General features: G+C 43.5%; 1 protein-coding gene and 1 long non-coding RNA gene across 3 annotated transcripts; one reads left to right on the top strand and one right to left on the bottom strand.

Moving 5' to 3' along the window:
* Positions 1–2618: 2618 nt before the first annotated feature.
* LOC115472796 lies at positions 2619–26883 on the bottom strand. The gene is made up of 3 exons (XR_003942557.1): positions 26741–26883; positions 3261–3375; positions 2619–2850 (listed from the first exon to the last, which is right to left on the bottom strand). It is a non-coding gene; the product is annotated as an uncharacterized LOC115472796 (long non-coding RNA).
* Positions 26884–27062: 179 nt separating this feature from the next.
* Positions 27063–43825, top strand: LOC115472899 (tRNA wybutosine-synthesizing protein 3 homolog). 2 transcript variants are annotated; one of them, XM_030207392.1, is made up of 6 exons: positions 27063–27431; positions 29846–29926; positions 36252–36350; positions 37587–37658; positions 40742–40875; positions 41716–43825. In XM_030207392.1, exons 1-6 carry the CDS (start codon positions 27258–27260, stop codon positions 41924–41926), a joined length of 771 nt encoding a protein of 256 aa, XP_030063252.1. In that variant the 5' UTR covers positions 27063–27257; the 3' UTR covers positions 41927–43825. The 2 variants fall into 2 exon arrangements, with proteins under 2 accessions (XP_030063252.1, XP_030063253.1); XM_030207393.1 differs by lacking the exon at positions 36252–36350.
* Positions 43826–72089: the final 28264 nt, after the last annotated feature.

Consider the following 72089-nt stretch of genomic DNA (forward strand, 5'->3'; position numbering starts at 1 on the left):
TAAGATAAAAAGTAAAAATATCAATAAAAGTCAATTAAGGAGGGTGGTAGGGGATGTCGATGATTACAACTGTCGCAAAATACGGGTATTACAGAAACGGCAACCCTAGCGACTTATGACACTTCCCCCTACTTTAAAATATACCTTTTACTAACTGCATGACTCTTTATGTTCAACTGATAAGTGTGTATTGTTACTTTTTTGGGATCTTGCCAAGTACTTGTGACCTGGATTGGCCACTGTTGGAAACAGGATGCTGGGCTTGAGGGACCTTTGGTCTGTCTCAGTATGGCAATACTTATGCACTGACTTTTACAGATTCCCCCTAGGTCTCTGGTAGGAATTGTACAAGAGCTGTACCATTATGGCTCTGTGTCGGGCTTTAAAGTGAATATGAATAAATCGGAGATATGGAATATAACTTTTGATCCTAGCCAGGAGACGACCTTACGAATGTGATTTCCCTTTCGCTGGGCCTCCTACTATTTTATCCACTACCTAGGTATTAATATCACAAAAACACACACTGACTTACATGCAGCTAATTATCCCTCAAAGCTGAGAGAGTTGTTTGTCGATTAAGAGAAATGGGAGGGATCTGGGCTCTCTTAGATGGGCAGGATCGCAGCTTTGAAAACAATGGCTTTGCCCAAGCTTTTTTATTTATTTATGGCTCTGCCACGCCCTCTACCCAAAATTTCTTTAAGTTGCAGTGCAAGGCGTTTTCTTTCATTTGGAAAAAAATGCCCTCCACAGATGCGTAAAGCAATATTGTTTCAGGCCAGGCTGAAGGGAGGCATGGGAGTACCTAATTTATTTTTCTGTTATCAAGCGGCTACCTTGTGTATACTAAGAGATTGGGGTTCGCACTCCCACAAAGCCTGGGTAGCTCTAGAGCAGGCATGGCTGGATCCAATGCCCCTTTGGACAGTTGAATGGCTCCCTAAACCTCAGCTCCTTAGCATATTGCATAGAGCCCCTCCTCTGCCATCCTCTGTTGATTTGGAGTGAGGCGAGACATCAGTTCTTCCCTAGGCAACGGTACTTTTTACAGATGGCAATTCGCTTTGTCCCAGGGTTTCAAGCAGGGCAGGTGGCCTTGCTCTGCTGCCATTAGGAACAACGGGGGGTATATAATCTGAACCAGGTGTGGACAGAGGGGGAGTTTGTTACTTTTGAGGAGTGGCAGAAGAATACGGTATACCTGCCCATCATGAGTTCCAATACCACCAACTTAGAGATTCTCTCTATAGACGAACTATGGAAGCGTTAAATCTGAATGAGACGTACCTTGAGCGGGCCATGAGGGAGGGCAAAGGGCGGGGTTGTATCTCACGATTATATTTAGCTTTATTGTGTTTGGAAGAGCCTGCCTGCCATTATATTGCTAAATGGGAGACAGCTTTGGGATTCGATTATCAATTTGATCAATGGGAAAAGTGCTTCAAATATCTGTTTAAGGTGTCGGTTTATGCTAATCTTATTAAAAATGGGTATAAGATATGATATCACTGGTACTATACACCACAACGCCTGTTGCGTGTTTTTAGCTATGGGTCAGGCCAATGTTGACATCACTGTGGAGCAGAAGGGGATATGTATCATATTTGGTGGTCCTGCCCTCTAGCTCAACAGTTTTGGACAGAAATATTACAGATCTTCCAGGGTAGGCTTAAACTCAGATATCCACTTAAAACTGGCCATTGTTTGTTACACTTTCAGCCTTGAGGAAATCAAAAAAGATTCTCATAAATTGGCTATTCATCTGTTTGTGGCTGGTAAGCTGACCATTGCAGCGGCATGGAAGCAGCCAACGATGCCGGTGATCCCTAAAGTACTTCGCAAACTGGACTACATTTACTAGATGACTAAATTAACAGCTATGTGAACTGGCAGATTGGTGAATTTTCACAGAATCTGGGATACATATACTGATTGGTCCAGTGCATCAATGCTTCACTGACGGCGGGATTAGGTTGTTTGTTCTTCCACTGTTATTCCTGCTCTGCTATATTGCACCATGGGTTGTTGTATTTAGCCACAGTTCTCCCTGAGGGTTGGGTGGTGGTGGTGGTGGGGGGGGGGGGGGGGGGGGGTTTGTTACGTTAAAAAGAAAAAGAAATAAAATCCTTTGCATTCAAGAGTTGCTTTAATCTTCTGCTGCTTCCCTGCAGTGTGACCTGGCTATATTTACCCTGCATTAATACCATAATAAACAGTTTCTGAAAAAAATAAAATAAAAACCCAGACATAACACGTGTCTTGTTTGGACTCCTTCAACAAACCTTTGGTGTTCATTTTCATGGTGCTGAAGACAACAAATTCCTGCACTATTCTCATTAGTGTTAACTAATAATCACAACAGCAAACACTTATTAATTGAATTTTTATCTTTAAAAAAAAAAAAAAGCAGCTTGTATGGGCACTTCTTTAAGAAGTCGGAATTAGTTGCCATTTTCAAATTTATCCATATGCCAAAGAAAATGTCCAATTTGGACTGAATTACTCACTTTTCCAAATCCACACTCAAGAAGCGTGACAAATTCAGATACAGGAGGTAGGTCCTTATGCTAGAGCTTTCTTCCTCCAGTCTTGCAATTAGAGATCAGCGTGTCTCACCGTCTGAGTCAGGGTCACCATCGTCTGCAGCTCTACATTCAGGTGCAACATATAAAATCAGAATGGCTTTAACGTTACCTTGAATGCAGCAACTCCTTTTCCGGTGCGTTCAATCACTCCTGCCACGTCAGATCCAGGAGTGTAAGGTAAAGCTGGTTTTATTGCGAATGACCCAGACCGAACATATGTCTCCACTGGGTTTATGCCACAAGCATGGACTTTAATTAAAACCTAAAAGTAAAAAAAGTGCGAGGTTACACTTGAACTGATTTGGTATGTTGCATGCAATGATCAAAGTGCCAGAATAGCATTAGAACCTTCACTATACACCACAGGGTTCAAAATATCTTCTCTAAGATGGCACAGTGAAGAAATGTTGCTGTGCTCTGTGTATTGCAGATGCATTTAATTAAAACAGTGCAACTATTTTATCACACAATGTCTTCACAGGTCTACCCTTCATTTTATTTTCATTTACTGAGGAGACAGTTACGTCGGATCTTATCAAGTCAATCTGAACAAAATGAATCCTGACAAGTGAAGGGCACCGAGACAGTGGTTTCCTCTAGACACTGAACCAATTTGTCTATTAAAGATTACGTAGACATAAGATAATTACAGAAAATGCTAATCAGTTCCACCTGATTGTCCTCTGGATTAGGAACTGGAACATCTGAGGAGACTTTCAGTACATCAGGTCCACCAAACTGCAAGACTCTGACCGCTCGCATCAACATTCTTCTGCTTCCCAAGGGGCTGACAGTTGGGGAAAAAGAAAACCATACTGTAAGGATGCGGTGGATACACTGATCTTCCTCCCCCGCCTCCACCCCAGAGGGACAGAAGCAGACAGCCATTTCAATCTGGACCCAAGCATTGACCTCCTGGCGTGCAACATAGGGGTCATCTCTCAGATTACACCATCCCAGAGCCTGCAGAGAGCAAAATCAGCACCATCTCCAGCATATGATCACAGAAGGAGGGGGGCGAGCGGAAGACCTCAAACAGAAATAAATATAAACATATGGATGGAGGCACTGGGCCTCCACTTACTGGGACTGTTTGCATGTCAGAAAAGCTGGAAGTATTACCATATGTCAAAAGCCCAGTCATGATGACAGGCTCCCAATCTGTAAAGGGAAAAACAATTCTGCTCTTCTTTTAAGAGAGAAGGAGCCAGCAATTTCACTATAACCAAAGCTCTGCGAAAGCTGTGTTGCTATAAGAAGGCTCGGCCAAAGAGCAGTTACGTATCGAGGCATTTGTTCACCAGACTAATTCAACTGATGAATTTGGAAGCATTGGGGAAAAAATGAACTTACACAAAATAAATCTGAATCAGCCTGCTCACCGGCATTAAGAAGTTCTTATGTAAGTTTTACTTATTCTGCAAACTGGTCAGTTAGGCTCGAGATCATGACAGCAACAGCACAGGCCAAAAAAGTGGCAGCATTCTGTGACCATTTGCAGTAGTTAACCAAAAAGTCATGGTGCCCAGATGTGATTATACAGTGCCCCCTGGAGGTAATACCTTTAAATCCAAAAAGTTACTAAACAATTCAATTCTAATTTCCCTGCTCCTGGCTTCAGTCATCATGACTTATATAGCACATACACACACTGAAAAGCGTTTGCCAACAAAAGGAGAGTGCATCTGTGGTTACCAAATTCAAGGCACATAAATTGTAAGACAAAAAACTCTCTCAAAACCCCAGATCTCTATAAATAATTTCAAGAGATCGTCATAGTGTGCCGTTATTCTCATTGGTTTTCAAATTCCCATTCAATGTGCACAAAATAAACTCAGCAAAAATTAGTATTAAAAATTGAATTAAATAGGAGAAAAAAAGACCAATGAGAATGATTTTGGAGAGGATTCTTTTCCTTCAAGCGGATCTGTAATTTCTGCTTCTCAATAGGAAGATTATTTTTGTGATAGCCAGGATAGATGGAAGGGATGTGTAAAACATGGGGGCAGCTGTAGTTTTATCTTGCTGGGCAGACTGGATGGACCGTATAGGTCTTTTTCTGCCGTCACCTACTATGTTACGTATGTATTATGAAACTGAAATGGATTGCTCCTGCATAAGGACATTCATTCACCGTTATATTTAATTTAAAGTGCAACAAATAGTTTAACATATTAATACGGCAGTTTGAGCAATACAACAGAATTTTGACTCCGGGTTGGAAGACTGTGAGGCTCATTTTCAAAGCACTTAGCCTTCCAAAGTTCCATAGAAACCTATGGAACTTTGGAAGGCTAAGTGCTTTGAAAATATGCCTCTGTGTCTGTGGTTCCAAGAATTGGAATAGGAATTTTTTTTCAGACTTTGAGGTTTTTCTCCAAGTGTCTGGCATTTTTTTCTAATTTGTCTTTTTTGAGAAGACTAGTAAAAAAGGCCCGTTTCTGTTTTAAAGGAAACGGGCGCTAGCAAGGTTTTCCTCGAAGTGTGTATGTTTGAGCGAGTGTGTGTGTGTGTGTGTGTGACAGAGAGAGAGAGAGAGACTGGGTGCGAGTGTGTGTGTGAGAATGAGAGTATGTGCCAGGATCCCCCCTCTCTCCAAGTTCCAGGGTCGTCCCCCCCCCCCCCCCGGTATGTCTCCCATTTACAGGGGTGTCCCCCCTTCCTCCCTCCCAGTTGCAGGGTCCCCCCTCCTCCCATTTTCCCAGTTGCAGGGTCCCCCCTCCCACCCCCCACCCCCACTTGCAGGGTCTGTGTGTCTCCCCCCTCCTTTTGTCCAGTGGAAAAAGCTGTAAAAACGGCAATGAGAAGCAGCTCCTAGGTTTTTTTTTTTTGGTTTTTTTTTAGTGTATAGGAATAACGGCTGCTTTGGGGAGTGGAATCAGCGATTAACCAATGGGCTTCCTTGCTTACCATAGACTTGCTTTGTTCACTTCCACTCCTGTCTATTGAACGTTCTGCAGCATGTCACAGCAGCCAATCAGTGGCACTTCAGGAATGATGGCACTTATCTACTCCACTTTCCTGAGCAGCTCTGGCAGGAAACCACATTCCCAGAACGTTGGAGGTGAGAATTATTATATAGGATGCTTTGTGTGTCATGGAAGACAGCAAACAGACCTAATGGAATCACCCCTCTAATTTCAGTCTGATCATTCTGGTTAAAAGGTATCTTCACCAAAGCTTGCCACTTGCTCAGTATAGCCTTTGTTTTAAAATCTGACACGAGTTCAGTACATCCTCTCTGTTCAACTGCTACTGAGACGACACCATAGGCCTGGTTTATATTTTTATTGTTTTAAAATCTGACATGAGTTCAGTACATCCTCTCTGTTCAACTGCTACTGAGAGGACACCATAGGCCTGGTTTATATTTTTATGTTTATTAAAATTCTTATATACCGCCACACGATACAAACAAATGATTAGGAGGTTTCCACAAAAATGCTTGTAAAAATCAAGAAATTACTACAACATAAATCACTCACTCAAAAATAAAAAAAAATACAAAAACCTTCCCACAGCTTGAACCAACATCCAATTACTTTCTGGTCCTGCTATTAAATCAGGAGGTGAACAGCCAGATTTTTAATGCTTTCTTAAAATTCTTCACATCATTTTCCAGATGGAGTTCTCTTGATAAAACTATTCCACCAAGCAGGGCCATTACAAAGAACATTCTTGATCTCACCTTTTCCACTTTCACTTCTTTAACTGCTGGAATCTCCAATAAATGTTCTTGGCCAGATTTCAAAGGCGCCTAGGGATGTAATTTTTCAACCTCCTATTTATATCCTGGTAGGGATTGAAACCTACCCAGCTAATAAAGGGTTACACTAGGTTTATCTAACAGCCATCAAAACCAATGGCAAAATTGCTGGATTGTACCAAGTTACCATCTTTCTCATAAGCTGAAATGTTTTGTAGAGCTTAGAGGCCAGAAGACACAGTCATATAGTCTATATATGGCGCCTGAAAATTCTGCACACAAAAAAAAATACGCCTAAGCATATATTCTAAAAGTACACCTAAATTTTATAGAATAGGCTTAAATTTCTGCACGGTATATAGAATTATGCAGGGTGCCTCTCCACGCGACCAAACAGAGTCACGACCATTTACACCATGTTTTACTTGGGGTAAATTCCGACACTTAAATTAGGTGCAGAATGGGTGTGTTCTACAACAAAGCGCAGAGATTTTAGAAATGCCCTCGCTCTCTTTTTACGTTGCAGAATACGCTTAGTGAGTTGTGCGCGTAAATCTTATGCCAATTAGTGCTAATTGCTTGTTAGCATCCAATTAACAGTGCTGATTAGTTAAGTTACACACATTGTTACAGAATACGCTTCAATTTCTGTTGAAAACTTAAGGCGTCATATATATATAACCCAGGGATAGTGCTTATATAAAGTCTACACCCCCTTGAAAATTTTTCACATTTGATTGTGTGTGTCAGATCCACACACATTTAAATTAGGTTTTCTACTCATCTACATACCATACTCCAGACCTTTCAGGAGGAAATGTTTTATCAGGGGACATAACATCCCCCTGAATTCTATAAAAGTTAAAAATTATGCATGCAAATTTGGGCACGTGTCCAATTTGCAAGTACAATTTAATTGAATAACGAGCCAATTAGTGCCAATACAGATTTTAACAAGCAATTATTGGTGCTAATTGGATATAATTAAAATGTACGTATGTATATTTAGGCACAGGTCCAAAAAGGGGGTGCAGCCATGGAAGAGTCATGGGTGGATCGGGGGTGTTCCTTTAACATAGTAAGTGACAGCAGATAAAGACCTGTACAGTCCATCCAGTCTGCCCAACAAGATAAACTCATTTTACTTGATAAGCGATACTTTATAAATGTACGCGAGTTTAATTTGTCCTTGCCATTCTCAGGGCACAAACCGTGTAAGTCTGCCCAGCACTCTTCTTGTACTAAAAGATCTGAAGCTAACGTCGAAGCCCCTTAAAATTTACACTCAAGCCCATCCCTATCTATTCAGTCACGATCAGGGCATAGACCGTAGAAGTCTACCCAGCACCGGTTTTGATTCCCAATTACTAGTGTCACCACCTAATCCCCGCTAAGATTCCGTGGATATATTCCTTCTAAACAGGATTCCTATCCCACACATTTGAATTCCATTACCGTTTTCATCTCCACCACCTCCCGCGGGAGGGCATTACACGTATCCACCACCCTCTCCGTGAAAAAATACTTTCTGCCATTACTCCTGAGTCTGCCCCCTTCAACCTCAATTCATGTCCTCTAGTTCTACCACTTTCCTGACTCCACAAAAGGTTTGTTTATGGATTAATACCTTTCAAATATTTGAACGTCTGTATCACGTTCAAATATTTGAAAGGTATTAATGCTATAGAGGAGATCCTAGCCTCATTTAAGTGCAGGGATTTACCCCAAAGTTTAGTGGGTGTAAATGGTCACGCTTAAATTTAGTTGTGGTTCCTGGCACTAAGCGCTATTCTATAAATGGCGCCTAAATATAAGTGCCATCTATAGAATAGTGCTCAGCGCTATTTTTTTCTGTGCTGATTTTTTAGGCACCATTTATAGAATTTAGTCACATACAGTGGGGGAAATAAGTATTTGATCCCTTGCTGATTTTGTAAGTTTGCCCACTGACAAAGACATGAGCAGCCCATAATTGAAGGGTAGGTTATTGGTAACAGTGAGAGATAGCACATCACAAATTAAATCCGGAAAATCACATTGTGGAAAGTATATGAATTTATTTGCATTCTGCAGAGGGAAATAAGTATTTGATCCCCCACCAACCAGTAAGAGATCTGGCCCCTACAGACCAGGTAGATGCTCCAAATCAACTCGTTACCTGCATGACAGACAGCTGTCGGCAATGGTCACCTGTATGAAAGACACCTGTCCACAGACTCAGTGAATCAGTCAGACTCTAACCTCTACAAAATGGCCAAGAGCAAGGAGCTGTCTAAGGATGTCAGGGACAAGATCATACACCTGCACAAGGCTGGAATGGGCTACAAAACCATCAGTAAGACGCTGGGCGAGAAGGAGACAACTGTTGGTGCCATAGTAAGAAAATGGAAGAAGTACAAAATGACTGTCAATCGACAAAGATCTGGGGCTCCACGCAAAATCTCACCTCGTGGGGTATCCTTGATCATGAGGAAGGTTAGAAATCAGCCTACAACTACAAGGGGGGAACTTGTCAATGATCTCAAGGCAGCTGGGACCACTGTCACCACGAAAACCATTGGTAACACATTACGACATAACAGATTGCAATCCTGCAGTGCCCGCAAGGTCCCCCTGCTCCGGAAGGCACATGTGACGGCCCGTCTGAAGTTTGCCAGTGAACACCTGGATGATGCCGAGAGTGATTGGGAGAAGGTGCTGTGGTCAGATGAGACAAAAATTGAGCTCTTTGGCATGAACTCAACTCGCCGTGTTTGGAGGAAGAGAAATGCTGCCTATGACCCAAAGAACACCGTCCCCACTGTCAAGCATGGAGGTGGAAATGTTATGTTTTGGGGGTGTTTCTCTGCTAAGGGCACAGGACTACTTCACCGCATCAATGGGAGAATGGATGGGGCCATGTACCGTACAATTCTGAGTGACAACCTCCTTCCCTCCGCCAGGGCCTTAAAAATGGGTCGTGGCTGGGTCTTCCAGCACGACAATGACCCAAAACATACAGCCAAGGCAACAAAGGAGTGGCTCAGGAAGAAGCACATTAGGGTCATGGAGTGGCCTAGCCAGTCACCAGACCTTAATCCCATTGAAAACTTATGGAGGGAGCTGAAGCTGCGAGTTGCCAAGCGACAGCCCAGAACTCTTAATGATTTAGAGATGATCTGCAAAGAGGAGTGGACCAAAATTCCTCCTGACATGTGTGCAAACCTCATCATCAACTACAGAAGACGTCTGACCGCTGTGCTTGCCAACAAGGGTTTTGCCACCAAGTATTAGGTCTTGTTTGCCAGAGGGATTAAATACTTATTTCCCTCTGCAGAATGCAAATAAATTCATATACTTTCCACAATGTGATTTTCCGGATTTAATTTGTGATGTGCTATCTCTCACTGTTACCAATAACCTACCCTTCAATTATGGGCTGCTCATGTCTTTGTCAGTGGGCAAACTTACAAAATCAGCAAGGGATCAAATACTTATTTCCCCCACTGTATATCCAAAAATTAAAATTAAGTGCCACACCTGGAGCAATACTTGGTGGAAGCACCTCCAGCAGCAATGACAGCTGTGAGATGGTCGAGACAGGTCTCCACCAACTTTGTGCACCTATATTTGTCAATGTTCACTCTTTTGCTATTATGCTCCAGGTTCCAAGTCAGAGACACAGAACCATGAGAGTCTGTGCATCGCTATACTTTGGGCACAGATCCTGGATGCAACATCAAAAGTGTTGTAGGTGCCCCTGGTCATGAACTTACAACATGCCTTTTGCTGCTTGGCTAACTGGCGAAGCGATTCAGCCTGCTCCAGTGGGAGAGAGTCTGCCAAATCTAGCATCTTGCACACCGAGTCCCGCAAGTAGACACTGTGAAGAGATGGTTTGATTATGCTCATGTCCCATATTCAAAGGCCTGGAACATCTTACCACCAAAAGAGTCCAAGGTTCTTGCTTCTGTGCCAGGGGGCGCTGAAGCATAGTCCCTAGAACTCTTGGCCCTTTTGAGGGTGGATTCAACCATGAGGGAATGATAAGGCAACTGAGGCTTATCAAACCCAAGGGTACTCTGAATCCGGTACATGGCATCGATCTTTTTGGGAAGTATTAGGACAGAGGGGATTCCCAATTCAGCACTAGAACTTTCTGCAAGATCTCATGAAGCAAGACCATCAAAGCCTCTTTAGGAGGAGACTCGTAGTCCAGGACCTCAACAATCTTGGCCCTGTGCTCGTCCTCCACCTCCAAAGGAAATGGAATGGCAGCTGCCATTTCCTTGACAAAAGAGGGGAAGGAAAGGCTCTCTTCGGGAGACTTTCTCCTTTCTTGTGGAGGGGAGGGGTCAGAGGTTATCCCATAGAACCTCTCCTCCCTGGGTCCTCATCTGACTCCCATAAGCACTCATGATCAGTGTCAGTGAGAAACTCCTCACGGGAGGGCCGAGACCGAGCTTGCCTCGATTTAGAGGAGCCATGTCTCCAAGAGGGGCATTGAGGAGTTGGCTCCTGCATCGACTCCGGCGAAGCTTCTTCCATCGTCGTTGAGGGTTTACCAGCTTGGGTGGCACCTGACAAGAGGCATGGCAGGCGCAAGCACCCTCGATTTTGATGCAGTCTGTTGAATAAAGTCAGCCAGCAGCTCAGGGAGAAAGGCCTGGATGTGTTTGAGGGCCAGCACCGGGAAATGCTGGGACCTCAGCTCAGAAACAGCCTGCAGAACTGCTTGGGTACAGATGGGAGGCTAATCCTAGCTGCATGGTGACCTCCGCACCAGCACCTCTAGTATGAAGGGGGAGTAGTTCTCCCGGCACCGATGCTCCTCGGGTGCCAAATCCCTCTGCACCCCGCAACTCCTGGCATCATGTGTCGAGGGTCATCGAGGCTCCTCGGTGCAGACGAGGACGACATTGAATCTTTCTGTCGCCTCGGAGTCAAGTCCAATACAGGCCAGTCCCGAGGGTCCTGCACAACAGTCGGCATCGAGGCAGGTAGAGACCCACTCAACGCACAACTGCTCCCAGCATCAACAGGTCTAGGAGCCATATATACGGATGCTTCCTATGCAATATCCAACACAGATGCCAATGCCAACATCGAGTATTCTGACTGGGCTCCTAAAATCTTCTCACGTTGAGCCTCTCTGGACAACTGGGTCATTTTCTTCATACGAAGACACAGGACACAGTTGGAAGAGCCATGGTCAGGCCCTAGACACTGAAGACACCAGGAATGGGTGTCTGTACCAGAGATGGTGCAATTGCTCCAGGTACAGTGTTAAAGCCACTGGGAACTTTCATGGACATGAAAGGAAAAATTTCCATGGCCGGAGTGGAGAAGTAGCCTAGTGGTTAGTGCAGTGGACTTTGATCCTGAGGAACTGGGTTCAATTCCCACTGCAGCTCGTTGTGACTCTGAGCAGGTCACTTACCCTCCATTGCCTCAGGTACAAATAAGTACCTGTATACACTATGTAAACTGCTTTGAATGTAGTTGCAAAAAACCACAGAAAGGCGGTATATCAAGTCCCCCAAATCAAACGACTCAATGGTGCCAAAAAAAGGGGCTAAGCACCGGAGAAAAAGCAAGGGAGACACCAACCGGAGTCAAAGCCTAAAAACGGCCTGATGCAGAAAAGAAATTTAAAAATGGGCACAATTCACTAAAGACAATAAGAGGACTGGGAAAAAGCGACCAGAAAAACAGGGAAAACTAGCTGAAAAGCACTGGAAAGCTCTACAGTGGCATAGCAAGGGGGGGGGGGGGGCCGGTCCGTCCCGGGTGGTACAAGGGGGGGGTGCTCCGCTGCTCCCGCTGCTTCCAGGCACCCCCCCCCCACCCAAAGTCCACCCCCCCATGGGCACCTCGTAGAACCCTCCTCCTCCTTCCTTCCCGCCCTCGGCAGCCCTCCTCCTCCTCTCCGCCCCCCCCCCCCCCCTCCGTATCATAACCTTTTACTTCCCGTAGTGGCAGCGACGTCAGTTACTTACGAAGAAGGCTGCAGGCTCCCCTCCGGCTTCAGCTTCTCCCTTCGCTCTTCACACAGTGAGTGTCCCGCCTTCGCGATGACATTTCCTGTTTCCGCGAAGGCGGGACACTCACTGTGTGAAGAGCGAAGGGAGAAGCTGAAGCCAGAGGGGAGCCTGCAGTGCCTTCTTCGAAACGGAACTGACGCCGCTGCCACCAAGGGAAGAAAAAGGTTATGATACCGGGGGGCAGAGAGGAGGAGGGCTGCCGTGGGTGGGAAGGAAGGAACGGAGAGGGCAGGGGAGAGAGGAGAATGCTGGACATGGATGGGAGGAGAGAGCAGGGGGAGAGAACAGATTGCTGGACATGGAGGAGAGAAGGGGAGGGCATGGGGGACAGAAGAGATCGCTGGAGGGGAGGGCAGGGGAGGAGAATTGCTGGACGTGGGTGGATGGATGGAGGGGAGGGCAGGAAGGAACGGAGAGGAGGGCTGTGGGGGAGCTGAGGGAGGGCAGGGAGAATTGCTGGACATGGATGGGAGGGCATGGGGAGAGAAGAGATCACTGGAGAGGAGGGGAGGGCAGGGAAGAGAGGAGAATTGCTGGTGGATGAATGGAGGGGGCAGGGGAGAGAGGAAATTTGCTGGATGTGGATGGATGGAGGAGAGGGCAGAGGAGAGGAGACTTGCTGGACATGGATGAATGAATGGGGGCAGGGGAGAGAGGAAATTTGAAGGATATGGGTGGATGGAGGAGACGGCAGGAGAGAATGGAGAGTTCCTGGACATAGATGGAGAATTGCTGGATATGGATGGATGAATGGGGGCAGGAGAGAGGAAATTTGCTTGATATGGGTGGATGGAGGAGAGCGTAGGGGAGAATGGAGAGTTGTTGGACATGGATGGATGGATGGGGAGGAAAGTCAGGAAGGAAATGCACATGGATGGAAGAGAGAAGAGAGGAGAAATGTTGGACAAGGATGGAGGGAAGGAAAGACAGGAAGGAGATGCACATGGAGAGAGGGCAGATCCTAGATGGAAGGGGCAGGGAGAGAGGGCAGACTTTGGATGGCAGGGAGAGAGAGAGAAGGCAGATGCTGGATGGAAGGAAGACAGTGAAAAGAAGATGAGGAAAGCATAAACCAGAGACAACAAACTGCAATATATATTTTTATTTTTTTGCTTTAGGATAAAGTAGTATTGTAGCTGTGTTAATAAATAGAACATGGAAATAAGGTAATCTTTATTAGACTAATTTTAATATATTTTGACTAACTTTTGGAGAACAAAACCCCCTTCCTCAGGCCAGGATAGGATATTGTAAAATCACTATACTGTACTGATCTGATCTGAGGAAGGAGGTTTTGGTCTCTGAAAGCTAAATGTATTAGTCCAATAAAATGGTGGTATTTTATTTTCTGTTTCTGTGGTGTTGCATTGTATGCTCAGTCTGGCCTCTTGGGGGTTCAGTTTAATTTTTGTCTAAATAGAAAGTTTGATTACTTATTTTATAGTGGTTTAGGGTTTATCTGTGTTTGTGAAAAAGACACGGCTTTCAGTTGGCATTGACTGTGCAGGATCGACGATCTGTACTATTCTGTCTGGTTACGTTTTACAAATAGGCGAATTGATGTTCTAGTGCTCACTGTAGTGTTTAAGATGCTTTCTTTTTCCTTATGTGACTCGTAGAAATTACTGCTTATGGTATGGTAAAATTGTTCTAGAGATCCTGAGTGTTTTGTATTCTCGGTATGCCTAGTACTGGATTTTGGAGGTGGGGTGTTAAAAAATGACCGGCCCCGGGTGTCAATTACCCTAGCTACGCCACTGAAGCTCTATCAGCCCAAGCTGCGAGGAGGAGGCAAAAAAAGCACATACTGTCCTCACTGTGGGAAAAACTGCAGGAACTGTGCTCTCATGGCAGGCGGAAAGGCACTCGTCCATGCGCAGTAGAGCATAACTCACGCTCCACAAAGGTAAAATTATGTATCATACCTGATAATTTTCTTTCCATTAATCATAGCTGATCAATCCATAGACTGGTGGGTTGTGTCCATCTACCAGCAGGTGGAGATAGAGAGCAAACTTTTGCCTCCCTATATGTGGTCATGTGCTGCCGGAAACTCCTCAGTATGTCGATATCAAAGCTCCATCCGCAGGACTCGGCACTTAGAGAATTACACCCACAAAGGGACACTCTGCCCAGCTCACCACCGCCGAAACGGGGGAGGGGAATTAACCCAGCTCATCCCCACACAAGTGGGGGAGGGGAATCCGTCCAGCTCATCCCCGCGGAGCGGGGGAGGGACACCACACCCGCCGATGCGGGGGGATCTGGCTTATCCTGCAACCGCAACCGCGGGAGGAGCTGACTGACCCTAACACCGCCGAAGCGGGAGGGGTACAAAGCTGCCCTACAGCCGCACGAAGCGGGAGGGAGTGCCGGCAGAATTTAAGTCTCAATCCAGCCCCGTAAAACGGAGGGGAGAGGAATGCAGCAGCTCACTGTAACACAAACTCGTCTCATAAGTACATAAGTACATAAGTAGTGCCATACTGGGAAAGACCAAAGGTCCATCTAGCCCAGCATCCTGTCACCGACAGTGGCCAATCCAGGTCAAGGGCACCTGGCACGCTCCCCAAACGTAAAAACATTCCAGACAAGTTATACCTAAAAATGCAGAATTTTTCCAAGTCCATTTAATAGCGGTCTATGGACTTGTCCTTTAGGAATCTATCTAACCCCTTTTTAAACTCCGTCAAGCTAACCGCCCGTACCACGTTCTCCGGCAACGAATTCCAGAGTCTAATTACACGTTGGGTGAAGAAAAATTTTCTCCGATTCGTTTTAAATTTACCACACTGTAGCTTCAACTCATGCCCTCTAGTCCTAGTATTTTTGGATAGCGTGAACAGTCGCTTCACATCCACCCGATCCATTCCACTCATTATTTTATACACTTCTATCATATCTCCCCTCAGCCGTCTCTTCTCCAAGCTGAAAAGCCCTAGCCTTCTCAGCCTCTCTTCATAGGAAAGTCGTCCCATCCCCACTATCATTTTCGTCGCCCTTCGCTGTACCTTTTCCAATTCTACTATATCTTTTTTGAGATACGGAGACCAGTACTGAACACAATACTCCAGGTGCGGTCGCACCATGGAGCGATACAACGGCATTATAACATCCGCACACCTGGACTCCATACCCTACCTAATAACACCCAACATTCTATTCGCTTTCCTAGCCGCAGCAGCACACTGAGCAGAAGGTTTCAGCGTATCATCGACGACGACACCCAGATCCCTTTCTTGATCCGTAACTCCTAACGCGGAACCTTGCAAGACGTAGCTATAATTCGGGTTCCTCTTACCCACATGCATCACTTTGCACTTGTCAACATTGAACTTCATCTGCCACTTGCACGCCCATTCTCCCAGTCTCGCAAGGTCCTCCTGTAATCGTTCACATTCCTCCTGCGACTTGACGACCCTGAATAATTTTGTGTCATCGGCGAATTTAATTACCTCACTAGTTATTCCCATCTCTAGGTCATTTATAAATACATTAAAAAGCAATGGACCCAGCACAGACCCCTGCAGGACCCCACTAACTACCCTCCTCCACTGAGAATACTGGCCACGCAATCCTACTCTCTGCTTCCTATCTTTCAACCAGTTCTTAATCCATAATAATACCCTACCTCCGATTCCATGACTCAGCAATTTCTTCAGGAGTCTTTCGTGCGGCACTTTGTCAAACGCCTTCTGAAAATCCAGATATACAATATCAACCGGCTCCCCATTGTCCACATGTTTGCTTACCCCCTCAAAAAAATGCATTAGATTGGTGAGGCAAGACTTCCCTTCACTAAATCCGTGTTGACTTTGTCTCATCAGTCCATGTTTTTGTATATGCTCTGCAATTTTATTCTTAATAATAGCCTCCACCATCTTGCCCGGCACCGACGTCAGACTCACCGGTCTATAATTTCCCGGATCTCCTCTGGAACCCTTCTTAAAAATCGGAGTAACATTGGCTACCCTCCAGTCTTCCGGTACTACACTCGATTTTAGGGACAGATTGCATATTTCTAACAGTAGCTCCGCAAGTTCATTTTTTAGTTCTATTAATACTCTGGGATGAATACCATCAGGTCCCGGTGATTTACTACTCTTCAGCTTGCTGAACTGACCCATTACATCCTCCAAGGTTACAGAGAATTTGTTTAGTTTCTCCGACTCCCCCGCTTCAAATATTCTTTCCGGCACCGGTGTCCCCCCCAAATCCTCCTCGGTGAAGACCGAAGCAAAGAATTCATTTAATTTCTCCGCTACGGCTTTGTCCTCCTTGATCGCCCCTTTAACACCATTTTCGTCCAGCGGCCCAACCGACTCTTTGGCCGGTTTCCTGCTTTTAATGTATCTAAAAAAATTTTTACTATGTATTTTTGCTTCCAACGCTAATTTCTTCTCAAAGTCCTTTTTTGCCCTCCTTATCTCCGCTTTGCATTTGGCTTGGCATTCCTTATGATCTATCCTGTTACTTTCAGTTGGTTCTCTTCTCCACTTTCTGAAGGATTGTTTTTGGCTCTAATGATTTCCTTTATCTTACTGTTTAGCCACGCCGGCTGACGTTTAGTCTTTTTTCCCTTTTTTCTAATACGTGGAATATATTTGTCCTGAACCTCCAGGATGGTGTTTTTAAACAGCATCCACACCTGATGCAAGTTTTTTACTCTGCGAGCTGCTCCTTTCAGTCTTTTTTTTACCATTTTTCTCATTTTGTCGTAATCACCTTTTCTATAGTTAAACGCTAGCGTACTTGATTTCCTAGTTTCACTTCCTTCAATGCCAATATCAAAACCGATCATATTATGATCACTGTTATCAAGCGGCCCTCGTATCGTTACCCCCTGCACTAGATCATGAGCACCACTAAGGACTAAGTCTAGTATTTTTCCTTCTCTTGTCGGCTCCTGAACTAGCTGTTCCATGAAGCTGTCCTTGATTTCATCAAGAAATCTTATGTCCCTTGCGTGTACAGATGTTACATTAACCCAGTCTATATGCGGGTAATTGAAATCCCCCATTATTATTGTGTTGCCCAGTTTGTTTGCGTCCCTGATTTCCTTTAACATTTCCGCATCCGTCTGTTCGTCCTGGCCAGGCGGACGGTAGTACACTCCTATCACTATCCTTTTCCCCTTTGCACATGGAATTTCAATCCACAGTGATTCCAAGGAGTGTTTTGTTTCCTGCAGAATTTTCAATCTATTTGATTCAAGGCTCTCGTTAATATACAATGCTACCCCTCCACCAATCCGATTCACCCTATCACTACGATATAATTTGTACCCCGGTATGACAGTGTCCCACTGGTTATCCTCCTTCCACCAGGTCTCAGAGATGCCTATTATATCTAATTTTTCATTTAGTGCAATATATTCCAACTCCCCCATCTTATTTCTTAGGCTCCTGGCATTCGCATATAGACATTTCAAACTATGTTTGTTGTTCCTAAGTACATCATGCTTAGTACTTGACAGTATTAATTGGCAATCTTTTGTCTGATTTTTATTGTTATTTAAAGATACCCGATCTACTACAATCTCTTTTGCAACCTCACTATCAGGATACTCTATCTTCCCTGTTATGGTGATATCTTTGAAAGATACCTTATCCCGAACCATGCTCTTTTGAGCGACTGTCGGCCTTCCCCCCATTTCTAGTTTAAAAGCTGCTCTATCTCCTTCTTAAACGCCGATGCCAGCAGCCTGGTCCCACTCTGGTTAAGATGGAGCCCATCCTTTCGGAATAGGCTCCCCCTTCCCCAGAATGTTGCCCAGTTCCTAACAAATCTAAAGCCCTCCTCCCTGCACCATCGTCTCATCCACGCATTGAGACTCTGGAGCTCTGCCTGTCTCTTGGGCCCTGCGCGTGGCACAGGTAGCATTTCAGAAAATGCTACCCTGGAGGATCTGGATTTCAGCTTTCTACCTAAGAGCCTAAATTTTGCTTCCAACTCTTGAAGAATCCAAGTGAAAAAACTTGAACACGAAGTCCTCCTGAAGTAACTAAAATTCAACCAGAATATAAACAGTACAGATATCTGGGAGGGGCTATGGATTGATCAGCTATGATTAATGGAAAGAAAATTATCAGGTATGATACAAAATTTTACCTTCCATATCATCATGCTGATCAATCCATAGACTGGTGGGATGCACCGAAGCAGTACTCACCCAGGGCGGGACATTGAAATCCCTGACCTCAACACTGAAGCTCCAAACCGGGCCTCCGCCCGTGCCGCCACAGTCAAGCGGTAATGCTTGGAGAATGTATGGGCCGATGCCCAAGTTGCCGCCTTGCATATCTCTGCCAAGGAGACGGACCCGGCCTCTGCCATCGAAGCCGCCTGAGCTCTAGTGGAGTGAGCCTTCAGCTGGATAGGCGGCACCTTCCCCGCGGCCACATAAGCCGCTGCAATGGCTTCCTTGACCCATCTTGCCACTGTAGGCTTAGCAGCTTGCAGACCCTTACGAGGACCTGCAAACAGGACAAACAGATGATCAGACTTCCGGAAATCATTGGTCACTTCCAAGTATCTGATGATGACTCGTCTCACATCCAGATATTTGAGAGCAGAGTACTCCTCTGGGTAGTCCTCCCTACGAAAGGAAGGGAGACAGAGCTGCTGATTCACATGGAAGCGAGAAACAATCTTGGGCAGGAAGGAAGGCACTGTGCGAATAGTCACTCCTGCCTCAGTGAACTGCAGAAAAGGCTCTCGACATGAGAGCGCCTGGAGCTCGGAAACTCTTCTGGCTGAAGTGATAGCCACCAAAAAGACTGCTTTCAACGTCAGGTCTTTCAGAGATGCCCTTGACAAGGGTTCAAAAGGCGGCTTCTGCAAAGCTCTTAGTACCAGATTGAGATTCCACGCAGGCACCACCGAGTGCAGAGGAGGGCGCAGGTGATTAACTCCTTTGAGAAAACGCACCACATCTGGCTGCGAAGCCAGGGAAGCACCCTTCAGGCGGCCCCTGAAGCAAGCCAGAGCCGCTACCTGGACTTTAAGGGAACTGAGCGACAGGCCTTTCTCCAGACCTTCTTGCAGGAACGCCAACACTGAAGAGATTGGAGCAGTGAAGGGAGAAAGTGAGCCTGCTTCACACCACGCTGCAAAGGTACGCCAAACCCTGGCGTAAGCAGTAGAAGTACAGCGCTTCCTCGCTCTCAGCATAGTGGCGATGACCTTGTCTGAGAAGCCCTTCTTCCTCAGACGCTGCCGCTCAATAGCCAGGCCGTAAGACCAAAGGGGGAGGGATCCTCCATCACCACGGGACCCTGATGCAACAGGCCCTGCTCCGCTGGCAGTCGCAGAGGTTCGTCCACTGAGAGCCTGATCAAGTCCGCATACCAGGGACGTCTGGGCCAGTCCGGACCCACCAGGATCACCCGGCCCGGATGCTTTGCCACCCAGTCTAGCACCCTGCCCAACATGGGCCAGGGCGGGAACACAGAGAAGCTCCTGTGTTGGCCACTGTTGGAGGAGAGCATCTACTCCCAGAGATCGAGGGTCCCGTCCTCTGCTGAAAAAGCGCGGCACTTGGCAATTGGCCGATGACGCCATCAGATCTAGGCTCGGCTGGCCCCAGCGCTTCGTGATGTCCAAGAACGCCTGAACCGATAGCTGCCACTCTCCGGGATCCAAGGTATGGCGACTGAGAAAGTCCGCCTTGACATTCATAACTCCGGCAATATGGGCCGCTGACAGCTGTTCCAGGTTCGCTTCCGCCTACTGGCAAAGACTCATAGCCTCCTTGGCTAGAGGGGCGCTCTTGGTACCTCCCTGGCGGTTGACATAGGCCACAGCCGTGGCATTGTCCGACAGAACCCGTACAGGCTTCAACGCCAGTACCGGGATGAACTCCAAAAGCGCCAACCGAATGGCTCTGAGTTCCAGGAGGTTGATAGACCACTTTGCCTCTGCAGGAGACCAGAGCCCCTGCGCTGTCCTTCCCAAGCAGTGGGCTCCCCAGCCCGACAAAGAGGCGTCCGTCGTGACGACAATCCACTCCGGGGTCACCAGAGGCATTCCTGCAGACAACTTGTCTGTCTGCGTCCACCAGCTCAGCGCCTTGCGCACTGCTGGGTCCAAGGGAAGGCGCACAGCATAATCCTCCGACATCGGAGTCCAGCGCTGCAGCAGAGAGTGTTGTAGTGGTCTCATATGAGCCCTGGCCCAGGGCACTACTTCCATCGTGGCCGTCATAGAGCCCAACAGCTGCACATAGTCCCAAGCCCGAAGAGGAGAGGCTACTAGGAACTGGTCCACCTGAGCCTGAAGCTTGACAATCCGATTGTCTGGCAGGAACACTCTGCCCACTTGGGTGTCGAATCGAACTCCCAGATACTCCAGGGACTGAGTTGGGCGCAGCTGGCTTTTCTCCCAGTTGATGATCCACCCCAGGGAGCTCAAAAGAGCAACCACCCAGTTCACAGCTTTGCCGCACTCTGCATAAGAGGGGGCTCGGATCAACCAGTCGTCCAGATAAGGATGGACTTGGACTCCTTCCTTTCGCAGGAAGGCCGCGATGACCACCATTACTTTGGAGAAGGTCCGCGGAGCAGTAGCCAACCCGAACGGGAGGGCTCTGAACTGGAAGTGTCGGCCCAGGACTGCAAAACGCAGAAAGCGTTGATGAGGAGGCCAGATGGGAATATGCAAATACGCTTCCTTGATGTCCAAGGATGCCAGAAACTCCCCTGCCTTCACTGCCGCTATAACAGAGCGGAGGGTCTCCATGCGAAAGTGCCGAACTTTCAAGGCCCGATTGACCCCTTTGAGGTCGAGGATAGGCCGGACAGAACCTCCTTTCTTTGGTACCACAAAGTAAATGGAGTAACGTCCCTTGCCAAGCTGATTTACTGGCACCGGAACGACCGCGCCCAGGCGGATCAGATTGTCCAAAGTCTGCTGCACTGCCACAGCTTTGACCGGAGACTTGCAGGGAGAGTACAAACCCGTCTCTTAAGGGTCGGCAGAACTCTAGCTTGTAGCCATCTCTGATGACTTCCAGCACCCAAGCGTCTGAAGTTATTGTGGTCCACTCGCCCAGAAACGAGGACAGCCGTCCTCCAATCTGCACTGGGGCGTGGACCAAGGCCCCGTCATTGGGTACGAGACCCTGGGGGAGGACCGGAGGAAGCACCTCCGGGACGGCGGTCTCTGCGAAAGGAATGCTGCTTGGGGGAGAAGTTCCTCTTGAAGGAAGAGGGGGCAGAGGAGCCAGACCTGCCCGGGCGGTACCGACGGGCTTCCTGAAACCGTCCTCTGGAGGTACCGGGGCGAGTACTAGCCCGAGCCCTGACCTCTGGTAACTTCTTGCCCTTAGACGTGCCGAGATCGGTCACGATTTTGTCCAGCTCGACCCCAAAGAGCAGCTTGCCTTTAAAAGGCAATCTAGCCAGGCGGGATTTAGAGGCGTGGTCAGCAGACCAATGCTTCAGCCAAAGCCACCGCCGCGCAGAGATTGTCTGAGCCATGCCTTTAGCTGAGGCCCTCAAGACATCATACAGCAAGTCTGCCAAATAGGCTAAGCCCGATTCCAGGGCCGGCCAATCAGCCCTCAAGGAAGGATCCGAGGGGGAAGCCCGCTGCACCATAGTCAGGCACGCCCTGGCCACATAGGAGCCGCAAACTGAGGCCTGCAAACTTAAAGCATCCGCCTCAAAGGACGACCTTAAGGCCGCCTCCAATCTTCTGTCTTGGGCTTCCTTTAGGGCCGTGCCACCTTCCACCGGCAACGCCGTTTTCTTAGTCACCGCAGTGATTAAAGAATCCATTGTAGGCCACAGATAGGCCTCACATTCACCTTCAGGCAAAGGATAGAGGCGGGACATAGCCCTAGCCACTTTAAGGCTCGCTTCCGGGACATCCCATTGAGCCGAAATTAAGGTGTGCATGGCATCATGCACGTGGAAGGTTCTAGGCGGGCGCTTCGTCCCCAGCATAATGGCAGAGCCAATAGGGGCTGAGGGAGAGACGTCCTCCGGAGAGGAAATCTTCAAAATGCCCATGGCCTGCACTAACAGGTTGGGCAAATCCTCTGAGCTAAAGAGCCGCGCTGCAGAGGGGTCATCCGCTCCATCCGAGCGGGGATCCGTCTCCTCCAAGGAATCCGCAAAGGACCGTTGGGAGAACTCAGATACGCTGCCCTCATCTACATCGGAGGAGACAAAGTCCTCCAAGGCCTGGGAATCAACCCGAGGGAGTTTACCTCCGGGGGCCTCAACCTCTTTACCAGACGAGGGAGCAGGGGCAGCGTTTTGCATAAGGAAGGCCTGATGCAGCAGCAAAACAAACTCGGGGGAGAAACCCCCCAGACTGTGCACTTCCGCAGCCTGGGCTACAGCCCTAGACGCACCCTCAACCGGCGCTCGCAAGAGCGGGGGAGAGACATGCTGCACATCCAAGATGGCGTCCGGCGCGACACTCCGCGAAGGAGCCGCGCGGGAAGAACGGCGCTTAACTTTAGCCGCTTTTGTGCCGTCGCCCAAATTAAGGGCGTTCATGGCATTAATGTCTCCTACCTCAAGGGCGGCCCAAGAAGAAGCCGTCCGAGCCGCGTGGCCGGCCAAGATGGCGGAGGCGAGCAGCGGAGGATGGGCGTTTATGGCGGGAAAAACCGCCACGCTGGAGGAAGGACCGGGACACTCATCGGTCACGAAACTGTCACCCAACAAGGGCGAATCAGGCTTTAAGACCCCCGCATCCCCTCTAGAAGCGCCCAAGCGATCCGGGGAGCGACTCTTTGCGCCCTCGCCCTCCGACGCCATATGCCACGTGGAGATCAATCGGGGAACCCCCTGCCCGCTATAAAAAGGTAAAAATTACCTGCTTTCCGCTCCGAGCTGTAACGACCTGGTGTCCCAGTGAGTAGCTGCAATAAACGTTTAAATAAACGTCGAAATAAACGCCTTTAAGGACGTTCAAAATTTTTTTTTTTTTTTTAAACGGAGCCAGCGGGAGGGGGGAGAAAAGGAGGGACCTGGCACCACCAGGTTTGCACTTGCTCAAGAAGAGCCCTCAACCCCAGGCACTCAACAAAACCTAAAAATTAGGCTTGGAGGCCTAGCCAGAGCTGCTGCTGTGTGTGACCACCACCTGCTGAGATAGAGAACATACTGAGGAGTTTCCTGCAGCACATGACCACATATAGGGAGGCAAAAGTTTGCTCTCTATCTCCACCTGCTGGTAGATGGACACAACCCACCAGTCTATGGATTGATCAGCATGATGATATGGAAGCTCTTTTAAGCTTAAGCGCATGATTGGGCAACCTGGGTCGCGCTACTCACTTGAGAGAATTATTGGGTCCTTTTACTAAGGTGCACCAAAAAAATGGCCTGCGCTAGTGTAGATGCATGTATTAGACGCGTGCAGATCCATTTTTCAGCATGCCTGCAAAAAATGCCTTTTTAAAACTTTTGCCAAAAATGGGCGTGCAGCAAAATAAAAATTGGCATGCATTCATTTTGGGTCTGAGACTTTACCACCAGCCATTGACTTAGCAGTAAGGTCTCTCGTGTTAACCATGCAGTAATCGCCTACGCGCGTCAAGATAGAGTTACCATCCAATTTTCTGGTGCACATAGTGGACGAGCGTAAAAAATGAAATTACCACACAGGTCACGCAACTGCTGGGCAGTAACTCCAAATTGGCGCTCATGGGGCGCATATAGGCACCTACAACGGCTTAGTAAAAGGGCCCCTATGTCCTGCTTGTCCTCAGAGAATCTTTTGTATCTATAGATAAAGTCATAGGTGGTCGGTGGCCCAACTGTTTGGGGAGGCTAAAGGGGCGTGGTTAAGGGTGGTGCCAGGGGCGGGGCTTACATCCATAATTGTCTGACAACACACAGAAAAAAAATAAAATAAAAGTAAAATAGTCACAATTAATACCTTTAACAATTCAACATCAGATCATCCAAAATATTATAAAACCATGTCTGATGTTATGACAAACTAAAATTAATTTAAAGTGTTGATGTCACCTTAGTATGGGCCAACACACAACCTCTCCACTGCAAAACACTATACACAATCTTGTGCAAAAACACACTCAGAACCTTACCAAATCATAACAGCACTAATTCCAAGGACAGGACAAGCTACAATCTTATGCGTGGAAAGGCAGCACTGTAATTACACCAGCCTCTAAAACACCAATACACTACCTAGTGAAAAAAAACCCAAAAGGGCTAGTACACACTAGCAGAATACTGCACCTTGATCACACATGAAAAACACATGACAACAGATATGACAAAAGGAACTAGAAATCAAAAGATATGAAGGCAAAATATTGAACTGGAAAGTTACCTCAAGAAGTCAGACTCGGCATGCAGCAATACTAAAGAAATTGAAACTTACTTGCAAAATATCACAGATGCACATTTCCAAAAGCTGACATATTCCAATTAATAAATTCCGAATAAAATACTTTTTTCTACCTTTGTTGTCTGAGCATTTAGTTGTTCTATTCTCCACAGAAGACAATGAAAATGCAAAGGAGGTATGGTGTGCCTACACAAATCCAGTATTTAAAACCCAAACCACACCAAAGTGCTCAACTACAGAGGCTCTCAAATCATAGCCAATGCTGTGTATGTGTTTGTCCACAACATATGAACTCCAACCCTAATAATTTGAGTTCTGCCTCAGAAAGGCTAAAGGCTTCGTGCATCTTGTCTGCATAAATTTACAGACAAATGTAAAGAAGATGAAGGGGAAAAAAAAAAGAAGAAGAAGAAGAAAAAAGGCAGCTAAAAAGTAAGACGACAAAATTAGAATAGTAAGATAAAAGGAGAAAGAAGTGCTAAACAAAAAAGGTGGGAAACTTTGTTTTCAAGCTGAGATGAAACTTTTTAAGGCATTTGATTATAGAAGCGTGCAGTTTCTCTTCCTAGTTCTCAGCTCTTGCTTAACATTTAACCGAAAGTTTAATAAAGTTAGTAATTCTTGGTGAGGAGTTGGGGGAGAGAGAGAGATGTTCCGATCTGAACTCTCAAGTAAAGTTATCAAACGCTTGCCCTGTATTTCAGCTCTGGGGCTCCGCGGGCAGATCCAGATCTCTGGCAGAACCAGTGGCGTAGCCACAGGTGGGCTTGGGTGGGCCAGGGCCCACCAATTTAGGGCTCAGGCCCACCCAACAGTAGCACATGTTTAGCAGTAGCTGATGGGGATTCCAAGCTCTACCAGCTGAAGACTTCCCCCTGATGGTAATGAAAATGGTGTGCTCCACGATACTGGCACCTGCGAATGCTCTCTTTTCAGCGCATTCCTGCTGCAGACTGCCTAGGTGGAGAGAAGCATTTTCCTACCAGCTTAGATATTTTTGGGGGGGAGGGGAAGAACACTTGGTACCCACCCACTTCTTGCCTATGCCCACCCAAAATCTGCTGTCTGGCTACGCCCCTGCCAAGCATTAAGATTCCCCAAAGTGCTTAATTTAGTCATCAAGCGAAATCGAAGCCCTCACCCGGCAGGTAACTGACACTCAGCTTCCCTCCCTGCAGGTGGCATGCAAAAGTTGTACCCCGAACCTGCCTGCACAGTGGTCTCTCCCCTCACTCACCCAGAAAGGTCAGGCAGAGGATTCTGGCAGCCTCCGGCAGCACGAAAAGCTGCAGAAAAACCAGCAATACTGGTTCAGCTCTTCTCATCTTGCCTAGCCACTAAAAGAGAAACTAAACCTACCTGACTATGGCGGGTCAGTGAACTTTTAGCTCTCCCTCCCCCAGCCCCACCTCCCTGTCCTCAGCTCCCCGAAAGCCCACATTCCGTTCCTCCTGCAGCCACCCTGCATTTAAAACCTATTATTTTAAAGTCGCAGGAGAAAGCAGTGGGGGGGGGGGGGGGGGGAGTCATAGCTCAAGCCTCTTATCCGGGGGGGGGGGGGGGGGGGGGCGCCTATGGATACAGTAGCCTAATAAGATAAATCAGAACTACACCAATGCACTCAATGGGGCAAATCTCATTATCGTTGATATCGTGCAGGCTTGCTACAGTTGTAACAATCTATTCCGTCTTGCTCTCGGCTGTATTTTAACGAAGAAAAACAATATGGTTCGTCCCTGGTGGGAAGTTATTCTGGCCCTGCACCTACTACTACTATTTAGCATTTCTATAGCGCTACAAAGCGTACGCAGCGCTGCACAAACATAGAAGAAAGACAGTCCCTGCTCAAAGAGCTTACGATCTAATAGACAAAAATAATAAAGCAAGCAAATCAATTAATGTGTAGAGGAAAGAGGAGAGGAGGGTAGGTAGAAGCAGAGGTATAAGTGGTTACAAGTCAAAAGCAATGTTAAAGAGGTGGGTTTTCAATCTAGATGTAAAGATGGTCAAGGATGGGGCAAGACGTAGGGGCTCAGGAAGTTTATTCCAGGCGTGGGGGTGCAGCGAGACAGGTGCACCAATCTTACCTGATCAGCTGCGGGTTCTATAAAACTCTTTCGTTCACTCGGGCTTTCCAACGTATGCTTCGCCAGTTGCCACCCCGCTTTAAGAACTGTCTTATGACGCAACACAACAGATGCTATTGGACCTTGCCTTCTGTGCTTACCAGCTCCTGTTGCACGACAACGCGTCGCTCGCACTGGTGGTCATTCGCCCTCACTACAGCAGCAGGTTTGTCCTAGTCAGCATCCCGTAGAGAAAAAAAACAATTGGCTGCGGCTGCGGGCATTGGCAGCAAAGTTCAGCACGCAGCGTGTGTTCTGTTTTCTTCAACCTTCATCATAGCGCCAATCTTTGGGTTCTCAATCTAACCTCGGTATTACGTAGCGGAGGTTGTGTACAAGCTACGTGCGAGTCGACCTAGCGTGCTGTCCAATGTGGCTGCCTTTGGAGCTTTAAGTTAGATGTCTTTACGTCTTCATACATTCTGGCCAGGCGGCTGTGGTGGTGCGGGAGCTCAGTGCTTACCCCGGCCTCTGCGTCATGGCGCTTTTTGATGCTTTCGAGAAGCGGAAAGAACAGTGTCTTAGCAGAGCGGACCTCAGCAGGAAGGGAAGTGTGGACGCGGACATCGAGAGTCTGGTGCGGTTCATCAACGAGTGCGATGCCTTCTTCACCACCAGCTCCTGCTCGGGACGCGTGACGCTCATCGATGGGGTGAGTCCCGTCCCGTTCACTGCCAGCAGCATCGCCCTGGGATCCAGTGTCCAATTTCTGAGCTTATAAAATAGTATGGGGTAGCCGTGTTAGTCCACTTTTAAATGTAATAAACAGAAATAAAACAAGACAAAAGAAAAGATGATACTTTTTTTTTTACTAACTTAATACTTTTTTTTTTGGGGGGGGGGGGGTGAGGTTTTCAAGCCTTCGGATCAGAAATGAGCAAAAAAATGTCACACATAATCGGATCCCGTTGTATCCGTCTTTTACCTTTTTGCCTTGAAATTTCCTTTTTAGTATTCAATTCAGTCAGTGCTGTGCTCTGGTCTGGCAAAATGCTGGCCTACAGAAGTGTTGCTCTGGTTAGCACTATAGTTGCTGATGTGGTGTCTGCAGATTCAGTCCTATGGCCGCCTACACGGTTAGCACATGGTAATGGAATTCAACCATGTGTGGGATAGGAATTAGCGCACCTTGTAAACAGGGCCCTAAACCCTGATTAAATGGGCATTAGCTAATGCAGGAAGCATTTCACTGCCTGCTGTTTGTATCTACATCAGTGTGTTACTAGCCATTGATGGACAGTACCAATAACATGCAGGCAGATTCTTAAAAAGCAACATATTCTAATGCAGAATGTACTATCTAGTGTTACTATCTAAGCTGATTAATAGGGGCTCCTTAAGTGGCCAGTGTAATAGTATACTAAGTTTAGCACGCCTTTTTATTCTTGTTTTAGTGTACCATTTTGATGTGCTAAAATAACTTCTGATACAGGAAGCAGGAATGCCAGCTCTGTGGACTCTTGAACCCATCAGTATTGAGCAAACTCTGTTGCTGTTTTCAGAGATTGGAGTTGCTAAAGTCAACATGTTTTCTCTGTCATGTGAGAAACTGGCTCCTTTCACCAGGAAGGGTTTTAAAATTGGATGTGGAGGAGTGGCCTAGTGGTTAGGGTGGTGGACTTTGGTCCTGGGGAACTGAGGAACTGAGTTTGATTCCCGGCACAGGCAGCTCCTTGTGACACTGGGCAAGTCACTTAACCCTCCATTGCCTGCCGCATTGAGCCTGCCATGAGTGGGAAAGCGCGGGGTAGAAATGTAACAAAATAAATAAAATTCACCAAAATGTGTGCTAAACAGATTCGTAAATTTGAATACATTTTGACATAGTCCATCCAGTCTGCCCAACAAGATAAACTCATATGTGGCACTTTTTGTGTATACCTGATCTTGATTTGTATCTGCCATTTTCACGCTACAGACCGTAGAAGTCTGCCCCGCCCCCACCACCGGCTCTGCCACTCAATTTCTGCTAAGCTTCTGAGGATCCATTCCATCTGAACAGGATTCCTTTATGTTTTGACCATGATGCTATACATCAGGAAAAAAGTGTGTTGTATTTAGCACTCTTTTTTTTTTGTTGTTTTTGGCACTTTTTGCCAAGCAATAGCATTGCGGACGTTCCATCCGTCTGTCCATCTGTACGCATAGGCTCATGTGCAGTTTAATGTGTGTATTTCTGATGCCACATCATGTTACTCCTACTCCTAGGATTCAGTTTACCATCTCCAAGTTTACCTCATTGATTTTGTTTTGTTTATAATTGATCATTTTATTGTTATGCCATTAACGAAATTGTAATTTTTTACTTCAAGCTGTACCTGCTGTATTCCACCTTGATGAATTCTTTTCATAAAGGCAGTTAATAAATCAACAAAAGACACGTGCACACAGACTCTTTCTTCATACAGTCCTTGTCACCTTACTGAGACATACTTTACCTCATCTTTTCACACCCAGTCTCTGACATGCAGGAATTTTCAAACAGAGGATGGGAAAATATGACACTTTGCCATACTATAAGTGTACACGTTTCAACTTGTTTACTACCATGATAAATATCAGCTTAACCCCTGATGTAATAAATGGATGGTATGCAAATGGATCTAGAATTTAAAAAAGTGCACTAAGATAAAAAAAAAAATTGTTCTAAAATGGGAGTAAATTGAAAATTGCCCTTTAAAATGTATTCCTTTTTTATGACACGTTTTAAATTCCCAATCTTGGCATGCTATTTGTTTACTGCATCAGACATGAAGGGGCCTCTATACTAAGGTGTGGTAAGCAGTTACCATGTGATTCGCCCGCTACAGCACATCCCACATTAAAATGTGCACAATAGTTGCTTTCCCAGGTGGGGAGCAGGAAACAGTGGAGAATAGGTGCGTTATAGACAGGAGAGCTCTTGCACTTAGCAGATGGTAATTTACTGTGCACTGTCACCATGCTGTCTTGGATCCAAAGCAGAGAAGAACCCAGCAGCTCAGGTGGGGGCATAGGGATCGTTGAAAACGTTGGTTTTCTAATTAAGCAGACAGTTAACATTTATTTATATATATATTTTTTAAGCGCTTCGATGAGTTTGAAGTAAAGAAGCAGAATTGTCCTTGGTTACTTGTTGCACATCAGAAGTGCCAAAAGGATGATGTGGTAAGCAGATTTGTTTTCTTTTCTGTAAGTACTTGATAATAGCATACATACCCTGCAAACATTTGAAGTTTGACTTTAATTATTTTCATAGTGCATCATGTGGTGAGCAGAAGGAATGGTTTGGGCAGATAATGCAGTAACCAGAAGATTTCATGGGTTCAAAAAATCTGTATCCCAGATCTTTAGAGTACAGGGTGCTACATGGCTTCTCGCTCTTTTCCTGATTCTTTGCTTCTGAGGTTAACTTTTTATTGGCAAGTGTTGTACAGCTGGGCATTCCATATCATCATGCCGATCAATCCATAGACTGGTGGGTTGTGTCCATCTACCAGCAGGTGGAGATAGAGAGCAATCCTTTTGCCTCCCTATATGTGGTCATGTGCTGCCGGAAACTCCTCAGTATGTTCTCTATCTCAGCAGGTGGTGGTCACACACAGCAGCAGCTCTGGCTAGGTCTCCAAGCCTAATTCTTAGGTTTTGTTGAGTACCTGGGATTGAGGGCTGTTCTTGAGCAAGTGCAAACCTGGTGGTGCCAGATCCCTCCTTTTCTCCCCCCTCCCGCTGGCTCCGTTAAAAAAAAAAAAAAAATTTGAATGTCCTTTAAGGGCATTTATTTCAACATTTTTAGCAGCGTTTATTGCAGTTGCTCGCTGGGACACCAGGTCGTTACAGCTCGGAGCGAGAAGCAGGTAATTTTACCTTTTATAGCGGGCAGGGGGTTCCCCGTTCGGTCTCCACGTGGCTTATGGCGTCAGAGGGCGAGGGCGCGAAGATTCGCTCCCCGGACCGCATGTGTGCGTCTAGCGGGGATGCGGGGGTTTCAAAGCCTGACTTGCCTTTGTTTGGGCATCAGTTTGGAGTCCGGTCAGTGTCCCGGTTCTTCCTCCGGTGCGGCGGTTTTTTCCTGCCATAAGCGCCCATCCCTCGCGGCTCCCCCCCCCCCCCCCCCCCCCCCCCCCCCCCATTTTGGCCGGCCACTCTGCTCGAACGGCTTCTTCAATGCTGCCTTCGGCGCCTAACCGCTTGAGAAATATAGAATGCCCCAATCTATCCACCCTATCAGATTAACTGTTCACTTGTCCTCTAGATTGTACACTTGTCTTTAGATTGTTCTCTTGTCTTTTAGATTGTAAGCTCTTTGAGCAGGGACTGTCCTTCTATGTTTAAATTGTACAGCGCTGCGTAACCCTAGTAGCGCTTTAGAAATGTTAGTAGTTAGTTAGTTAGTTCTTGGGCCGCCTCGAGGTGGGAGATGTTAATGCTATGGTCGCCCTTGATTCGGGCGACAGCAAAAAAGCAGCGAAAGTTAAACGCCGTTCTTTCCGCGCGGCTCCTTCTCGGAGTTTCGCACCGGACGCCATTTTGGATAAACAGCTTGTTTCCCCCCCCCCCCCCCCCCCCCCCCCGCTCTTGCGAGCGCCGGTTGAGGGTGCGTCTAGGGCCGTGGCCCAGGCGGCAGAAGTGCACAGTCTAGGGGGTTCTCCCCTGAGTTCATTTTGCTGCTGCATCAGGCTTTTCTTATGCTAAACGCTGCCCCGGCTCCCCCCTCTGATCAAGGGGTTGAGGCCTCCGGAAGCAAACACCCTCGGGTGGACTTCCAGGCCCTAGAGGACTCTGTCTCCTCTGATGTAGGTGAGGGCAGCGTATCTGAGTTCTCCCAACGGTCCTTTGGGGATTCCTTGGAGGAGACGTATTCCCGCTCGGATGGAGCGGATGACCCCTCTACAGCATGGATATTTCGCTCAGAGGATTTGCCCAACCTGTTAGTGCAGGCCATAAGCATTTTGAAGATTTCCTCTCCGGAGGACGTCTCTCCCTCATCCTCGGTTGGCTCTGCCATTATGCTGGGGACGAAGCGCCCGCCTAGAACCTTCCACATGCATGAAGCCATGCACACCTTGATTTCGGCTCATTGGGGTTTCCCAGAAGCGAGCCTTAAAGTGGCTAGGGCTTTGTCCCGCCTCTATCCTCTGCCTGAAGGTGAACGGGAGGCCTTTCTTGGGCCTACCGTGGATTCTTTAATCACTGCGGTGACTAAGAAAACGGCGTTGCCGGTGGAAGGTGGCACGGCCCTAAAGGACGCCCAAGACAGGAGATTAGAGGCGGCTTTAAAGTGGTCCTTTGAGGCGACTGCTTTAAGTTTGCAGGCCTCAATTTGCGGCTCCTATGTGGCCAGGACGTGCCTGATGCTGGTGCAGCGGGCTTCCCCCTCGGATCCTTCCTTGAGGGCTGATTGGCCAGCCCTGGAATCGGGCTTGGCCTACTTGGCAGACTTGCTGTATGATATCTTGAGAGCCTCAGCTAAAGGTATGGCTCAGACAGTCTCTGTACGGCGGTGGCTTTGGCTAAAGCAGTGGTCTGTTGGCCACGCCTCTAAGTCTCACCTGGCTTAGTTGCCTTTTAAAGGCAAGCTGCTCTTTGGGGTCGAGCTGGACAAGGTTGTGACCGATCTCGGCACGTCTAAGGGCAAGAGGTTACCGGAGGTCAGGGCTCGGGCCAGGGGTGCCCGCCCCGGTTCCTCCAAAGGACGGTTTCAGGAAGCCCGTCTGTATCGCCCGGGCAAGTCGGGCTCCTCTGCCCCCTTTCCTTCATAAGGAACTTCTTCCCCAAGCAGCATTCCTTTTGCAGAGACCGCCGTCCCGGAGGTGCCTCCTCCGGTCCTCCCCCAGGGTCTCGTACCCAATGACGGGGCGCTGGTCCATGGCCCAGAGCAGATTGGAGGACGCCTATCCTCGTTTCTGGGCGAGTGGACCAGGGTAACTTCAGTCGCTTGGGTGCTGGAAGTCATTAGAGACGGCTACAAGCTAGAGTTCTGCCGACCCTTCAGAGACGGGTTTGTGCACTCTCCCTGCAAGTGTCCAGTCAAAGCTGTGGCAGTGCAGCAGACTTTGGACAATCTGATCCGCCTGGGTGCGGTGGTTCCGGTGCCAGAAGATCAGCTTGGCAAGGGACATTACTCCATTTACTTTGAGGTACCAAAGAAAGGAGGTTCTGTCCGGCCTATCCTCGACCTCAAAGGGGTCAATCGGGCCTTGTAAGTTCGGCACTTCCGGATGGAGACTCTCCGCTCTGTTATAGCGGCAGTGCAGGCAGGGGAGTTCCTGGCATCCTTAGACATCAAGGAAGCTTACTTGCTTATTCCCATCTGGCCTCCTCATCAACGCTTTCTGCGTTTTGCAGTTCTGAGCCGACACTTCCAGTTCAGAGCCCTCCCGTTCGGGTTGGCTACTGCTCCGAGGACCTTCTCCAAAGTAATGGTGGTCATCGCGGCCTTCCTTCGCAAGAAAGGAGTACAAGTCCATCCTTATCTGGATGACTGGTTGATCCGAGCCCCCTCTTATGCAGAGTGCGGCAGAGCTTCAGACCGGGTGATTGCTCTTTTGAGCTCCCTGGGGTGGATCTTCAACTGGGAGAAAAGCCAGCTGCGCCCGACTCAGTCCCTGGAGTATCTGGGAGTTCGATTCGACTCCCAAGTGGGCAGAGTGTTCCTGCCAGACAATCGGATTGTCAAGCTTCAGGCTCAGGTGGACAAGTTCCTAGCAGCCTCTCCTCTTCGGGCTTGGGACTATGTGCAGCTGTTGGGCTCTATAACGGCCACGATGGAAGTAGTGCCCTGGGCCAGGGCCCATATGAGACCTATACAGCTCTCTCTGCTGGAGCGATGGACTCCAGCTTCGGAGGATTCCGCTGTGCGCCTTCCCTTGGATCCGGCGGTGCACAAGGCGCTGAGCTGGTGGCTGAGGCCAGACAAGCTGTCCGCAGGAATGCCTCTTATGACCCTGGAGTGGGTTGTCGTCACGACGGAAGCCTCTTTGACGGGCTGGGGAGCCCACTACTTGGGAAGGACAGCGCAGGGGCTCTGGTTCCCTGCAGAGGCAAAGTGGTCTATCAACCTCCTGGAACTCAGAGCCATTCGGTTGGCGCCTTTGGAGTTTCTCCCGGTCCTGGCGCTGAAGCCAGTACGGGTCCGGTCGGACGATGCCACGGCTGTGGCCTATGTCAATTGCCAGGGAGGTACCATGAGCGCCCCTCTAGCCAAGGAGGCCATGAAGCTATGCCTGTGGGCAGCAAACCTGGAACAGCTATCGGCGGCCCACTTTGGGAGTTATGAATACTGCTCAGGCCTTCTTGGACATCACGAAGCGCTGGGGCCAGCCGAGCCTAGATCTGATGGCGTCATCAGCCAATTGCCAAGTGCCGCGCTTTTGCAGCAGAGGACGGGACCCTCGATCTCTGGGAGTAGATGCTCTTCTCCAACAGTGGCCGACTCAGGAGCTTCTCTATGTGTTCCCGCCTTGGCCCATGTTGGGCAGGGTGCTAGGCCGGGTGGCAAAGCATCCGGACCAGATAATCCTGGTGAGTCCAGATTGGCCCAGACGTCCCTGGTATGCGGACTTGATCAGGCTCTCAGTGGACGGCCCTCTGCAGCTGCCAGCGGAGCGGGGCCTGTTGCATCAGGGTCCCTTGGTAATGGAGGATCCCTCCCCCTTTGGTCTTTCGGCCTGGCTATTGAGCGGCAGCATCTGAGGAAGGTCATCGCCACTATGAGACAAGGTCATCGCCACTATGCTGAGGGCGAGGAAGCGCTCTACTTCTACTGCTTACGCCAGGGTTTGGCGTACCTTTGCATCGTGGTGTGAGGCAGGTTCACTTTCTCCCTTCACTGCTCCAATTTCTTCAGTATTGGCGTTCCTGCAAGAAGGTCTGGAAAAAGGCCTGTCGCTCAGTTCCCTTAAGGTCCAGGTAGCGGCTCTTGCTTGCTTCAGGGGTCACCTGAAGGGTGCTTCCCTGGCCTTGCAGCCAGATGTGGTACACTTTCTCAAGGGAGTTAATCACCTGCGCCTTCCTCTGCACTCAGTGGTACCTGCGTGGAGTCTCAATCTGGTGCTAAGAGCCTTGCAGAAGCCGCCTTGTGAACCTTTGTCGAGGGCATCTCTGAAAGACCTGACGTTGAAAGCAGTCTTTTTGGTGGCTATCACTTCAGCCAGAAGAGTTTCCTAGCTCCAGGCGCTATCATGTCGGGAGCCCTTTCTGCAGTTCACTGAGGCAGGAGTGTCTATTCGCACAGTGCCTTCCTTCCTGCCCAAGATTGTTTCTCGCTTCCATGTGAATCAGCAGCTCTGTCTTCCCTCCTTTCGTAGGGAGGACTACCCAGAGGAGTACTCTGCTCTCAAATATCTAGATGTGAGACGAGTCATCATCAGATACTTGGAAGTGACCAATGATTCCGGAAGTCGGATCATCTGTTTGTGCTGTTCGCAGGTCCTCGTAAGGGTCTGCAGGCTGCCAAACCTACAGTGGCACAATGGGTCAAGGAAACCAGTGCAGCGGCTTATGTGGCCGCGGGGAAGATGCCGCCTATCCAGCTGAAGGCTCATTCCACTAGAGCACAGGCGGCCTCGATGGCAGAGGCTGGGTCCGTCTCCTTGGAAGAGATTTGTAGGGCGGCAACTTGGGCATCGGCTCATACCTTCTCCAGACATTACCGCTTGACTGTGGCTGCTCGGGCGGAGGCCAGGTTTGGAGCTTCAGTGTTGCGGTCAGGGATTTCTATGTCCCGCCCTGGGTGAGTACTGCTTCGGTACATCCCACCAGTCTATGGATTGATCGGCATAATGATATGGAAGGTAAAATTATGTATCATACCTGATAATTTTCTTTCCATTAATCATAGCTGATCAATCCATAGTCCCTCCCAGATATCTGTACTGTTTATATTCTGGTTGCATTTCAGGTTCAAGTTTAGTCTTCAGTTCCTGTTCAGGAGGACTTCGTGTTCAAGTTTTTTCAATTGGATTCTTCAGGAGTTGAGACGATTTTGTGTTACAGTGAGCTGCTGCATTCCTCTCCCCTCCATTTTACGGGGCTGGATTGAGACCTAAAGTCTGCCAGCGCTCCCTCCCGCTTTGTGCGGCTGTAGGGCAGCTTTGTACCCCTCCCGCTTCGGCGGTGTTAGGGTCAGTCAGCTCCTCCCGCGGTTGCGGTTGCAGGATATGGTGTCCCTCCCCTGCTCCGCGGGGATGAGCTGGGTTGATTCCCCTCCCCCGTTTCGGCGGTGGTGAGCTGGGCAGAGTGTCCCTTTGTGGATGTAATTCTCTAAGTGCTGAGTCCTGCGGATGGATCTTTGATATCGACATACTGAGGAGTTTCCAGTAGCACATGACCACATATAGGGAGGCAAAAGGATTGCTCTCTATCTCCACCTGCTGGTAGATGGACACAACCCACCAGTCTATGGATTGATCAGCTATGATTAATGGAAAGAAAATTATCAGGTATGATACATAATTTTACCTTCATGAACTCACACTCAATTTTGCTTCAGATTACAGCACTTCAGAAATCCAGTGGAGACGCTGTGTTAAAATTTGAACCATTTGTCCTGCACGTGCAATGTCGGCAGCTAGAAGATGCACAGCTTTTGGTAAGAGAAATTATTCTGATACGTCCCTGGAGATGGAAGTAATACTCGTGGGCAGTTGTTTAAGTAGCGCAGCTGGCATGCAGAGGTTTGATTCCTGAATCCGGGTTGTGTTCACAAGGCTGATAGAAACTGGAGATATTGCGGTGGCAACATTTACAGTCTTTGACTACCACATAAGAGCGACATGTATGGATGGGGAATCAGGACACATACAGGATTCTGAAGGAAACTTCCTAAATAGGGTGACCTATTGGCTATTCTGGTGCAGATTCCACTTTTGTGGAGGCCACAGCACAATATCTTGATTCATGGTCCATTTAGAATGGTCTTCATACTTGTACCTTACTGTCACGAACTGAAGCAGTTACAGCTGATGGTCAGTTCTTGTGTTATTTTATAATGAAGGTATTTAAAATAAAAAACCATTGAGGTGCATAAAACAAAGGTTTCCACATGGAAATTACTGTTTTAATTTGGTTAGATTATATGCAAGTAAGTGTATGCATGCAGCCTGTATGTGCATAAGTTTACCTGAACCAAGCAGAGGTGTTCTCAGGGGTGAGGTTGCACATACTTTGTACACAGAAATTAAGTTCATAAAACAATCTAGGAAATCTGTGTATCCTAAATAGCAGATTTAAAGAAGTGCACCTACCTTCAGTGGATTAGTTTTCAAAAGGAAAGTATGTGGGTACCTTCACTTTGAAAATTGTGATGACTTACACGAGTACTCGCTACACAAGGTTGGCAGCATGTTATAACATTACTTGATATGACTGATACCACAGCATAGGAGAAAATATTTAGGGGTCCTTTTACTAAGGTGCGCTGAAAAATTGCTTGCGGTAGTGTAGGCGCAGCTTTTGAGCGCACGCCAATCCATTTTTGCCGAAAATGGACGTGCAACAAAATCGCCTCGCGTCCATTTTGGGTCTGAGACCTTACCGCCAGCCATTGACCTGGTGGTAAAGACTCGCGCGGTAACCGGGCGGTAATGACCTACACATGTCAAGTGCCACTTGGCACAAGTTCAAAAATAAAAATTATTTTTCAGATGTGCGTATCTGGTAATGCCAAAAATGAAATTACCACAAGTGCCACGCGGTAGCCGTGTGGTAACTCCATTTGGTTGCACGCAGACGCTTACATGGCTTAGTAAAAGGGCCTCTTAATCTACAAACAGCAACATTAGTTCATACTTTGTGAATGACTTGTAATTTCTGTTCTGCTTTGCAGCATTCGGTGGCTTTAAATTCCGGCTTCCGGAACTCCGGTATCACTATTGGCAAAAAAGGCAGAACTATGATGGTAACCTACCATTATGTACTTCAAAAATTTTTTTTTTTTGTTACATTTGTACCCCGCGCTTTCCCACTCATGGCAGGCTCAATGCGGCTTACATGGGGCAATGGAGGGTTAAGTGACTTGCCCAGAGTCACAAGGAGCTGCCTGTGCCGGGAATCGAACTCAGTTCCTCAGTTCCCCAGGACCAAAGTCCACCACCCTAACCACTAGGCCACTCCTCCACTCCATTTAAAAAAAAAAAAAACAAAGTTATCTTTCAGTGTATGTTATGTCATCCGACACTGCTGTAAAAATATAATTCCATTGACCAGAAAAAAATGGCAGGACTTCTGGTAGAAAGCTGAATATGGACAAGACCTGCTTTATCTGCTCATACCAAAAAGAACCATATGCAAAACACCAGAAAGGAAAAAAGGACTAGGGATGGACAAATGATCCTTCACAGATAAATCAGAATGCCAAGGGTATGGTCCGTTTAAAATGTTTATTGCGAAGCCACCACATATACACTCAGATGACATAACATGGAACCGTGTTTCAACGGAATGACTGCCTGCCTTAGGGGTTGTAAGATATATATGCATACAAGAATTGGACAAACGTAAATCAAAATATGCAAAAAATAAAAAAATACCAAATAGATATATAAGGTAAAAAAGAAAATACATTAAGTATATGAAAAATTAATTTTAAAAACACTTATGAAAACTACGAAAGCCATAATCATGACTATAAACAGAAACACAAAAGCTATTATATGTACCACCAGAACAAGGTCAGACTACACTATATAAATATGATAGTGGACCTATGTAATGGGCCCTAAAAGAGAAATTATGTGAAATAACATGTACAAAATAATAATGCAATTGGAAATACATGCTAACCAAAATAAAAATAATTATAATATTTATATTATATATATTTGTATTCACTTGTTTAATGTTTTTTTTAATATATGTATTCTTTTAATTTTTTTTATCTAATGCATATCATGTTTGACGCTGTGTATTTTGTACACAACCTACGTCATTTGGCTTAATATTCTGATGACATTTACATCCCTGTTATGGTACATATTCTAATTATGTAATTATAATTTTTAGTTTGGTTAGCATGCAGTTCCAATTGCATTATTATTTTGAACATATATTCCACATAGGTCCTCCATCATCATATTTATATGGTGTAAACTGACCTCTTTCTGTTGGTACATATAACTTTTGTGTTCCTGTTTATAGTCATGATTGTGGCTTTAATACTAATGTTTTTATAAGATTTTTTTTTTTATTAATATGCGTTTTTATAAGTTTTATTGCATTTTTAGCTTATGTATGCTTTTTGTACTTTTTGCATGTATTGATTTTTATTTTTTCTTGTCCAATTCTTGTATACATAGATCTTACGACCCCCTGAGGCAGGCGATCATTCCACTGAAACATGGTTCCATGTCGGGTCATCTGAGAGTATATGTGATGGCTTTGCAATAAATATTTTTAACCAGTGTGTTTCCCAAGTCCAGTCCTGGAGTACCCCTTGCCAGTCAGGTTTTCAGAATATCCACAATGAACATGCATGAACTTGACTTGCATACATTGCCTCCATTGTATTCAGATCTCTTTCATGCATTACTCACTGTGGATATCCTGAAAACCTGACTAGGACCAGACTTGGAAAACACTGTTAAATCAGGATGCCAAGGATATGGTCCGTTTATCTGTGAAGGATCATTGTCCATCCCTACTCCTTTTTGCTTTCTTGTTAACTGCTCAGTCACAAGCTGTTACTGTATATACATGTATGCCTGATTTGTGGCACTCAGTCAAGAGAAAATGCCTTTTATTTTTGGACTGTCAAATTTTACCCCCAAATTCTTTAAGTCTGTGCACATCAGGTTTGGTGTTTAGGAGGGAGGTGGCAGTTCAAATTCAGCCATGTTGAACTGTTCAGTTGGGGGGTTGTACAATTAGATATCACAATATCCTCAGAAAAATTATACATAATTATCTCTATAGGATTATACCAGAGGTGTGTGATGTTTTTTTTTTGTCTGATAGCATTTGGCCAATCTTGGGCTTAGTAAATGGGATTTTGTGTGGGCATATTATGAGGCATATTTTCAAAGCATTTAGACTTTCAAAGTTCCTTAGGAACTTATGGAACTTTGTAAGTCTAAGTGCTTTGAAAATGAGCCCCAATGTGGATATAAGAATGTTAGAAAATAGGTTTTCTCTGATAGAGTGGTGGATACCTGGAACAAACTCCAGCAAAGGCGATAAGAGCAAACTCTGGCTGATTTCTAGCATGCATAAGACAAAGAGACCTTAGTGACAGGATGAGAGCGAGAAAAGACCACAGAATAAGACCTCTGACAGCACAACTGAGAAAACCGCATGAATCAAGTGGTTTTTATAAATTAAATAAAATGTTAAACCCACCTGTTCAATATTATGTTTCAGATGAGAAATCTTTCAAAAATATAAACATATAAATGGTAGCACATATAATTAACACATATAAGCACATATAATTCCCAAGAACCTTTTGTAATCTGATTTAACCTTAAACATTATTTATGTAATTCTTTAGAATTAAGTAAAATTTAATTCAAAGAAGGATCAGAATATTCAGACAGTCCTCTACTCTCAATCAAGTGCCCTGCCAACCTCATCTGTTAGGATGCTGAGTAATGGAATTATAGCTGACTGCTTTTAGTAAGGCATTAATAGCTTCATTTAACACAAGTGAAGTAATACAAGCCTGTTTATTCTCAGTTGGGCCCTCTGTACTATCAGCTGAATTACTAATATGCCTACTACGTTAATGTGTTAGTAGTAACAAGATCCCATTGCATAAAATGGAACCTGCAGTAAACACACATTAATGGTGTTTTCTCATGGTAACGCACATTAGTAACTAGCCTTATGGGCATTAACTCGAATTAATGCATGTTAATTGCATTGTAGGTGAAATCGTTAACACAGTTAATAAATGAAGGCCTAAATTTGAATGGAGTCTGCAGAACTGGCTGTCAGTGCATCCATGTCTTCTTTTTTTTTTTTCTCCCCCTCTCCCTCCCCCGTTAGGCAGTGCGGAGCACTCATGGTTTGGAAGTGCCATTGAGCCGGAAGGGGAAGCTGCTAGTGAATGAAGAGTACATACAATACCTCGTACAAATAGCAAACCAGAAAATGGACGAGAACAAGAAACGAACAGACAGGTACGTGAACTTCAACCATACAACATCTGCAAATATTCTAGCATTTCTTGAGTAGGTGCTGCCAAGGACCCCTTTTTCTCCTCAGTATAAAGTGGTCCCAGCAGGGGAAAGGGGCATATTTTACTGAGTTTCCATTATATAGAACTTCTGTCTCGCACAGGAGGTGAGTCTCGATTGAAAGGAAACTCTGCAATGAGGGGTCATAAGATGAAAGGGGACAGACTAAGGAGTAACCTAAGGAAATACTTCTGAAAGAGTGGTAAAAACGTGCAACTGTCTCCCAGTGGATGTGGTAGAGACAGATTATATTTGAATTCAAGAAAGCTTGAAACAAGTACATAGGATCTCTGAGAGAGGAAGGGATAGTAGATGGCTTGGGTGGGCAGACTGGATAGAATATATGGTCTTTATCTGTCTTCATTTTTCTGTTTTTAATAATTCTTTGAATTATTACATTCAAAAAACAATGAATGACTGGAAATTATTGGATAGCAATACAAAACAAATATAACTTTAGCCCACAAACTGGGAGTTGAGGTAAGGAAATAAACCTAATAAAATTTTCAAGGAATCTAATAGAGAAGATATACAGCAAACAGAGAACAGCTGCTTAAGGTGATAAATAAGGTCAGTTATTGAAGGACAACTGATTTCTCCCTCACATTCAAACTCCTATGAGCTGCTTTGGCTCAAGAAACAGAAAAGTATTAACACCAAAAGTAACAAAACAAAGGCAGGGAAATTTTGCAACTTAATTAATTTTTTTCTATATTTCTAGGATGATATTCTTTTAATGTACAGAACTGGGGGAAACCCTACCTGATATTTGTGTGTTTTCAGATTTTACAGCTGCTTACAGTCTGCCTTGAGATGTGAAGGTATTTTTGAGAAATCGGTACTGGAAAGCCAAACAAGACCTGTATATACCCGCAGGAGGAGAAGGAAAGCCATGAAAGAGGATGTCCTATGCACATCCCCAGATGAAAGGGCACCTGATCGTGAAGAGGAAGTGGAATTTGATCCTGTAGTCTTCACCGAACTTCATCTGTAAATGTGTGCAGTTATTTAAAATCAAACGCACAACACCCATGCTGTGTCTTTTTTGTCATAAGCTTGGGTTTTTAGATTTATCTTGCTCTCTGTGAGAGCAGCTCTCGTTCCCTTAGTGTTTGGCAACATTGGCCTTGGAGATTTTCCTTTGATTCACTGCACACTCGCCCGATGTGACCTAAGTGCAAAGGAGCTAACACTTCTGAAAGGGACTGACAGGATTGCTGAGCAGCTGGGAAAAAAGACTGGTAGAAACACCCAAGAAACCACACACAAGTGTCTCTTTTTATAGAGAGATTTTTTTTCTTATTAAAAAATAAATGGCAGCATTGTGCTTGTTTTTGTTTTGGGTTTGTGCTTGGTAATTTTAATTGCTTTTCAGATACTCTGACTTTTTTTTTTCCTCTTCCTTTTCAGTGTACGTTAACCAGCACTTTCTGTTCATCCCACCAGGGTGTCTGCTGTATTCATTCAGTCTCTTCAGTGGTTTACTGAATTTCTTTGGTTAATGTTGTTTGTAAAACTTTGACCTCAAAACCTTCATTTCTGCTCTAGGGTTTACTTAGGCAGTAGTCTCTGCTCAGGCTCTAGTTTGGGGTGTGTGTATTTTATTTATCCAGCACCCAGTTCTGATTGGATAGCAAACCACTTTGAAATCCAACAACAAATTATAGCCGAGTTTGCTTTGTATACGAACCAAATAATCACTTCAATGAAGGAAAAGTCTTCAGTAAAGACAGCTCTACTTTTTACAATGTAGCTGCTGTATGATACATCATAAATGAAAAGCCTCCCTCTCCTATATACTTTTTAAAAATCCTTTAAAAAATATATATATGTTCTTTTTTTATGCTTTATGACTTCTTTAACATAAAACAGTCCACAGTAACAGATAAACCTATAACTTAACTTTTATAGAACTGATTTACTCAGCACAGCAAATGCTCATGGAACCACTTTACTCAGCACGGCACATGCTCTACAGAGTCTCTTTCACTGCTTATCGCTCCATCAGGTTCTGCCTGCACCAAATTAGCGCTTCCAACACTTGTCTATAAATGCAAAAAGTCAAAAATACATTTTGTGCAGCATTCAATAAAATGTCTTAGATTAGCTTTGTTATTTCTTCTCGGGCTTACCTCGTGCAGCATTCTATCCTGTTAATTTCAAAGCTTATAAGACACTAGCATTATAAATTAAAAATGGTGCTGCTGATATTTAAAAAGAATGCTAATCAGCAAATATCCAATCAGAGTGCAGCCAACCCTTAAATATATAAATTAAAATGTTTGTCCCAATGAAGACACTGGTCTCACTGCAAAATACGCCCAAAGGTAACCAAACTTCATTTTAAGGAATGCTTCCCAGTAGAATTCAAAACTTGAAGTTTAACACTGATTCTTTCAAGAGGATTAACTCTGATTATCTCAAGAGAGCAAGCTTTACTCAGCAAGCTCTCTTGATGGATAGACAGACATATTGGTTTGAAATATACACACATATACATTCATTTATACATAACAGCATGTAAAGTTCTCAGTGGCATATAACAAGAAATCTCGTTTCGTATTGCTGTATGCAGTAGAATCATTTTGTTTGGTAGTTGTGGTGACACTTCGTAAGACCCCAAAGTGATTCAGAAATTCATAGAAAATAACCACACCAGGACTATCCACTCTTCATTTCTCTAGTTACTTTAATAAGACAAAGCCCATTTGTCCTCTATTGTTGCTTTCCACTATTAAAAATTCTCTGTGCTTTATTCCTTTTTTCTTGCTGCTGGGAGACTGTCCCATTAATTCACCATTTTTTTATTCTTTCTAAACTGCAAGAAGTTGAAAAGCATGATGAAATTTGGCTTGGGGGGTAAGCAAAGGATGAAAATGTTTGAAAAGGGCCAGAGCAGACTTACAGTTCCAAACAAATGAGCTCCCCCCCCCCAAAAAAAAAAAAATGTCTGAATAGCTCCTCTCTGTACATAAATGTAACTTACCTTGATGTGAGCTAAATCCAAATCATTTTTTTTGTTCTATGTATAAGTGTGTTTAGGAAAGTTCCGACTAGATCCCTAGTGGTACTTCCCCAGCCTCACGGCTTCTATTGTTTCCCCCCAAGACCCTTGTCTTGAAACATGCAGCCCAAGGTGTTCTCTTTTCCAGCCTGGCTCACTCTTCATGCTCTCAGCTGAATCCAGTCTATAGAGGAAGTTTTTCTTTGCATCACAGCAGTAGCAAAGGCAGCGAGGCTTGTGGAGTTCATAGTTCATGAGCCAATAAACACTCTATAGTAGTACAGTATGTCAGCAAACTCCATTGGGGATTTCCCCACCTTTTTCAGCAAACTCTGAGGGGTATATGCCTAGGTGGCCTTTCTTTTGACAAACTTGTGGCATCCTGTTTTCTAATATCCTTTTTTTTTTTTTTTCCGATTTCAAGGAAAATGACTCAACAGGCATACAACATTATATTTAGCATACATTGAACAAAGCATAAAAAATGATGGCAGAAAAAGACTGTGGTGGCAGTTCTATAAATTGGTGCCTCATTTTAGGCACTTGGTGGCAGTTCTGTAACAGCTTACGGGTGCACCTAAGCCATTACAAAATATTAGCACAAAACCTCTGGCTTCCAAGAGTTAGGTGTGTCTGCCTACATATGACAGGTCAAGGGCTGGGATAAGTGGGCATACCGAAGTTCACCATGCTGTGCACCCATCTGATAATATTCTATAAACTGAGTCACTTGGCAACATGCTCCTGATATACCCATACTTCTGCCCTTATTGTTGGGTGCACTTTATAGGAATAGTGCTGTAGGGGTATATACCCCTACAGTGCCTAGGACTTAGATGTCCAACTGCCAATTACATGTGTAAGCACTGCTGTTTTATAAACTGCTCCTGGTGATCTTGGGCAAGTCACAACCCTCCATTGCCTCAGGTCCAAACTTAGATTGTGAGCCCTCCTGGGACAGAGAAATATCCAGGATTCCTGAATGTAACTCACCTTGAGCTACTACTGAAAAAGGTGTGAGCAAAATCTAAATAAATAGATGCACTATTGGCATCTAACTTTAGACACCAGTTTATAGAACTACCTTTTACATGGCCTGTCAAGCCAGTCTCGACATTCCCTTCTCTCCCAGAGGTCTGTGCTTGTCCCATGCTTTCATGTCTTCTGATAGAGCCTTCAGGAGTATGTGTCCTCTGACACCAAAGAAAGTCTTTCAGCTTCTGGTACCAAGTGGACTTTAGCCTGGAAGAAATTTACTTGAGAATGATGACACCTCTACTCTGTCCATGTATCAGGCAACAAAAGACAGCCGGTCCACTTCTTTCCATTCATTAGTCAAAAAGGCACTTCTCCCTACATAAGTATTGCCATACTGGGAAAGACCAATGGTCCATCAAGCCTAGCATCCTGTTTCCAACAGTGGCCAATCCAGGTCACAAATACCTGGCAAGATCCCCAAAAAGTAGAAAACATTTTATACTGCTTATCCCAGAAATAGTGGATTTTCCCTATTCTGTACCTGTAGAAATGATCTCTTGAATACCTTCAGTTGATCATCTAACCAAGAGGTATGAATCTTGTTTTAAAAACTGCTAAATTTTAATGCCTCTGAAGTAAACAATGAAAATAATTATCTCAGTTTTGAGTCCTGTGCAGAGCCAGATCCATGTTCAAACTGCAGCTGCCATGCTTCAAAAAATTTGCATATACTTCAGTAATGCCTTTCTGTGTGTGTGTATGTGTATATATATATATATATATATATATATATAATTCTTCACTATAATAGTCACATTTACTGATCAATTGTTTTCCATTTTTAAATCTTAAGAATGAGTGTAATTCAATAGCAATTTGCTGTCACTTCTTCAATTCTAGGACAAACCACCAGGTGGCATAACAGTACACCAAGTTTGGGCAACTAGAAATGTTCCAGCATTTCATAGGCTGTCCCTACCTTTTTGGGTTTTCTAACCATTTTAAATGTTATGATCCATATTTATAATTTCTCTAATGAAGAAGATTTGAAATGCGTACTCAAGGGTTCTGAGTGTCAGGTTACTGCCACCGTGTGTTAATTGGGAATACACATTAGGAAAATAGCTTCTGCAATCAAAATATTCACGTGTATTATCCTAAGGATGTAAATGCACACCCTGGTTCACCCTATTCTTTAGTCATCAGAAGAAGAACTTAGAACTGTATTATTTTAGAATTTGGAATAGTTTTTTTTTTATTATTATATAATTATATGTAGTAAGCTGCTTTAGGTAATCTTTAAGGACTGATAAGGTGATATAAAAATGTAATCAAGCAGAAACAGTTCTGTGTTTTCATTTAACTAAAAAAGGTAGGAGTGCCATCTGGAAGAGACAAAGGGCTTTATCCAAAAACATTTTTCCCCATTCTGGGCTAGATGTATAAAAGATCCCCCCCCCCCCCCCCCAATTGTTTTTTTTATCTACAGTAAAAATGTATTGTGTGAGCAATTTTTATAAAGTCATTTTTGCATATATGTGACCTGTTAGAAAATACTGACTGATGTAGAAGCATGCACAATAAGAGGAGGGTATGTACTTTGCTGGTAGGCAAGTATAAAGGTGGAGCACGGGACATGCAAATATAAAATAATATAAATGTGAACAGGTACAAATGTCTGTGCATGCAAGATAGGCATGAAGTTTGCCACTTCTGCTAGTGTTTTATAAAGACATACAGTGGGGGAAATAAGTATTTGATCCCTTGCTGATTTTGTAAGTTTGCCCACTGACAAAGACATGAGCAGCCCATAATTGAAGGGTAGGTTATTGGTAACAGTGAGAGATAGCACATCACAAATTAAATCCGGAAAATCACATTGTGGAAAGTATATGAATTTATTTGCATTCTGCAGAGGGAAATAAGTATTTGATCCCCCACCAACCAGTAAGAGATCTGGCCCCTACAGACCAGGTAGATGCTCCAAATCAACTCGTTACCTGCATGACAGACAGCTGTCGGCAATGGTCACCTGTATGAAAGACACCTGTCCACAGACTCAGTGAATCAGTCAGACTCTAACCTCTACAAAATGGCCAAGAGCAAGGAGCTGTCTAAGGATGTCAGGGACAAGATCATACACCTGCACAAGGCTGGAATGGGCTACAAAACCATCAGTAAGACGCTGGGCGAGAAGGAGACAACTGTTGGTGCCATAGTAAGAAAATGGAAGAAGTACAAAATGACTGTCAATCGACAAAGATCTGGGGCTCCACGCAAAATCTCACCTCGTGGGGTATCCTTGATCATGAGGAAGGTTAGAAATCAGCCTACAACTACAAGGGGGGAACTTGTCAATGATCTCAAGGCAGCTGGGACCACTGTCACCACGAAAACCATTGGTAACACATTACGACATAACGGATTGCAATCCTGCAGTGCCCGCAAGGTCCCCCTGCTCCGGAAGGCACATGTGACGGCCCGTCTGAAGTTTGCCAGTGAACACCTGGATGATGCCGAGAGTGATTGGGAGAAGGTGCTGTGGTCAGATGAGACAAAAATTGAGCTCTTTGGCATGAACTCAACTCGCCGTGTTTGGAGGAAGAGAAATGCTGCCTATGACCCAAAGAACACCGTCCCCACTGTCAAGCATGGAGGTGGAAATGTTATGTTTTGGGGGTGTTTCTCTGCTAAGGGCACAGGACTACTTCACCGCATCAATGGGAGAATGGATGGGGCCATGTACCGTACAATTCTGAGTGACAACCTCCTTCCCTCCGCCAGGGCCTTAAAAATGGGTCGTGGCTGGGTCTTCCAGCACGACAATGACCCAAAACATACAGCCAAGGCAACAAAGGAGTGGCTCAGGAAGAAGCACATTAGGGTCATGGAGTGGCCTAGCCAGTCACCAGACCTTAATCCCATTGAAAACTTATGGAGGGAGCTGAAGCTGCGAGTTGCCAAGCGACAGCCCAGAACTCTTAATGATTTAGAGATGATCTGCAAAGAGGAGTGGACCAAAATTCCTCCTGACATGTGTGCAAACCTCATCATCAACTACAGAAGACGTCTGACCGCTGTGCTTGCCAACAAGGGTTTTGCCACCAAGTATTAGGTCTTGTTTGCCAGAGGGATTAAATACTTATTTCCCTCTGCAGAATGCAAATAAATTCATATACTTTCCACAATGTGATTTTCCGGATTTAATTTGTGATGTGCTATCTCTCACTGTTACCAATAACCTACCCTTCAATTATGGGCTGCTCATGTCTTTGTCAGTGGGCAAACTTACAAAATCAGCAAGGGATCAAATACTTATTTCCCCCACTGTATGTACCTATGGGACCATTTTACTAAATCTTAGCACGTACTAACAGAATTAGCGTGCTTTAAATTCTAAGATGCCCATTGGTATATAATGGGCTTCTTAGCACTTAACATATGCTAATGTCCATTAGTGCATGCTAATCTTTAGTAAAAGGGCACCTATGTGTCTAAAATATGTGCCTAAACTGGATGTCCTGTTATAAAATTACTGACTGTGCAATTAGCCCTCTGTGCTTTTATTGAAAAAGAACCTAAATATGATCCATAATGACTGAATTGTAGCAATATTAATCTGCATCCATAAACTGTACTTCTTTTTAAACAGATTTTTACAGTATTTGTAAGAATCCTTTCTTAATGTCTTGGGGGAAGATCTATGTGTCCATGATAACTGTTATCGCAAGTACAGTCTATGGCAGTGTGCTGCATTGTCTGAGAGGTCCTTTTACAAAGGCACGCTAGAGTTTTTAGTGCACGCTAACGATTAGCGAGCGCTAAATAGTAGAAATGCCCATAGGAATATATGGGCATCTCTATCATTTAGTGCATGCTTATTTTTAGTGTGCACTAAAACGCTAGCATGCCTTTGTAAAAGGACCCCTGAATTTACAAGGTGTCAAGGAGTATATTTGATATTAGTGCATGAATGACACCTGGAAGCCCCCCAAAAATATTTACTAAGCTGCGCTAGAGGTGCATTAACATTTTTAATGTGTGCTAAGCATTAGTGCATGCTAACCATCTAGACACCCATAATATTCCTATGGGTATCTACATGGTTAGTACATGCTAATTTTTACCACACGCTAAAAACACTAGTGACCTTAGTAAACAGAGCCCATGATGTCAAAGTAAGTTTTACATTCCTGACTGAAGTTTGCATGATCTTTTGAGAGTTAGTTATAAAGCATCTGCAACCCTATGTTACAGTGGTAATGACTGACTAAAAACCATATGACTTTGTGTCCTCAGTATATATCTTACACAGAACAGCAACTGGAAATGAGATAATAGGACGAGAATGCTTTTCCATCCTTTTAAATTATATTCTGAATTCTAGAAGTAAAGCCCACCCATTCTTTGAAGTCCTTCAAGTATAGCACAGAGCTCAATCTCCCCTAATTACAGTTGAATCCTTCAAAGTCTTGGCCTTTTGAAGAAAACAAACTAAATTGCCAAGGGAATTTTGAAAATACACTGGAGAATATCGAAGGAAGAAAGAAGGCTGGCTAGAATTGGAAGTATTAACATTGCAAAATAATTCTGAAGCAGGCCCCATGGAATTATTTACTAAAGGAGGTTCTTGCAAAGTAATAAATGCGTGAGAGAAAAAAAAACCCACAGGAAAAATTGGCCAAATTTCTTAATTAGCTTATACTTCATTGGAGAGATTCTGTTTTAAGTTATAGGTAACTGAAACAATGTTGTTTCCTCGTGTCTGCAGCCAAAAGAATAGGAACAATTGGATTCCTCTTTATCCCTCCGGAGCAGTCCAGACACATAAGTTTGCACTCTGTAAGCAGAAGATGGAGACCGAGAACCCTATATACTGTGCAGTCCATAACTGCAGAAGAAATACCCAATGAAGATCGCTGCGTGCATCTGGTAGCACTATACAAATGATAATAATAATCTAGAAGAATAGAGAAGGACAATGGAAATCCACAAGAAGTCAAAAGGAAGTCTCACAGTTCAAAACAAGAGGCTTATTGATAAAGCACCACATTTGAACAGACCCAAATTCCCGCTCACACTTCTGCCCTTACCACGTCCTCTGCCCTGTCTAGGATATTTGCGCCTCAGATATAGATTGCCATATGGACAATTTGCATCAAATGGATGTATTTGGTGAGGTTCTTTGTGCCAAATCTGTTCTGAAAAAGATTTAGAGAGGCTTGGCTGGCGAATATTAATAGGACTACTAAAGGAAGAAGTATATAAGTCACCAGAATCGCACATATCCTTTTTTTTCCTCGTTCTTTCACCACGGGCATTAGTTTCCTTCTGCATGCTAATGTCTTTCCTTGGTTTCTGATAAGGCCTAGATTTTGAATAGGGATAAATTGGACCTCTTCTATAATCTGCTTCATCTCACTTATATTTAGCATTTTTAACTTCCTTAATTTCCTGTTTGAATTTGTCCACTTATTCACATCAAGCATAACAATATCAAAATTTACTTCCTCATTTTATAACTCAATTTCTCTTCATATAAAGGTTGCATATCATTGCTTTTTTTTCTTTGAGGTTTCAGCTAGCAAGTTGACCAAATCTAATGAACACTTATTAAGAATTCACACCATTGATCAAGAAAACTTTGGTTATTGAAAAACATCCGTTGATGCCTATGTGATTCTTAACCCTCTTGGGATCCTTTTGGTGCAGTAGTAGTGAAAAATTGCAGCAAAGTGCAGTTCATTCCAGATTATGTCTTCCTTTTTTTGTATGGTATCAAACCATCTATCTGCTAAGGAATCCAGGTCCATGACGGCTGCTTCTTCTTCTGAAGTTAGTGGGACTTGTAAAAGCCGTTGTAATCATACTACTGTAAAGCTAAGAACTATAACCAGCCAGTATTTCTCAAGTCTCCAGCAGATGATAGGTGAGTGTCATGCCACCGCCCACCCGAAGATGTTGACCGAGTATCCGTTTGTCATGCTGCCACCCACCCGAAGGTGTGGGCTGAATATCCATGTGTCACGCTGCTGCCCACCTGAAGGTGTGGGCTGACTATCCATGTTGTGCTACCCACCGGAAGATCTCTCTCTCTCTCAGGTTCAGCTCTGTCCCAGAAGGATCATCCAGTAAAATTAGTACGTTCACAATCCTTTTGGTAAGAAGCCAAAACAAGTCTAATAGTCCAAAACAAAGGCAATAATCCAAAGTCAAGGCGGGTCCTCCAAACTCCAACAGGTAGTTCATGATCTTCCTCCAGAATCGACCAACAGACAATCCGCAGTCCTCCACCAGAAAGGCCTCTCACCTTCAGGAAGGAGAGAGAACCATTTCCAACTCTTCAGCTTCAGCAGCCTTGGAGTCTTGCAATGAGGCCACCTTTCTGGTCAGGGTGGTTCAGTTTTGTGTTTTTAAAGGTTTAAGTTTCTCAAAGTCAAGGGCAATTTTAGTATGTTATCAAAGTTTATATTCATGTTTTACTATATATGTTGATAAATTGTAATTTGATTTTTGATGAATATTTTTATATGTTTTATTCACACACTGTAAAGCCCCTGACACAGCCTCCAAGAAGGTGAAACATGGCCACATTGGGCATTTTGGCTAATAAATTTGGTTGCTTTTAAACAGTGGTCTACCCTCTTTTTGTCTGGAATCTCTACGTGCAGATCTCTGCCTCTTTCTGGTTATATGGAGTTGAGAGCCATTCATCTGATGCTATAGGAGTTTCTTCCACTGGTGCAAAGCAAAATGGTTTTAGGATTTATCTGACAATTATCAGGGCAGCATTAGGAATCAGCATATAGTGGAGGCACTGAGTCTGCTTATGTGTTGGGTGGAGAATCATGTGGTAAACCTGTCAGCAGCTCATGTGACCATATGGAGAATGTCCAAGCAGACTTCATGAGCAGGAACACACTGAACCCAGAAGAACAGAGCTTGGCAGACAGTCTTCAAACACATTGTCCAGTATTTGAGGGGGAGGTCCCAGTTGTTGATAACAAAATGCCAAGGACCCAGGTTCATCAGCCACAAAAAAGGAGTGTTGGTCCATGAAGATGGACACTCTGATCCAGCTTTGGCCTTGAGATGTTGTGCATGTTTCTGCCATGGCTCTTAGTGGGCAGGGTGATTTGGAGTGGGGAGCCACCCAGGTCTCATTGTTATAGTACTGGACTGGGTATGGAAGTCATGGCATGGGGATCTCATGAGCCTGAAGGCAGAAGATCTTTTACTGTTCCCAGAGATGCATCTAAATGGGATCCTGACACCAAGCCTTTTATCTCCATTTTTTCTTAGGGCAAAGGTCAGGATGACAGGGTATTTAGTTGCATGATATCAAATCTCTTGCATTCCAGGAAAAGATCAACTTCTCTAGCATATGTTAGTGTGTGGAGGATATTTGAGGTATGGTGCCAGGACTGTAGTATTACCTTTGCTATCAGATAATCTTTGATTTTCTTCAGGATGGCTTTGGACAAGAGTTTGACCTTGGGCTCTTTATGAGAGCAGATGGCTTCTGTTGTGTGTTACGGAGGGCTAGTGCATGATCATCCTGTGGTGCCTCCCCAGGTATTGTATGGTTTTTGAGGGGCTGTAGTGCTTCCATTGGGACCTAAACCTTGTTTTCTCGGTGTTGGTGAAGGTGCTCTTTGAGTTTTTTCAGGAGGCAGCATGGAAGAATTCCACACTGAAAACAGTGTTTTTCATGGTGATATGTTTAGCCAGAAGAAACTCGAAGCTACAGACTCTCATGTCAGGAACCCTTCTTGATGGTGGTAAAGGAGAGGGTGGTGATTCATTCAGACCCCCTTTTTTTTTTGGCTTAAAATAGTGCACCTGTTTTATGTTAATCAGGTAATACCTCTTCTGGCATTTTGGGAAACTGGAGATTGTAGAGATGTAGGATGATTCCTTTGATTGGATGTATAGCAAGCATTGCAGTGTGGTTTGAAGAAAACCAAGGCATTTCATCAATTAGATAATCTGTTTGCATTGTTTGGAGGACCCAGAAAGGGGGAGGCTGCATTTAAAAAGATTAAAGAGGCTATTATTTCAGTGTACGTTGTTCAGAAATGTGCTGTACCTCCAGCCATAAAAGCACATATGGCTAGGGCCCAAGCATAGCCTGGTTCTGCTGCAGGATATTTGTAAGGCAGTCACTTGGTTATCTCTGCATTCCTCTGCCACTGGATGTGCAGGCTAGGCAGGACATGATCATTGGGGTAAGCATGTTGGAGGCAGTCTTATTTAGGTCCTTCCTTCAGTTGATACTGCTTTGGTACTTTCTGTGGATCTGGACTGATCTGGAGTGATGAAGAAATTAGATCTTTTATCTTTCAACCTAAATTCTTGCAATATACAATACAAGTATATCTTGCAGTGCAGGTAAGTTCTCTAAAGGCAAAATCAAAGTTAAAAATGAATGTTATTTAAGGAAAACAAAGGTAAATCTAGAGGATACCAGATGGTATTTCCTGATTGTTATTTTTTTCTAACTTCTCCCAAATGGGGCTATGTAGGAAAACCAGAACCAAAATTACAATATGGGGCAAGTTTCTCTATCCTGGTGTTCCCATAATAACGAAAACTCTAGGTTTAGACCCAGTGTCAAGAAATAGTTTCAACTACTCTGGATCAAAAAAAAAAAAGTAAAACATAGTACATATTTAAAAGGAAAATATAACAAAGTTCAGGTCCAAAGCATTCATGTCTTTTCTGTGTTGCTTTACACAAATCAGGAAATATCCGTTTCCTCAAAAAAAGAAACTTCCCTTTAATAGAAGCACAAGTTCAAAATCCAGTTTCGATCATACTCCAGAGTGAAAGTGACAACCAAGGTGGAGCAGGAGCCCTCACACACTTCCAAATGATCAGTCCCAAAGTCATCAAGATTCAAACTGTATCAAGATTCAACTGTTCACTGACAAAGACTGACATTCATCACCTGGCTCTTCCTCAAAAATTTCCCACCACTCCTTAGTTAATAATTTGCCACTCCCAGTGGTGCTGGTACTTTGAAAACTTCAGTCAAATATTTATGTGACTTTACTTCAGCAGCCATCAGAGGCGACATGGGAAAATTGAGAAAATGTAATTTATATCTTCGACTTTGATTGTCAAAAATGTCCATTTTCATTTACAGTCCTTTTTTGTTTGTTTTAATTTACCAGAGCCACAGTGCATTTGTGAAGATCTTTAACTCTAACTCTTCCAGAGAATTCTTCCAATTTGGACTCTTGTGAAAAATAAACAAGTTTCATGCTGCTAAACTTAAACCTTCAAATCCTGTGTTATGCCCAAAAGCTGGTCGACACAAGCTGGAAGTGACTTCTCTAATGAACAAATGGCCAGCCACAATGAATTTAATCTAGCAACTGGAGGTTTATTATAAATAAAGGCAGGAGAACCTCTCACCTCTGCCATGCAGTCATTCAGCTTTCCAGATGCCTCTCCATCCAGGCCCTGATGAGCAGAAATACTCCCACCCACCACTGGACCTAATTCACACTGACCTCCATCTGGCTAATCTCCCTTCAGTGTAACTGAGAGTCTGGTGCCTCCTCCTTCCAACCAGTTCAGCAACACAGTTTTCATATCGGTCACATGGCTGCTGAATTCCAGACCTCTCTTGTCACTTGGCTATAGGGGCTGTCTCTGTTGCTCTGGGCTGAACAATCTCAGCCGCAGCAGGCAAGGCTCCAATGCTAATCCCAGAGCTATGGGGTACTGTGACTTGCTGAATAAAGCCTTATGTTTGCGGTGGAAGATCATGGTATCAAAGAATAGATTCAAATTTCCTCTTCCTCTTTCTCATAGCTAATCTGAAAAAGAAGAAAATACAACAGGTAAGAACGGCTTATTCAGCATGACACTATCTTGAATCTCCAAAGAAATTAGATCTTATCTGCTGTCTGTTCAGACCAGTCCGGAGCCCACCCACGGCCTGTGGGTCCCACAAAGTTGAGGTGCTGGGTGAGCTGTTTCAGTTCATGGGGAACTAAGTTTAGTCCCTTTAGTCTCTGGTAATAGCAGAACTAGGGCCCTGTTTACTAAGCCGTGCTAGAGGTGTGCTAGTGTTTTAGTGTGTGCTAACCATGTAGATGCCCATAATATTCCTATGGATGTCTACATGGTTAGTGCATGCTAATTTTTAGCACTAGCTAAAAATGCTAGCACACCTTAGTACAGGGCCCTAGTTTGTTGTTCAACGAGTTGACTAATGGTTTCTTACAACAGCATCTTATGATCCCATTCCATCAGGGCAAGAGTTCTCCACCCACTCCTTGGGACACACCAAGCCAGTCAGGTTCTCAGGATATTCACAATGAATATGCATAAGATAAATTTGAATGTGCTGCCTCCATTGTATGCAAATCTATTTCATGCATATTCATTGTGGGTATCTTGAAAACCAGACTGACATGGTGTGTCCTGAGGACTGAGTTGAGAACCCCTGCATCAGGAGTAGTAAAGAAATTTGAGAGTTTTAGGACCTTTGATAAAGGATCATTGCATGGATTCACTTTCCAATAGTCATCCTTTTGTTTCAAAACTTACCAAGTCTTTGTTTTTTGATCAGTTGTCAAATGTTTTGGAAAAATAAATCAATGTTCTTCATCTAATCAAACTGGATTCCACAACACTGAAACTGTTTTAATAAGCCTAACCACATTTATTCATACCCACTTAGATCAGAAAAATACTGTCTTACTCCTTTCATTAGACCTCTCAGCTGCCTTTGATCTGATAGATCATGTATTTTTTTCTTGATAGACATAAGAATATAGAGATCTCAGGTATTGTTTTGGATCGGTTTCATTCCTATTTAGTCAATAGATCATACAGAGCTGTATGGAATGATGATGTCTCAGATTCATATACATTTTCTTGTGGGGTGCCTGAAGGCTCATTACTAGCCCTTATTCTTTTCAATCTTTTCATGTCCCCATTGATAAGTTTGATTCATTCTCTTGATTTAACACTACTCATTTATGTGGATGACATTCAGATACTTTCTCCATTTGACTTTTCAGACCCACAGGAATATTAACAAGCTTGATTTCTATTACATCATAGTTAAAACTTAACAAGGTGACATTGAATTCTGAAAAGAAGCAGGCTCTACCTTTTTTCTAGGCAAGATGTTGCTTCATTTTCTGGAAAAATTATTCTGGCTAATTCATCAGTTTCCCATTCTTCCTCAGTTAAAATTTTGGGAGTGAGCTTGGATCCCAATCTTACTTCATATTTCATCTGTTATTAGTAATCATTGTTTCAAGCTTTAAATGATTTGTTCCATTAGCAAGCTCTTGGACAAAAATAGCCTTAGTATTATCTAAAATAGATTACTGTAATACTCTATATCGGGGCACTCATGTAGCTGAAATTAGATAATTACCTCTGATCCAAAATGTGGCTGTTAAATTGATCACAGGTATAGGAAAATTTGATCATATCACTTCTCTTTTGATGTCCGAACACTGGCTGCCTGTAGCCTATAGGTTTCCAATATAAGATACAGTTCATAAAATGTTACACACTGGTTAACCACTTTGCAGATACTTTCTCTGTTCCTAGAGGGCTCACAATCTAAGTTTTTGTACCTGGGGCAAAGGAGGATTTAAGTGTCTTACCCAAGGTCACAAGGAACAGCAGTGGGAATTGAACCCAGGTCCCCAGGATCAAAGCCTACTGCACTAACCATTAGGCTACTGTTCCATTTTCATCCAGTCACACTTGAGTCTTCCCACCAAATTTGCTTTAGGATTATTTGTTTAGACACTATTCATCACTCGACATTTAGGGCTCCTTTTTCTAAGCTGTGTTAAGCATTAGCACATGCTTACCACAGCTTAGAGGGCTTACCACGGGATGCACTGGAGCATCCCGCATTAATCTTGCAATGTGCGCACGCAAACCAGATGCTAAAAAAATCACTTTATTTTTCTGCAGAGGGGATGTGTCTGGGGGCGTAGAGGGGACATTTCTATGCTAATCAGTTCAGATACATTATCACACACTAACTGGTAAGTGTAGGATTAGCATTTGAGTCCTTACCGCCTACAAAATAAGCGTCAGAAAGAGCTCACATGCTAAGGGCCTTGTTTACTAAACTGCGTTATAGACGCATTAGCGTATTTAACGCATGTTAACCATATATGCGCGTTAACCGTGTACACACCTACAATATCCCTATAGGTGTCTACATGGTTAGCGCATGCGCTAATTGTAGGCATGTTAAAAATGCTAACATGCCGTAGTAAACAGGGCCCTAATTTCGTTAATGACCATGTGCTAATGGAAGCAATAGTGCATGGCCTTTAATTCAAAACATGGAAAATCGACCATTTTCCGTCTGCAGTAAAAATGGACTTAGCGCACAGGAATGACCCACATAAGGGCACACTAAGGCCACATTTCCCCACAGCTTAGTACAAGGAGCCCTTACCCACCCTCTGGAACAATCTCCATTTGTACCTCAGATTGGAGTAGTCTATTCAAAAATGTAATAACAGGCTTATAAGACTTATTTATATATTTGTTTTTTACAAAGGCCTCTTACGTCAGTCTGTCTGCATGTAATTCTTGCTTGGAAGGGCATCAGCAAGGGTACCTGCCCCTGTGACGTTCAACAGCAGTTTTGGTTTCTATTTTATTTATTTATTTATTTTTAAATGTTATATTACTGTTCATCTCTCTGTAATGCATCTTTCCTATTTTGATTGAATGTCCTTTCTCTTTATAATATGATAACCTGATTCATCAATTTTATTTATATTTGGTCTATTTCATATTTACTTATATCTATAAATATATTTTATGTAAACTGCCTAGATAGTTGAAACTTGTTAAGGGGGATATGTTGCAGTACTGCTTTTATACAGAAATGCTGGGTAGTTATTAACTGCACAGGACCTTATATAGAGCAGTGTCATCAAATCAGTGGTCCTTGAGCTCCATCTGATGTTAGTCCATGCATCTGGACTAATCTGGAGTGATTCAAGGAAAGAAAATTAGCAGGTAAGATCTAACCCTGCACTAACCAGTTAGTGCTTTGTTTGCTTGTTTGTTTAGATTTTGTCTCATGTCTTTTTTCATTTGTAGCTCAAGGGAAGTTATATTCAGGTACAGTAGGTATTTTGTTTGTTTTATTGCATTCAAGCTCTTATTTTCTAATGGCATTATCTCCTGTTAAGCTTTAGTAACTAGGGGACTCGGGTCTCTTTTACAAAGCCGCTCTACTGATTCTCGGTGCAGCAAATGAGAAGAAGCCCATTCAATTCCTATGGGTTTCCTCTCATTTGCTGCACGGGAATTGCTAGCGTGGCTTTGTAAAAGGAAGTGATTTATATGTGCAGAAGAAATAGACACATGGAGAGCGAGTCAGTGAGTTTTATGCACTGTAATCCTAGATGCCTCTCTTTTTTAAACTTGTATATACAAACAAAACTCTACATTTGGGCTTGGGTTCAAGTAAGATTCTTTTTTATCTTTATTTTATTATTTTTTTAACATATTACAAAGTAATGAATATGACATATCAATTTTGCATATTCAGATTATAAATCCAAGCTCGTGTTGACATGCTATCCAGCCTTAACAAATATTTGTAAGACTGGATTTCTGATTTTCTTCAGATGAAATGTACGCCATATTGCATGGTAAAATCTTGCTAATGGTAATATCCACTGACATGTTTTCTTTTGGTCATGGATCCAAGTAAGATTGTTCACAGATAGCCTAACTATGGAAAATCTACGAATATCTGAAAGACTTGAGAGAAATTATTGAGTACTGAGTCATGCAAAGCTTGCATGGCTAGTGAGTTTTTGGTCTGTGGTCTGTGTCATAATTTACTATAACAAAACCAAGACTCAATGGTAACTCTGTGCAATGTGAAAAACCTACCAGTGAAATATAATGGATTTTTCCAAATTCATCATATTAATAGGTCTACATGGAAATCCTGCTGCTATGTTCCGCTACATCATTTAATTTTTATGTGTGAACCAATCCATTTTTCCAACAACCTATAACTTTTTAATAGAAGATATGAGAAAACATGCCATAACAGATCTATGATGATTACAGTTATCAGGGGTGTGACAACATTAATGTTTCTTTGCTGTTATAAAGCAGTGTTGCTATACTTGATTCATAGGATTATTTACAGAGAAGGTCCTGGATGCATGCTAAGTCTAATAGATCTACCATCCAGAAACACTTCCTACTTTTCCTGATCCTTCCTAAATTTACATTATCCAGATTGCAACGGACTTAAATACAAATCTACCTACGCATCCAGCTTCTCCTTCATAGGTACACAGCTATGGAATGCACTACCCAAAATCTTAAGATCAATTCAGAACCATGTAACTTTCAGGAAATTACTGAAGACCACCCTGTTCAAGAAGGCTTACCTTCCAGACTCAACCTAAATTACTTCTTCTTTGTTACAGCAAAATTCATGGACTCTACTATCTTTAATTATCTTTTATTTTCTCTTGTTTTATACGTTGCATATTCGATTACTATCTTATTATTACATTGTTAAATTGTATTTTACTAACCGTAGCCTGCACTACGGTATTGTGTAAGCCACATTGAGCCTACAACTAGTGGGAAAATGTGGGGTATAAATGAGTTAAATAAATAAATAAAATAAATAAATACACATACAAGAAAAAGATACAGTGGGTCTTACATGATGTGGAAGACCTCAGAAGAACTGCTGTAGCTCGTGTGCACACTCTGGTATGATTCATGAGTTTGTGACTGAAGATTGGGAATTAGTGTATGTCTGAATTTAATTGTAAATGTAAGAAAAAAGCCTGTTAGGTTTTACTATGCGCCCTTTGTGATAAATAAAAGCATTAAAAAGAGCCCGTCTCTATCTGTACATCGATATGTAAGTCTGCCAGCACAGCAAAAGAACAGCATAGATACAGAGGGGTGCAGATGGACGGACTTATGCATGGAACCAGGCAGAGGAACAGATTTAAAGGTATTTCCAGCTACACTGAACTGTAATATTACAGCATTTGCAAAGAATGTTTTAGGGACTTCTCCTTACAAAGGAGTACAGCTGTCCAAACTTGTGTGCAAAATATAGAGACTTCCAGAGAAGTCCTGGGAAATGTACACTTTATTACTGCAACTGTGAGTCAAAACCTCACTCAGACTTCAATTTTGATAATGATACAACATTTAGATTGTAAGCTCTTTTGAGCAGAGACTGTATGTTCATTTGTGAAGCGTTGCGGACGACTGGTAGCGCTATAGAAATGATTTATAGTAGTAGTAGTCATTTCTATTGATGGGGAAAATTGTTTATCTCTGATTATGATGTTTATATCTTTAAACCGCAATGAAAAAAGAGTGTAAACTTGCAGAAAAGGGAGATGCAGCCATTGGTGGTCCTTTTTCTTTCAACAGTTTTCAAAGTGAATGTATGCACAGAATTTCACTTTGAAAACTGGCAGAAAGTTCATGGGTAAACGTTTATGTGGATATTGTTCCCCACAGCATTAGACCATTGTTTTAATCTATTATGAAGGTCTTTCACGGGAGATACAGTGTGTAGGAAGAAATGGATTGATTCTGAGCTTACTCACACAGGTCTTTCGAATGCACTGTGCTGGGTGTAATGTTTATTCTACAGTAAAGTTACAGTTTATAATTTGTACTGGGAGGATTCAGCTGATACTAAAATGAAACTGTATAGATAAATTATGTTGTATAATTTGGAGATGGCCTCCTTCCGGACAAGCTAACATTTTGTTTTGTTTTTAATTTTTTTTTCAAATGGTATATGAAAATGTGATTGTGAAATCAGTACGTTAGGGGCAATTTTCAGACGGCCGATATGGGGCATAAGGTCCAAGGTTACCTTTTACCCATTGACTGTGCTCTAGTTTTCTAACAGAAATTACATGCAGACTTTTACTTTGAAACTTTTGTACCTGAAAATGTTGGTATCTGCCTTTTTTATGGTTAGATTTTCTATAGAAAGTAACAACCTTAGACTTGAAAATACAATCTGTGCATGTTATTCAATCCCGCCTATTGGAGCATTTTTCTGAAAATGTGAATAAAGGTAAAACAATGTATCTTGTACTGAAGGAGAGCAGTATTCAGGCAGCTGATTTATGCTTGGAAATTAGTATTCGCCCCATAAATGTCTTTGAAAATACTCTTCCCCTTGAACACACAATTTATACTGTATTATTACAAGACAGGGTGAAACCAACTTTTTTTAACCAAAACAACCTAAAGGGAATTGGAAACTTTATTACCAAGGTAGTCTAAAATACACAAGTGTCAGACATTCAAACAGTGTGATCTAAACAATTTCCATGCCAGACCAAACAGTACAGTTAAGGCAGCAGGACACCACATTCTGTAAAAAGTTTATGCAACTGCAAAATATTGCTGCAGTAAGACCCCAGGCTAAAATTTATCATTTCTTTATTTCATAGGCTAAGGCCCAAGTGGAGGTCCTTAGACAAACTGCAACCCTTGGAAGCACCCAAACCATTTCACTCACATTTTGTGTATCGAGAAATTCTCCTGGAATTTGAATGAATTCTATTTATTTATTTATTTGTTACATTTGAATCCCACATTTTCCCACCTATTTGTAGGCTCAATGTGGCTGACATAGTACCTGAGAGGCGTTTCAAGACTCCGGTGTGAACAAAATACAAAGTGATATTGTGGTTAGATAGAGTTCATGTGGTACAGCCACATTATTGAATCGTACTTTTGCGATTTTGTTTCTTTTTATAATCTCTCTACATAGCATTTCTAACTTTCTAGGGTGATCAGGGTCACATTTTATATTTTGGGAGGGAAAGACTTGTAAGATCATTTCCAAACTTCTGATACAGTTGTCAGAGAACTGTGATTCCCATGTTCGTCCCCTTGGATCTGTGGAAATAAGCATTAATCACCAAGCTGTAGATTATACTTTTTATTGTACTGACTTAAAATATCTTTGCAAGCTTTGGAAAGTTGACATGAAGAAGAGATGGTATCTGTCGAAAGCTTATCAAAGATACATTACCAGTCTAATAAAAAGGTATCACCTATACTTTGGAGGTTGACCCCTGTTTACAGTTCTCAAGAATCTTCATGGCTGAGTTGACTAGTAAGTCCCACTTCCAACATACAGATTAAAAAAAAAAAAAGTGGGGAGAGGGAAATTCAGTAAAGGTTGCCCAAAGTTAAGTACAGGGATGATGTGTGCTAAATGTGAATTCTATAAAGGCAGTTCCATGTGGAACTGTCTACAAAGAATACTACATAAGCATCGCCATGCTGGGACAGACCAAGGGTCCATCGAGCCCAGCACCCTGTCACCGACAGCGGCCAAAAGAACAAGCAATTTGTCCCACCCATCCTAGAAATACTGTATTTCCTCGTCCATTCAATAACATTCTATGGCTTTTTCCTCCAGGAAGCCTCCAACCCTTTTTTTGAAGTCCGCTAAGTTAACCGCCTTAACCACCTTTTCCGGCAGCGAATTCCAGAGTTTAACTACGCGTTGAGTGAAGAAACATTTCCTCCGATTCGTTTTAATTTTACCACACTGCAGCTTCATCGCATGCCCCCTTGTCCTAGTATTTTTGGAAAGCGTAAACAGACGCTCCACATCGACCCGTTCCATTCCAGTAGCTTGTCATTTTCATGTTTAACTTTAGGCATGAGCAGTTATGCCTGCCAAAGGCTGATGTAAATGTTCGTGCCTAGCTTCTGTCAGGGGCAGAAATGGAAGTATTCTATAACTCTGTGCCTAAATCCTGGGAATGCCCATGATCCGCCAATATCCCTCGCTTGGCCACACCCTCGGGAGTTGTGCACAAGGGGACCCTTTTACAAAGTGGCGGTAAGCCCAATGCAGGCTTACCACTCGCTAAAAAGCAAGTACCACCGGGCTACCACAGCAGCCAGCGGTAGTTCCCACCCCCGTGTGCCGTCATATTTGGCACTACAAAAAATATTTTTATTTTTGTAGTGCCGGTGTGTACCTGGCGGTAATCGGGCAGTGACGCGCATTGCCCGGTTACTGCTGGGTTAGTGCGGGGGGCTCCCCCCAGAAATGGCCACACAGCAAGTGCTTCACTTGCCACACAGCCATTTCCTTAAGAAAAAGAAAGACCTATCTTTTACCTGCTGTGGATGAAAAGGGGCCTTGGCGCGCATCAAAAACATGCGCCAATGCCAGCGCAGGCCCCCTTTTGCCACAGCTTGGTAAAAGGGGCCCTTGATGAATTAAGTGTGCAGTTAGGAGCGCAGAGTAGACACACACAAAACCAGTAATTAGTGCCACATAGTGCTTGTTAAGGCCAAATATTGATTGTTATCACCAATTTAGCCAATTACTTTCCATGTGTTCTGCTATTGGTGCCCAAAATTGCATGCCTAATTTTGGATGATCTATACAGTAATACCTCGGTTTCCATTGGCTTCAGTTATTGTCAGTTTCGGTTTTCATTGATTTTTTTGTGAAAAATTTGTCTCTGATTTCGTCGGTTGCCTCAGATTTTGTTGGCGTGCCCACATGACCTCCCTGCTAAGTTCACGAAATGCATTCTCCTGTTCAGTGTGGCGTTGTTTCTCGTTGTGTGAGCATCACCCCGCATGTCTAGCCAAACAATTCCATTGCTTTTCAGTGTTTTTATTCATATGGAAATAATTGGCTCAGTTTTCGTCAGTTTCGGATTTCGCCAATTGTTTTCGGACGGATTATCGACGAAAACCGAGGTATCACTGTACAGAATTTGGGGGATGATGTGCTATAGAATTTTCCCCATTTTCTCTCAATGAGGAAAATGCTTAGAACATACAACCACTACGGATTTTTCCTATTAGACACAGAGGGGTGAATTCAATATATGAAACCAAAAATTTGGTACTGAAAAATGTGCTATTCTATAAACTGTGCTTAAAGTTAGGTGTGGTTTATAGAACAGTGCGTATGACTGCGCATTGTGGCTAACTTTAACTGCAACAACGAAACTATCAAACACATCACTCAAATATAGTGTCACAGTGGGGATTCAGATCTGAAAGATAAAGTGTATCCAAATTTTAAAAATAGCCTCAGTGTATCAGGGAGCCTGACTCTTATGCTCCACATAAATATTACCGTCACAGGCTTCCACCACCTTCCGAAAAACAACACAAAGAAAAACTCCCAAAATATTTCAAAATTGATAAAAAAATGGGAGAAAAATCTGTGTTTAAAAAACGGAAGGGAGGATAACAATATTTAACAAAATACAGATCTAAATATCGACGACACTAAATCACGCTATGAATATAAATCACCCAGCCAAACTTTAACTGCAGCCATTTGCATCAATTGAAATATGGTGCAAATCATCACGCCTAAATTAGGCAAATATCCCCTGTCATTCTATAATATGCTTAAATGTTAGGAACAGCCCTGTTTCTGCCCATGAGCCTCCCATTTCTGTGCCCCCCTTTCTGATCTCGCACGTAAAATTTAGACATGGCTATTTCAAGTAAATCTAATTAGTGCCAATAATTGGTTGTTAAGCCAATTATTGGTGCATTATGTGCATTGTTATACATAGTAGATGACGGCAGAGAAAGACCTGCATGGTCCATCCAGTCTGCCCAACAAGATAAACTCATATGTGCTAATTAGCTCATTATTCAATTAAATTGCACATGCCCAAATTTGTGCAAGCAATTTTAGCGACTTTTATAGAATTAGGGGGAGAAAGGGGGGGAAGTCATTTTTGCGTCAGGCCCATAAAATAACAACTGTTGCTTTTCAAAAATTAATAGGAAATCCCATCTTCCTGAAACAGGGTTTCTTTCACCATTAAGCTGTATTTGTTGTAAAGCAATTTAGCCAGATTGCTCTAAAATAATCTCAGTATAAATAATGACTTGTAACTTAATGCGCTATAAGGCGTTTTGACCAGCACATGCCTCTTTTTATGCTGACTTTATTTTATTTTTCCTGCTTGATCAGTGGTTGTGCAGCTCCCGACTTTAGGTTTCACTTAGGGGGTCTTTTACTAAGCCGCAGTAGCGTCTTTAGCTCACAGTAGAAATCAGCAGGTGGTAAACGCTGAGCTACCCTTTGGAATATAATGGGCATCTTGGCATTTACCCCAGTTGATTTCTATTATGAGCTAGAGAGTTGTGGTAGCCGTCTTAGTCCACTTTTAAAGGTAATCAATAGAAATAAAACATGGAAAAGAAAATAAGATGATACCTTTTTTATTGGACGTAACTTAATACATTTCTTGATTAGCTTTCGAAGGTTTGCCCTTCTTCAGCAGATGGGAAATAAGCAAATGTTGGTAGATGACAGTTTCTATGAGTATATTATGAGCTAAAAGCACTACCATGGCTTAGTAAAAGGCCTCCCCTCCCCCTAGTCCACCTCTGGTGCTCTGCCACCAGCACAGAAACTGGCACCTTACAATGTGGAGCAGTTCATGTAGTACTCAGTGGGTTGGTTGGTAATTTGTACAGCATTGCAGAATATTGACTAGATAAGACAATCATCAAAAGAATTAAATGTATTTCCCATTTATACAAGAAAATCAGTGTGCTCAACTGTATTGGCTAAAAAACAAAGAGTATCTACATACCTATTTCTCTCTGTGTGTTGCCAGCTAGGGGACAATATAGCTGCTGGCATGAACACTATAAACAGTGAAAGACAGCTGTACAGATTATCCCTTTGAATCCATCACGTTTTTTTCTGTAAAAGCAGAGAAAGTGCCCTTTCCAAATCAGTTCTAGCAACAGCAGAAATTGTTATATAAGAACATATGAATGGCCATACTGGGTCAGACCAATGGTCCATCTAGCCCAGTATCCTGTTTCCAACAGTGGCCAATCTAGATCACAAGAACCTGGCAGAAACCCAAACAGTAGCAACATTCTAGGCTACCAATCCCAGGGCAAGCAATGGCTTTCCCATGTCTGCCTCAATAGCAGACTATGGGCTTTTCCTCCAGGAACTTGTCCAAATCCAGATATGCTAACTGCTGTTACCAACATCTTCTGTCAAAGAGTTCCAGAGCTTAACTATTCGTTAAATGAAAAATTATTTGTTTTAAAAGTATTATGAATGAACTTATCACAGAACCTTTCAGGAAAACGCTGCAAGGTGGAAGCTGGTTCACTAGCTCAAGTAGCCCATGCTAAGTTCTGTTCGTCGCCTTGGCCTGTGGCTCCTTAGGTCACTGCTGGTGGTTACCACATGTCATCGGCCCCCTGCGGATTGACTCCAACCGGCATGACCTGCCCTGGTGGTAGGTGAAGTATCTGTGAAGGACAAAAAGGGGGAACATAGCGCTGTGAAATCAAGAGATTTCACTCTCCAGCCCACAGAAAACAATCGGGATCATTACATGTTCACTTTTCATGTTTTGTTTTGTTTTAATAGAATGTGTTATAAAAGCTGTTATGATACAGTGGTTTTGCATAAATCATTTAAGGTTCTTTATACGGGTTACTATTCTGGAATGTCGTACTCTCGAAAAGCAGAAATATTTGCAAGGCTTTTGTTTAACTGATGTTTCATAGGGGGTTTTTGTTGTTGTTGTTGGGGGTTTTTTAAGCTTTAAAAATTGCCTCTTGCTGATGGTGCAGTTTTTACCTGGTCTCTCTAATGCTTTGCAGTAACGTACAAGCAGAAACGCTTGCAGGGAGAAATTTGGATAACCGAGGAGATAGTTAAAAAAAAGGAAGAGAGTCATTAAGATTCTGCCCTTTTCATGTCCTGGCTCAACAGATAATAATGTTTCGAGTTTTTGAAAGCTCCTCCGCCTTGGCTTTGCCTAGCCTGGTAATTTGAAGTGACGTGGGGAGCCCCACGCGGGTTTCCCAGCGCTAATTACAACAAGGGTGGACGCGGTGCAAAAATCTGTGACAATCAAGGGGGGAGGGGTGGGCGCATGACAGGACGTGCACATCCTTTATTCCTGAATACATGAAATATGTTAAGATAAAACAAACAACACAAAATCTACTAATGAGACCCAAAGAGGAAAACGAAGCGAACTGAAACCACAGGTAAAAGCATCTATTGCTGTTTTGAGTGGTGGCTATTTGATTCATAAGAATTTACAAGGGGAAGAAGATACTCTTATAATTCAATTAAAAGGCTGCTGAATAGAAAAAAAAAAAAGAGCAGGGCGTCCACCTTAGGGGAATTGGGTGCTGGCACAGAGAGAGAGGGTTTAGCTTCACCTCATCTATTTAAAACCCAAGCCTCACTTACCCTAGGAAATCCTTTGTTAATAAGCCTGCTGAGTTTGCCTTTTTCAGTGTAAAACTAGAGATCGGACTGCAGATTGCTATATCCAGACGCAATTCTGCTCGAGCACAGTTCTGGCAGGGTTCATCTCTTTTCTCATACAAAATACTATCTCCCCCCCCCCCCCCCCCCCCCTTAGGTGGCTTTTTGAAACTTTAATCAATGCGGTGAAATGATTATTCTCGTCACTATTTCCCTGCACATTACAATTTTTTGTTCTGGTTTTTTTTTAATAGGGCATCGAAGGATTCAACGTGCTGTAAAGACAGAGCCCCATGTCAGAGGTATCCTATAAGCAGCTACTGCTTTACCTTCTCCCCCCACCCCCTTTAAAATAATAACCATTTGCTAAATTGTTGGAAAGTTGTTATAATCCCTTTTCTAAATTATTGCTCGCCCTTCAGATTAGAAATGAGGCCAGGGTTAGCAATCAGCCTTAAATGGTGAGATTTTTGAAGTAAGAAGCACTTGTCTGATTGAGAAGTGGGGACCATTATTGCCTTGATTGAGTCTTTTTTTTTTTTTTTTTTTTTTTTTTAGCTGCCTTGATTTGCAGTCGAGAGCTCACATTCACCCCAGTACTGTGAGCAATCAGAGCCTTCTCCCTGCTCCTTTCTGCTCCAGCGATTTCGGGACCACTACTTCTGCACAGCTGCCACCTTTTAGCCGCCATCAAGAATACCTTTAAAAAAAAAAAAAAAAAAAATGCTTAATGTTTTCTTTTGCCTTTTCTTCAAGTGTATAAGAGAACTTTTAAATCTCCGAAAAGTAAAATGTGTCAGAAAAGTACCCAACAGAGCTGATAGTAACGGGACTTGACGGTAGAACTGTTTGCATTTCTGCTTCAAAATTATTAGCCAATGTATCTGAGGCTAATCCTAATTTAAGTTTTTAGATGTGTTTTGTCATTTACATTATTTCTCCAGTGTCATCTGTGAATTAAAATGAAAGCCTTTTTCGCTTATTCAGAAAAGCTTTTTTCCCCTGTTCTGTGTTGATGAAAATATTCACATTTTATTTTACTAAAATTGGGGAACAGTATAAAATCAAACAAAATGCATAAACAAGAAAACAGTGCAAAAGCAGGAAAAAATACGGCAGTGATTGGTAATTTTTTTTTTTTTTTACTCATACACTGGTCCCCCATCTTTTGTTGACAGGACAGAGAATTGACCAAAGAGCGCAAACTCCCTAGGCTAAGATAGAAGTGATATTCCATAATAGGGATAGATTCCCTTTCTGATTGTGCAAAGAAAAAGGTACAAGGTGTGAATGAAAGGAAGAAAAAAAAAATCAAAGGTCATGTTAATGAACTTTGCTGATAGGCGGATATAAAAGGGTCTTTTATTTTCAATTATTCTATCCAGAGCTCAAAACATATGGTTAATGTACCAAATGCCCATGAAATCAGGTAACATATAGTTCCAGAAGAAACCCAGACTACAGCATCGGTCAAAGCCAAATTTCAGAGGTTCAGAGGCTTATAGGCAAAGTTCTCTCATCTGGTCTGAATTTTTTTTCATAGATAATAATGGACGTTTACTGTACATTGTTTCATGCATATTGGTGAATTACATACATTCTGTCTTCTGGTTACAGCGTGATGTGGATTCAATTTGTTTCCCCGGTAGCTTCTATTGATTGTTTTCAGTATCCAGTATGGACTGAATTGGGTAGTTTTTTTTTTTTGGGGGGGGGGGGGGTTGTTTACTGTATCCCATTTCTTCCTGTCGGAAACATATTGTGAAAGTAGAGACTAAAACATCAGAAAGCAGAGACTAATAACCCAGTGCAGCAGTGTAGGAGCAGTGCTGTACCTTGAAGAACTTCAGGGGGTCTTTTACTTAGGCGCACTGGTGTTTTTAGCGCACATTTAAAATAGGCGCGTGCTAAACGCTAAAGACGCCCATGTGTTCCTATGGGCGTCTTTAGCATTTAGCACGTGCCTATTTTTAACGCGCACTAAAAACGCCAATGTGCCTAAATAAAAGACCCCCTTAATGTTTGTAAATGTCATACAAAAATCCACCCTGGTGAAAAACCCCAGTCTAGCTAGTATAATTTGGTCCTGACTAATTTGAAATTGTCAAACCTTACAAAGAAGTAAAAACAACGATGTTTTATTGTCAGAGGTTTCTGTGTATTCTTACAGCAAAGCTCAGGGTCTACATTTTTCATATGACCAGCTCATATACACCAGATTTTATAACACCTAGGGCTGTTGCTTTGTGATTTGCTTCTGAAAGGAGATCATAGGCATATCTCAGCTTTCTGAACATGCCCCATTCCACCCCTGCATGTACCACAATGCAATGGGATGCAAGTTGAATGCCCAGAACTGGCTTAAAGTCCCTTCCCCCTTGGGATACAGGTCTCATCCCTCTTGCTGACAAGGCAAAAGGCACAGAGTTGAATGCATCAATTTTTTGACCTGTGAAAACCCTCCATGCTTTAACTTACTGAAATTTTCTTCTTAAACTTGCTAATTCCACCCCATTGATGTGGTTTAGTTTCATTCTATGTTTTTTTGTTTTCTTCTTTCTCCTTTGTGGGGTTAATGTATGATCACTACAAATATTGTCTCGACTATTTTTGTTTTAATGGTTCTATAATGTTAATTTTAAAAATTGCTACTTTGTTTCATTTTCTCTCTTTTGTATGAAATGTAGAATCAGTACTACATTCTCTCTTTTATTTTTCAGAAATTGGAAGGTTTCTGTTTCTGGATGTGTTTCTGTTTGTCGTGAGTCCACTCTATTGCTATAACAATATGCTCTTCTTGGTTATTTTAAATTTAGCAATAAATAAAAGTTAGAAAAAGAGATGGGAAGTTTTCTGTATCAAAAATAGACACCTCAAAGTGAGACATAGAAAAACAACATATCCTAAATTCATCTGTAAAATTGCCCTTAAAGTCTGAAAAAATATTATAAACATGGAAAACAGTGGCCCTTATTTCAGGAAAAAATTAATCTGTTGGATTGCTGTGAAAAAAATCAAACGTAATGAAGGATATAGTGAATACTTCCTAGGAAAGTGTTTTTTAAAAAAATAAATAAAGTGACGGGAAGGAGAATAATATTGTCAATAAAAATACACAATATGAAGGGAATACACATGGCCAGTAATTTAGTATCTTAAGAAATCTGTGACGTGACAGGGGACTGATAACCATGTGAGAGCCTTGAGGACTTTTGTAGAATAAAAGTTTTAGTCTGTTTTGTTTCAATAGTTTTTCAATCTTGCCACAGCCTGATATGCATGTAATGCTGTTTGTCATTATTTATTTATTTATTTAGATTTGCTCACACCTTGTCTGCAGATGATGCTTTTAGGAATAGGATATATAGAATATTATGCTTTTATGTCATGTTTTGTTTATGTCTGATTTTAAAATGTGTATGCTTCATTGGAATCTGCTTAGGATTGTAGTTATAGTGAAATATAAAAATGTTAAATAAATAATATTTAAAATTGTGTTTAAAACATACTGGGGGGGGGGGGGGGGAAAGAAAAATTACACATGGTGGAGCAGTGGAAAGCCTGAGCTTTTCATTGCATAGCTTAACCATATTCTCGACAATAATATTTATTTGGTTTGGTTTTATAATCCCCCTTTCTGTAATTCACAAATCACAATTCAAGATCTGATGCTTCCAATTCATAATGCACAAATTGTGATTGGAGATCTTGTGAATCACTCGTGAGAAATAGTGTGTGACAAATTTGGTGGTCTATTTGCTACATGGCATTAAGGCATGTTAAATACCTGTTAGTGCTGAAGGCACATTACAATGGTTTTAAGTGGAGAAAGGCAGCTTGCCTATTTTTATGGTTGAATTTAAGGGGTCTTTTAATAAAGTGCGCTGAAATCTTAGCTTAACACATCCCAATGTGGGACTTTCCCATGCACTAAGCCCAGAGTTAATGTGGCACAGTTTAAGGCTTTTTACAATAATATTTTACAGCTCATGCGCTAATGATTATACTGATGGATGATTGAAAACCTCCAGAAGGTTTGGTGTGATTTTAGCATGAGTAATATTTGTATGCACAACGAAGAAAATGTTCCGCTCAATGTGGAAACTCAAACGACTGAAACCATTCTTCCCAAGGGAAACATTTTGCAACCTGATACAATCAATGGTACTAAGTCACGTCGACTACTGTAATGGAATTTATGCAGGATGCAAAGAACAAATCCTAAAGAAACTTCAGACCGCTCAAAACACGGCAGCCAGGCTTATATTTGGAAAAACGCGATTTGAAAACGCAAAACCCCTCTGTGAAAAACTACACTGGCTCCCAATCAAAGAACGTATCACTTTCAAAATCTGCACCCTAGTTCATAAAATAATCTTCGGTGAAGCCCCGAGATACATGACAGACCTCATAGACCTACCAACCAGAAACACATCCGACTCATCATGAACACATCTTAATCTCCACTACCCAAGTTGCAAAGAACATAAATACAAATCAACCTACGCATCCAGTTTCTCCTTTATAAGCACACAACTGTGGAACGCACTACCGAAAGCTGTGAAAACAACATACGGCCATTTAAACTTTCGGAAATCACAAAAAACTAACTTGTTCCAAAAGGCATACCCTACCGATCCAACTTAAATGCTCGAACTCTGCAACACATCAAAACCAAAGTGCATAATGGTCACAACACAGCCCTTCCGCTTTATGACACCCTAACGAGACTGTTCCACGAGAACCTATCTTACCACCACATCATTTTGTATTTGTTCACGCCGGAGTCTGCGAACGCCTCTCTGGTACTATGTAAGCCATATTGAGCCTGCAAATAGGTGGGAAAATGTGGGATACAAATGCAACAAATAAATA

The sequence above is a fragment of the Microcaecilia unicolor genome, chromosome 6, assembly GCF_901765095.1.
Source record: "Microcaecilia unicolor chromosome 6, aMicUni1.1, whole genome shotgun sequence".
In the NCBI taxonomy this organism is placed as follows: Eukaryota; Metazoa; Chordata; class Amphibia; order Gymnophiona; family Siphonopidae; genus Microcaecilia; species Microcaecilia unicolor.

Coding starts and splice junctions, on each gene's coding strand:
- LOC115472899 (XM_030207392.1), top strand. CDS start 27,258: ATGGCGCTTTTTGATGCTTTCGAGAAGCGGAAAGAACAGTGTCTTAGC. Junction 27,432..29,845: donor GCGTGACGCTCATCGATGGG/GTGAGTCCCGTC, acceptor ATATTTTTTAAG/CGCTTCGATGAGTTTGAAGT. Junction 36,351..37,586: donor TAGAAGATGCACAGCTTTTG/GTAAGAGAAATT, acceptor TCTGCTTTGCAG/CATTCGGTGGCTTTAAATTC.